This window comes from Panicum virgatum, chromosome 1K (assembly GCF_016808335.1).
Source record: "Panicum virgatum strain AP13 chromosome 1K, P.virgatum_v5, whole genome shotgun sequence".
Classification (NCBI taxonomy): Eukaryota; Viridiplantae; Streptophyta; class Magnoliopsida; order Poales; family Poaceae; genus Panicum; species Panicum virgatum.
The window spans coordinates 36911784-36980677 of NC_053136.1; the positions used below are offsets into that span (position 1 = coordinate 36911784).

At 46.5% G+C, this 68894-nt stretch overlaps 7 protein-coding genes across 27 annotated transcripts; 3 read left to right on the plus strand and 4 right to left on the minus strand.

The window, feature by feature from the left end:
* Positions 1-731: 731 nt before the first annotated feature.
* LOC120705708 (tuliposide A-converting enzyme 1, chloroplastic-like) lies at positions 732-2074 on the plus strand. The gene has a single exon (XM_039990198.1). It carries the CDS (start codon positions 937-939, stop codon positions 1936-1938), a length of 1002 nt encoding a protein of 333 aa, XP_039846132.1. The 5' UTR covers positions 732-936; the 3' UTR covers positions 1939-2074.
* A 2538-nt stretch (positions 2075-4612) lies between these two features.
* LOC120705716 (polyadenylate-binding protein RBP47C'-like) lies at positions 4613-10144 on the plus strand. Of its 2 annotated transcripts, XR_005688044.1 has the most exons (7): positions 4618-5100; positions 5679-6132; positions 6600-6655; positions 6989-7119; positions 7299-7395; positions 8606-8732; positions 9724-9864. XR_005688044.1 is itself a non-coding variant. In XM_039990210.1 (6 exons), exons 1-6 carry the CDS (start codon positions 4711-4713, stop codon positions 9883-9885), a joined length of 1290 nt encoding a protein of 429 aa, XP_039846144.1. In that variant the 5' UTR covers positions 4613-4710; the 3' UTR covers positions 9886-10144. The 2 variants fall into 2 exon arrangements, 1 of the variants encoding a protein (XP_039846144.1); XM_039990210.1 differs by lacking the exon at positions 8606-8732 and having other exon boundaries at positions 4613-5100; positions 9724-10144.
* Positions 10145-13046: 2902 nt separating this feature from the next.
* LOC120705748 (calmodulin-binding protein 60 B-like) lies at positions 13047-18973 on the plus strand. Of its 3 annotated transcripts, none has more exons than XR_005688049.1 (8): positions 13047-13372; positions 13706-13889; positions 14770-14816; positions 14987-15465; positions 15875-16047; positions 16137-16334; positions 16893-17064; positions 18328-18973. XR_005688049.1 is itself a non-coding variant. In XM_039990258.1 (8 exons), exons 4-8 carry the CDS (start codon positions 15072-15074, stop codon positions 18624-18626), a joined length of 1224 nt encoding a protein of 407 aa, XP_039846192.1. In that variant the 5' UTR covers positions 13053-13372; positions 13706-13889; positions 14755-14816; positions 14987-15071; the 3' UTR covers positions 18627-18973. The 3 variants fall into 3 exon arrangements, 2 of the variants coding, with proteins under 2 accessions (XP_039846192.1, XP_039846183.1); XM_039990258.1 differs by having other exon boundaries at positions 13053-13372; positions 14755-14816; positions 15875-16035; XM_039990249.1 differs by having other exon boundaries at positions 13054-13372; positions 15875-16035.
* Positions 18974-19192: 219 nt separating this feature from the next.
* On the minus strand, positions 19193-24077 carry LOC120705728 (coleoptile phototropism protein 1-like). 3 transcript variants are annotated; one of them, XM_039990239.1, is made up of 6 exons: positions 23702-24069; positions 23363-23587; positions 23164-23233; positions 22207-22867; positions 20114-20841; positions 19193-20024 (listed from the first exon to the last, which is right to left on the minus strand). In XM_039990239.1, the coding sequence occupies exons 2-6, from the start codon at positions 23479-23481 to the stop codon at positions 19416-19418; spliced, it is 2187 nt and encodes a 728-aa protein (XP_039846173.1). In that variant the 5' UTR covers positions 23482-23587; positions 23702-24069; the 3' UTR covers positions 19193-19415. The 3 variants fall into 3 exon arrangements, with proteins under 3 accessions (XP_039846173.1, XP_039846158.1, XP_039846167.1); XM_039990224.1 differs by having other exon boundaries at positions 23718-24068; XM_039990233.1 differs by having other exon boundaries at positions 23363-24077.
* Positions 24078-25093: 1016 nt separating this feature from the next.
* Positions 25094-30673, minus strand: LOC120705764. 16 transcript variants are annotated; one of them, XM_039990357.1, is made up of 11 exons: positions 29999-30673; positions 29094-29203; positions 28530-28631; positions 28353-28385; positions 28195-28269; positions 27395-27564; positions 27010-27175; positions 25863-26159; positions 25669-25776; positions 25496-25597; positions 25094-25395 (listed from the first exon to the last, which is right to left on the minus strand). In XM_039990357.1, the coding sequence occupies exons 5-11, from the start codon at positions 28197-28199 to the stop codon at positions 25317-25319; spliced, it is 927 nt and encodes a 308-aa protein (XP_039846291.1). In that variant the 5' UTR covers positions 28200-28269; positions 28353-28385; positions 28530-28631; positions 29094-29203; positions 29999-30673; the 3' UTR covers positions 25094-25316. The 16 variants fall into 16 exon arrangements, 13 of the variants coding, with proteins under 13 accessions (XP_039846291.1, XP_039846238.1, XP_039846295.1 ...); XM_039990304.1 differs by having other exon boundaries at positions 25863-26894; XR_005688075.1 differs by adding an exon at positions 26809-26894 and having other exon boundaries at positions 28195-28631.
* Positions 30674-31227: 554 nt separating this feature from the next.
* LOC120705845 lies at positions 31228-32128 on the minus strand. Its single transcript, XM_039990379.1, has 2 exons — positions 31680-32128; positions 31228-31595 (listed from the first exon to the last, which is right to left on the minus strand). Exons 1-2 carry the CDS (start codon positions 32087-32089, stop codon positions 31433-31435), a joined length of 573 nt encoding a protein of 190 aa, XP_039846313.1. The 5' UTR covers positions 32090-32128; the 3' UTR covers positions 31228-31432.
* A 32512-nt stretch (positions 32129-64640) lies between these two features.
* Positions 64641-65165, minus strand: LOC120654931 (SKP1-like protein 1A). The gene has a single exon (XM_039932612.1). The coding sequence runs from the start codon at positions 65160-65162 to the stop codon at positions 64641-64643; it is 522 nt and encodes a 173-aa protein (XP_039788546.1). The 5' UTR covers positions 65163-65165.
* Between the last annotated feature and the right edge of the window lie 3729 nt (positions 65166-68894).

Consider the following 68894-nt stretch of genomic DNA (forward strand, 5'->3'; position numbering starts at 1 on the left):
GTTATACCCACTGGTCGGGTAAGTCTTTCTGAGTATTAGTTGCTCAGGGTTTGTTGCTATCCAATTTATTCCAGGACACTCGGACGTGAATTTCTGCCCCTGCTGCGTTAAATTTATCCGCAGAGATGCAGAGAGGTGGGAAGTGGTGGAGCGAGACCCCTAGACTAGAGTTTTGGCGGGTTGCATCCGTGGGGGCTGAGTGTGCAGCCCCTCAATTTTGCTGGGACCGGTCTGACCGGTGTCTACGTGGGGAACCCATGCACACCGGTCGGACCGGTGGGATGCACCGGTCGGACCGGTGGTGTCAGGCTGAACCTCTAGGGGTAGTGTAGTATAGTCTTTTCCTTGGCATAAATTTCTAGTGTTAATAGTTGGAAGACTTGTATATCAAGTATGTATTTAGATCCGGTTTGTAAAATTTTTGTATTTGAAGTTGGTTTGTAAAAGTGTGTTTTATCTTATTTTGCCACGTGTTTTTTTTAAAGTATTTGTTGTGCTTGTACCATCTGCGTCCGCCTTCGCGTGAGACTACCGGTGTTGTTTCGATCGGACCGTGGGTTGAGAAAGGATCGCTAAATTAAATTGTTAAGTTAATGCGTCTGATGCGTTCAAATCACGATTTTTATGATTAATTAGAGTTTTTGTTTAGCGGTTCCTTCACACCGGCCATCTACAAGCCCCGGGGGATCAGCCATCTAGAAGCCCCGGGGGGATCACAAGCCTTGCACGACACCCGCGCCACCACACAAGCATGACAGCGTCCGGGGCACGGCGATCCCGAGAGGACAACCGCCGCCGCGGCCGGTTGCGACTTGTCGGCAGCGCGCACCAGACGAAAAGACCCGCAGCATCACTCGCTCACCGTCCACGCACGCCCCCAGTTCTCACTTCACACTTCGCAGCCGGCGGCTGCGCGCGCGTCAGGCATCAGCTGGCATGGCGTCGTCCAACTCCGCGTTCTCCGCCTTCCCCGTCCCGGCCCCCGCCGACCCGGCCGACGAGGTCGTCCGCGAGTTCGGCCCGCTGCTCCGGGTCTACAAGAGCGGCCGCGTCGAGCGCCCGCTCGTGGCGCCGCCGGTGGAGCCGGGCCACGACGCCGCCACGGGCGTCCGGTCCAGGGACGTCGACCTCGGCGCCTGCTCCGTCCGCCTCTACCTGCCCCAGGCTGCGGTTGCCGCCGACGGCGCCGGCAGCAAGCTGCCCGTGGTGGTGTACGTCCACGGCGGCGGCTTCGTGGCGGAGTCCGCGGCGTCGCCCAACTACCACCTCTTCCTCAACAGGCTCGCCGCCGCGTGCCCGGCGCTCGGCGTCTCCGTCGACTACCGCCTGGCGCCCGAGAACCCGATCCCGGCGGGGTACGACGACTGCCTCGCCGCGCTCAAGTGGACGCTCTCGGCCGCCGACCCCTGGGTGGCCGCGCACGGGGACCTCGGCCGCGTCTTCGTCGCCGGGGACAGCGCCGGCGCCAACATCTGCCACCACCTCGCCATGCACCCGGACGTGCGGGGCCACGCCGCCGCCGCCGCCCCGGGCCGGGCGCCGCTCAAGGGCGCCGTGCTGATCCACCCCTGGTTCTGGGGCTCGGAGGCCGTGGGCGAGGAGCCGCGGGACCCCGCGTTCCGCGCCATGGGGGCCGGCCTGTGGTTCTTCGCGTGCCCCGGGACCAGCGACATGGACGACCCGCGGATGAACCCGATGGCGCCCGGCGCGCCGGGGCTGGAGGCGCTGGCGTGCGACCGCGTCATGGTGTGCGCCGCGGAGGGGGACTTCCTCAGGTGGCGCGGCCGCGCGTACGCGGAGGCGGTGGCCGCGGCGAGGGGCGGCGTGGAGCTGCTAGAGACCATGGGCGAGGGCCACGTCTTCTACCTCTTCAAGCCCGACTGCGACAAGGCCAAGGAGATGCTCGTCAAGATGGTGGCCTTCATCAACGCCCCGTGATGCGCACCCCCCTTGTTTGTTTGTGTTTGCAGCTTCGCATCGTGGTTAGCTGCTGAGAACGATCGACGATCGTGACGTTTTATCAGGACGATGATGGAAATAAAAGAACGGGTTTCGCCGTCAGATCTTGCCCATGCATCGACTTCGTGCGATTTTTTTTTTGTTAACTTTGAGATGAGCAGTAGTAATTCTGTTGGTGCAGGATTCTTGTTGAAAGACGACGCCTTTTGAGGAACTGATGGTAAGTAAGCTCAATACATAGTTACAATACTGAACCTGCCATCTTCCTCGTGTTCGTAGGGAATTGGGATGCTTATTCTACCTGAATTTCAGTTATCCTGTTGGGTTCATGGGGTTTCAGAAAAGGACACTAAAATGGAGCAAGTTAGCTGTTTAGGACCAGGGTATCTTCGTATCAAAATATTAATTTACCGCGTATCTTCGTATGTACACTTGTATCTATTTACTGTTGTTAGCCTTCGCTGTTCATTGCTCAACCCCAAATCCCCCATGGCTAAAATATGCTCTACTGCAACTCTGTCCAACGCCCGTGCATATGCTATCGTAGACAAAATCCTTGATTAATCCGCATTGATCTTGCTCCGGATGTTACTTATACTGCTATCCGAGTACTGTTGCTCATTACTCTTACCTTACCAATGATGATCAGTGTAGTAAGCACTAATTTTAGATGCGCCGATTTCCGGCCCATCCATCTGAACTGGACTGCGAGATAGCCCACCTGAATGTATGCAAACCATTACTGGTACTATTCCCTTTTTGTGCCTTTTAAGTTTCATTAGAAAAATGCCGCGCCGTTGGCGCCTCCGAGAGCCCCGTCACCGACATATATATTAGTGTTTATAAAGTTTTGTTATGGGCTCGGTCAAATTTGATTTGGATTGTTAAATGTATGTGTTGAGATGTGGAGTATTGAAATATGTCTATGGATCGTCCATGCGTCCGTAGCGAGAAAGCAAGTATGTGACAGTTATCATAGGTGCCGATGTTGTGGTATATGCAGGGTATACGTGTGGGAAGCGATTTAAACCGCCACCGATACATATTAATGAGGTCGGTTTCACAAAAGTCTGGGAGTTTATGTGAAATCGATGTTCGTGGAGTGCAGATTGATTTCGCCAAAGTTCAGTTGGTTTTATGTGAAAGTGATGTAGACAGAATGCCGGTTTATTTTATCCAAATCTAGGGGTTTTCATAAAATTGCTGTCAATAGAGTGCGTGTCGATTTTGATAAAGTTTAGGGGTCTTTTGTAAAATTAACATTCACAAAGTTTGGAGGCTCTTTTGCAAATTTGTCGTCCATGCACTGCGGGTTGATTTTACCAAAACTTATGAGAGTTTGCAAAATTTATGTCCCAAACTATTTCTAGCCGATCGATGGCCGAGGTAATTTGAGGGAATGCACCGGAACTAGTAGGAAAGATTCAATGTGGCACTGATGAGAAGAAAATGCACAACTCATAGTGAAAATAAATTTCCATGGGACCGCTTTATGCTGCTTTTTTATGTACTATGGAAAAAATACATAGACTCCACCTGTGGAAAAGGAACACGAGCAACTAGTCAGTTCTCCTATTCTATGCTAGATTTTCTATTCTTTTCATACCTCTGATAGTTATATACTCCCCAATCACCATGAAACTTTCATATTCAGGGCCTGTTTGGCAGGGCTCCGGCTTTTCCAAAAACAGTTCCGGCTCCGGCTCCTCAGATAGAGCAGCTTCTCTGGTGGAGTTGGAGCCGTTTTAGAAAATATTTGGCAAAACAGCTTCACTTGTTAGATTGATGTGTAAGCCGCGTGAAGCCACGATTTTATGGCTTCACCTTGCCTGTGTAAGCCGCCGATGGCTTCAGAACCGGCTTCACATGTGAAGCCGGTTACAAAACAAACGTTTGAGAGGGCTTCACCTGGAGCCGCTCGTGAAGCCGCTCCAGAAACCCTCCCAAACGGGGCCTTAGTAGGCTCGCTGTTTTTGCCACCACACAAAGTATCCTTATCGCTCTTCATTGTACGATCCCTACTCTCTCTTCTTTGTGAGAGTGGCGTGCACCGCCACCTCGCTAATCTTACAGTCTCACCCTACCCAAAGTCCAAACGCTACGACGTGATAGCGGGTGATGGTGCCATTATTGTTTCTTTTCTGATCTCTATGCAACGCGTATATCTTTAGGCAAAACCCAATATTAGTGGCATCCAAATCCAATTATTTCTACAGGACCGATTGGTTCGAATTTGGCACTGGAATCAGCAAATTTAGTAGCATGGATCTTTCTCTGAATGCCGCAGAGCAGGCTATGCTATATACGGTACGGATAGCAAATCCACGGACAGTATCTTCAAGTCCAGTTCCGGCCCATCATCCTGCCATTTATTGCTAGGAACCGGAGGCTCTTTTCTTTTCCAACTGCCCGGAAATGGCAAAACACCAGCCGCACATCGCCCCATAAAAGTAGCAGCAGAGGCAGAGCACAGCGCCACAAGCCCTTTCCCTAAAAATCCCCTAGCCCGCGCGCCCCACCGGGGCCCACGGGTCAGCCTCCCCGCGCCCGGCCCATCGGACGACCGCGCCACCGCGAAATCCTAGATCGGACGGCCCGGATCCGCCAGCAACGGCCAATAAATTCCCAGCCTCACCCCACACCCACGAGCTCTCTCCTCTTTTTCCGCCTCCACCCCTCGCGAGCTCGGGCACACGCGGCGGCTTCCCTCCTCCTTCCTCCTCACCCCCGGCGGCGGCGACGGCGACGGCGATGCAGATGGCAGCGGCAGCGGCCCCCACCGACGCCCCGGCCGCGGCTGCCGCGCCGCACCACCACCCCCACGCGCACGCCGCGGCGGCGGCGGCGGCCCCGCCGCACCCGCACGCGCACGCGCCGCACCCGCACCACCACATGCCGCAGCCGCGGTGGGTGGTCATCCCCTACCCGCCGCCGCACCACCCCATGGTGGCCGCGCCCCCGCCCCCGCCGCCGCAGTTCGTCAAGCACTTCGCGCCGCCGGCCTCGGTCACCCCGCCGCCGCCGCAGTCGGCTGGATCCGGCGGGAATGGGGCCGAGGACAACCGGACGATCTGGGTCGGCGACCTCCAGTACTGGATGGACGAGAACTACCTCCACAGCTGCTTCGGCCCCAGCGGCGAGGTTCGTTCTTCCTCTCTCCCGGAGCCTGCTCCTCCGATCCGGCACAATCCGTACCGGATCTCTCGAATCCAGTTAGGTTTGCCCCGCGGCTGACCGTTGATTCGTCTGTGCTGTGCTGTGATAGGCGTAGCGGCGTAATTTTGCAAATTGTGGTTTGGTGACCATGAAGCTACGCGCTTTTGAGCCTCGTAGCCTTTCTAGTTGATGAAGGCGCCAACTTTCAGGCCATTTCCTGCAGTTTGGGTGACCCAAAGTAGTTACGTAAATTTATCACTCTACCAAACATTGATTTGCACAATCGTGTAACAGCTGGCATAGTCATAGCTCTTCCTGTCAATTTGTTACATGATTGGAATGTGGAATGAGTTTGTGACATTCTGTCGTTTAGGTAGCAACATCAGTAATATCGTCAAATTTTCAGTTAAGACTATTATTTACGTTGAATAGATTTACCTTTTTTTTGGTTATTTGGGTAGTAAGTAAGATTCTTTTTTTTTTGAGAGACTTCCTCCATCATTACGTTACCTTTTATCGCATACATTACTAATTGCCGTTTTGCTACTTATCTGCTTCTGTAGGTGGTGACAATTAAAGTTATTCGCAATAGACACTCGGGGGTCTCCGAGGGTTATGGTTTTGTAGAGTTCTATTCTCACGCATCAGCGGAGAAGGCTCTACAGAATTTTTCTGGTCATGTAATGCCTAATACTGACCGGGCTTTTAAGTTGAACTGGGGATCATATAGTATGGGAGAAAAACGCTCCGAAATTGCATCTGATCACTCGATATTTGTTGGCGATTTGGCTGTTGATGTTACTGATGACATGTTGCTGGAACTTTTTTCTAGCAAATACCGATCAGTGAAAGGAGCTAAAGTTATCATTGATGCAAACACGGGCCGTTCTAGAGGCTACGGCTTTGTTAGGTTCGGAGATGACAATGACAAAACTCATGCAATGTCTGAAATGAATGGTGTATACTGTTCCACAAGACCAATTCGAGTAGGACCAGCGACCCCTAGAAGATCTCAAGGTATTGTTTAGAATTCCGAGATTGTTTGTATTTAGCCTGTGTCTGCAGTTAGTAGATACACATACTTATTTTTTTTTGAATTCCATGATCTTTTCTTTATATTAAACTGTGCTATACTGCTATCCGATTTATGTTTTGCTACCCTAGAATGTGCTTGATAATAAATATGCTATGAACTTCCACACCGCACACATATGCTGCATGCCTTTTCCTTATCACTTAACACTGATTTTCTTACATGATTATGTTATATCCCAATATTTTGAGTACGCGTTATTATCTGCGTCATGTACAAATGTTCAAAATAAGTAATAGCTGGGGCCTGATTTTCCTTGCATCCTGGGGCATTGTGGGTGGGCATTGGGATATAGTAACATTGACAGTTTCCTTCCCAAAAGCATTATATGTTTGGTCATTACCTTTTCCCATTTGGCATACCCTCTGATTTTATAATTGTTTATTTTCAGGCGATTCAGGCTCATCTCCGCCGAGGCAATCAGATTCTGACTCCACTAACAGGACGGTATGCTCATCTTAGTTTCCAGTGTTTGTTGTTGAATTAAAGTGCAACTGTCTATTTGTATGAGTTACACTAGCCTTGCTCAATTTTACTTGCTTCTTTGGACTTGAATATTCTCCACACTTTTCATCATTATTATTTTGTAATATATATTTGCAGAAAGTATACAGTGATAATAAATGCTTTTGGCAGCACATGGATTAATATCATTTCCTTATAACAGATGTAAATACTAATAAAACATATATTTCTAGTCACATTTTGTAAGGCTTATTGCATACATCCTAGGATGGCAAGAAGCATTAAGATGCTATCACGTATTGGTTAACGCTGCAGGTTTATGTTGGAGGGCTTGGCCCTAACGTTAGCGAAGAGGAGCTGAGGAAAGCATTTGCAAAATACGGTGATCTTGCCTCTGTCAAAATTCCTGTTGGCAAGCAATGTGGGTTTGTTCAGTTTGTAAACAGGTATATCTAAGATATTTTATCCGTATCCTTCATATTATACACACCATGGTACTGTAGCATCATATTATACACACCATGGTACTGTAACATAATAAATTGTTCTACACTTAACTGTTTATTTCAGTTTCTAATTGGTATAAGATTTTTGATAATGTGAATGTGCTTGTTTTGAATTTTAGAGCTGATGCTGAAGAAGCACTACAAGGGCTGAATGGATCGACAATTGGGAAGCTGGCAGTTAGACTTTCCTGGGGCCGCAGCCCAGCCAGCAAACAGGTTGAGTTGATTTAGTTTCAATTTCACTTTATTCCTATAACATATAATCCACATTCATCATAACTACTGCTTGGTGCTGCATATTATCAAGCATATTATAACTTGTTAACGTCTGATTCACACGAACTCAATAAAAGGAATGAGAGAACCTCCAATACAAAAGTATCGGAAAGGAAAAATGCCTAAAATGAATCTGCATCAACATTCAGGAATCCTTGATGGTATCTAGCTGGAAGGACTTGTTCTTCCATATTTACTGCACACAGATTGTCAGTGGCATGATTTTTAAGGTGCGAACTAAGTGCAGTTGCGGGAGGCAACGCGTCCCAAACACCTAGCCTAAGGAGGGGAGAAACAAGGGAAAGTGTGAAAATCAGAGAAAAAAAAAGAAAGGAAGGAGCGGTGTCCTTATTGTGGGTAGTGCACAGTAGTGGGGGCTTGTGTATCAGGGCTGGGGTGCGTGAGGGGAGGGAGGGGTGCGTCAGGTCTGTTGGCTTAGAATGGGCTTCTATTCATTAGCGGAGGGGAGGGAGGGGTGCTTTAGGTCTGTTGGCTTAGAATGGGCTTCTATTCACTAGCGGCTAATCAATTTATTCAGTTTGGCCAATATATGCTCCCATTTCCCCTTTGTTTGCCTTATGTGGGTATGACGTCATCTCACCCTGCTTTGCCTGCCTTATGTGCCTAAGCAGTTGGGGTGGCTGGTGTGTGTGTGTGTGTTGGGGGGGGGGGGGCTAGAATATGTATAAGTTGCACTAATATTTCACATCCTATGTTAAGTTCCTTTTCCCCTGACAGAAAATTCATATTCCTTCTGACCTGAATCTTCAAAGTGTATTGAAAAATACACAGAAAGGGACATTTATTTTGTTTTTATCTTTTGCATTTTTAGTTAGTTTTTGAGATGTAGGCACAGTTGATGCTTTATGCATGACACTGCATAGATTGGCAGAAACACAAAGTTAAGTGCTTCATATATTGTACCTACTCAGTTTTCAATTCCTGTAGCCCTGTTTGCATTAATTACATTATTCCACGTAACCCTCTATCCTGTCTGTATTGAACATTACTACTTGTATCCCTCTCTGCATTGAATCATGCCTCGAAATATTATCTCTTACTATGTAGCGAGGTACAGTATGGGATAATTGCAATTGCCACTTTCATATTGGGCCTTATTAATCTTGATTTTTTTTCTTGACCATATTAGTGGCTGGAGAGTTTGTCCTCCCTGATGGCAGGCTCAAGCTTTTCGAGCATAGACTAAACAATTTGTTGCCTTTTATCTAAAGGCTTAAGCTGGTTAGTCATCCTCATCCTCACTGAAGGAAGATGAGGTTATTTCCCTATGCATACTGGCAAGCTGTAACTTTGGCTGTTTCATTGTTGCACTCTAGTAGAAGGGCTTTCTTGGTCTGATATTTCCTTAAGATAGTGTCAGATTGCACACTTGAACAATGGAAGTTCACTCAGTAGCTTATAGATTGCTCCCCTTTTTCATAAAACAATTCACAATGTAGATTTGGTAAATAATAGTAGTTTTTGGAACATCTCATCTCTTAACATGAAATGGTTAGATTTTTCATGGAGCATACTGCCGTAATATATTATGAATTTGTAGCTATTTACACAAATGATTAGAAAACTGTTATTGGTTTTGTAGTTTGAAATCAGCAGTTTCAATTATCCATGAATAGGTATATTCTGAACTCTTTCAGGATACAGAGGGCCTGGACATCCATGCTTAAGTTTTAGCCTAGGGGGTTGAAGCTCAACCTTGTCCAACATGTTGGATGTTCTTGGGCATAGGCTGTATATAAGTTTAAGCCGGTGGAAAGGGCATTATAATCGTTGTACTGCAGCCTCAAATACTCTAGTGTCTGCATGGATGTAAACCCTCCAAAACAGGGCATTGGTAAGCAGCCCATCAGAAACAATCTTACTGGAAAAGCTGGCTGAGGAGCTTCATCTTAGGGTTGCTCAGAAGCTGCAAAAAGCTTCAGCTAAACAGGCCTATATAGCTAACAGAAGCTTAGGTTAAGTATCTAGCTAGATCTTTTTGTTTTCCATTTACCTTCAGGAGAAACAATGGCAGCTATTTTGAGTGTATTTTTCTACTACTAATACAGTGCTTTTTCAAGATAATTATGTTTGGGCACTTTTGGGGGGGGGGGGGGGATTCCCATCATGAATTTGTGTCTTCAGTTATGTTTCCTGCTGCTCATTTAGTTTTTTTACTCTTGCATGGAATCTATTAGCTTTGCTGCAATGTGAGGCTCAACTAAATATTATTCATTTCACTCACTTGGGAACTTTTGTGCCTTCCAGTCTAGGGGTGATTATGGGCACCGACGCAATGGCAATGGCATGTACTACGGGACACCATTCTACAGTGGATATGGGTATGCCTCACCGGTTCCCCACCCAAACATGTATGCCGCGGCCTATGGAGCCTACCCTTACTACGGCAACCAGCAGCTAGTGAGCTGATGGGCAGAGCTTCTCCACTCGGTTCCCTCCACCGGAGGAAACAAGGTTTTGGTCCAGTAAGCATAGTAGCGTACGATGAGATAATATAGGTGGCCATAAAAAGTGGGCGAGAGAGACGAGACAGGTATATGATGATAATGGTACCTGCAGATCTGTGCTTCTAGTAGAGAACCTAAATGAAGCTTGTAGACAATAAGACCTATTCTTTCCTGAGAAATTTTGACTTGCTAATAAAACTAAAGCTGTCAGTTGTTGTGAATGTCTGTTTGTTTGGGTTTTTTTTTACTCTTTTTTCTCTGTATGGTTAATTTTGTTGCTTGCTCTTTGATTGCTGTGATTTCGCATCAGCTGCTAGCTTGGGACATATGGTATCAATTCTACTGCTGCTTTAGCCATCCACTGCAGATGCAGCTGTGCCAAGCGGCGAGTGATCTAAATTTCTGCATTTTCAGAGGTGATGTGCTGTTAAATCTTGTTTGGCCTGCTGTTTTTTTTTTCGACCGTGTATATATGTTCCATTGATGCCACTCAGCAGTTGCCCCGTTGAACCGTGGTTTAAGGGCAGCCCTTGGAGTGATTTCTGACGCGAGAAGAATGTAGGAAGGTTCAGTTGGCATCGAACCACTCGGTTTACATGGTCGGTTGCTCGAGCGTCCCACACCCCCTATCTTCATACTTGTGAGATTCTCAAGCTGCTCCATGGATACAAGTCGCGGCTCAATGTGGCGTCCGATGCTGTCATCGCCATCCGGTGCTCATGTAGTTGACGAAGGAAGAGACCGCTGTCGCTTGTCCTGCACGGCAACATGGGCACCGTCGAGTGGTCGGAAACTTCGATGACTTTTCTCAGGTCGCCCCGCTCCAAGCCGGCCCAGGGTTAACAATTTCGGCGAAATTTCGCCGAAATTTCAGAAAATTTTTCGTTTCCGCTAGTTATCGGGAAAAGAAATTTCGGTATATTTTGGTATTTTTCGTTTTGAATTTGGAAAATTCAAAAAAAATTATAAAAAATTGAAAAAAATATGATAAAAAACTAGGTGTTTTTCTAAGCAAATAGGACTAGAACACACTCAAATCTAAGATCATTTGCTAGGCTAAAAATTAACATTTGAAACTGTAATTTGAATGACTCGTCATTTCACGTGCAAAAATTTGTTTTCTCCCCTCGACTTCAACTAGACTTTGGTTTATCATGATGTTGGTGAGGTACCTATTCAATTTCATATGCATACCTACATCGGTTTAAAAGTTATTTAACACCTTTGGAGTGTTGTGGATGCTATGTGGACATGCTTATATGGTTTTGTGTTAGATATATTGTGTGTGAAATATATAATATGCACTCTGAACTGTGATATGCGCAACATGTCAAAATTTTCAATTTTTTCTGTTATTCCCTCTCAAAACAAGATTTTCCGGTTCACAAACAACGAATTTCGCCCTCTGGACACCAAGAGAGAGATACGAGGAGTGATGAATGCAGGTACTCAACTACTCAATAGTATTGATCTGTATGTTTCGCTTTAAAACTCTATAACATTGGTTTTGGGCAAAAGTTCATTTAAGCCACGGTTTACAATTGATAACCAATTCAAATCATGTTTGTCCTGGATTTAAAACAACTTTCAATTAGATCAACCAATATCTCTGAAATTTTATAGGCATATCCGCAATAACAAAATAATAAATGTCTAGTTGAGGCCTAAGAGAGAAAATGGAAGTTGTCACATGAAATGACAAGACTTTTAATTGGTAGTTTTTGAAATAATTAAATAACTTTCAAACCATTGCTCAAATGAAAAAGTTCCTGAAACAAAAGTTGTAGATCTCGAAAAAATGAACAAAGTTGGTATTCAAAAGTTTTTCATTTAACCTCGGGAACAGTAGGAAAATCACAACCGACATCATTTTCCGGTCGAAAATCACCGAATTTCGGTCGAAATCACTGAAATTTAGGTCGGAATTCATCGGAATTTCGTTTTTGAATTTGAATTCTCTTTCCGTTCGGAATTAGCGAATTTTGGCGAAATTTCGGCCGAAATTTCGTTTCCGGCAGTTGGCGGGATTCGGAAAAAAAAACAAAAAGGTAAACCCTGAGCCAGCCCCGTGGGGTGTGGAGGGGATGCATGGACTCTCACTCTTCTCTGCACTGTCGTCCTCTCTAACAAGGAAGAAATGGCGACAAAAATAACGAGTTGAGACACATTTGACACTTAGTAAAGTACTTTTTGGTGAACGACAAAATCCTATTAATTAGATGCCTGGATTAACAAAGTTACCATAGGTGCCGAACTAAACTTAGCTCTGAGCTGCTAAGAGTTCTTTTCTTTTTTCTGAGGGACAGGGAGCTAATAAGCTTTCTGTTGCTGCAACTTACCTACCGGTTCGATTTCCCAATTTAACACTTATATCTTTGCAGATTTATTCTATGAATCAACCGATATTATTCTTTCAGTCTTAGGTACTCATCGATAACCTAGGACATGCGTCATTATGGTATTTGTAGAGTGGAATGGTGATTTTGTAGGGGAGAGCTTGAGTGGAGTTGTGTGGCCGTGTTGATGTCCCAATCCAAGCGGCAGATGTCATCTTTGTTCGTTGATTCACCGCGTTCGGCAGACTGGAGCTGGAGGCTGGAGCTGAAATGTTGTGAGAGAAAAATACTGTTGGGCAGGCTGGAGCTGGAATGCTGTGAGAGAAAATTACTGTAGCGCTGGAGGCTACCAGACCAGCCGAACGCAGTGATTGTTGTGCCCAATCTAGACATTTTTTCTTTTTTTTTTAATATAATCAGCAGCTCTTCTAACTGATTCATTTTTTAAAAAAATTATGGTATCCATAAACACGTAGCTTGCCGGACCTTAAACGTAAGGTTTGTTCGAGTGCTCCCAGCAGCAATCGGGCTCGGGCTGCCTGATTTGATTAGCACAGTACTAAGCTAAAGCATCAAGGGCGTCACACGCACACTCCTCACCGGATCACGCGCCCAAGTGCCAACGAACAGGACAGACGAGTGGACAACTGACTTGGGAGGGTGACCAATAGAGCGACGAACAGATGTCGTAAGAACACTCGCTGAAAATTTTTCCCTTTTCCAATCCCAATTCTTTTAGCCCTCGCGACCGGAGAGGAAAAGCGCGCGAGTATTCCTCCCCGACCCCGCTTCACCGCGTATAAATCCACGAGCTCAACTGCCCAAGCTTGCGAGCTTAGCCGTAAGCTCATATCAAACTGCCCCACTTGCAACAGCACGCGTCGCTGTCAGCTGTGACCCGCGTCGTCGTCGTCTCCTCCTCCTCCTCCTCCTCTGCTCTCCCTCCGACCGCGTTTCTCCCGATCTCTGCGTCTCCAGCTCCGGCAATGTCGCTCTCTCGGCCTCGTCGGGGCAGGGAGGAGGAGGAACTGGACGGCGGCCCTGCTGCCGGTGAGGGCCAACGCCGGCGAAGCGACCACGGGGCTGCTCCTGCTTCTGCTGCCTCCACCGCCGGTGAGTTTATCAGCGACCTAAGCGCCAGCTGATTCCTTCATGCGTCCCTAGTTCTAAGTAGCTAGTACTGCTAGCTCGAGTAAGATCAACTCTGCAAAAAAGAACCAACAGAAAGAAAAAAGTGAGGGATAGGAGGCTTTTGTAGCAGATTTAGGAACTGCAGTCGAGCAGAGAAACCCACGAGTTGCAGCCTGTGGGATCCCCCCCCTTTTATCGTCCCGTCCGATTTGATTGCTCGGCCAATCGATATCAAAATCTGTTCAGATATTTTCTTCTACATTTTAGTTTGAAACTTCTCCTGGTCTTTTTCTGTATGTACTGGCACTATGACAGGGAGAAAGAACTTTCCTATGAGGCCCAGATTGAGATCCTCACTGAGGAGTGCAAAAACAGAAAGAGGGAGATGCAAGAGCTTTACCAAAATTCCCAACTGCAGCACAAGGAAGTGAAGGAACTGATCAGCGAGCGAAATTCACATATTCAGCTGATTTGGGAACGGCTCAACACCTTGATTTCGGTAATCATTCACTTCCATGCTACAACATTCGTGCAGACAGGACGTGGCAGATGAAGAGGCTTTGACATTTCGGTTATTTCAATAACCATGTCTTGTCCTTTTTGTTCTTAGCCTTCTTAAATTAATCACTGCACCATGGTAAGAAATGCAATTGATGCTAACACCTACTCCCCCCGTCCTCAAATATAAGTTATTCTGAGATTCAAAATTTGTCCTCAAATGTAAGTCATTCTAGGTTGAGAGTGGATCCAACCATCTTAATTGTGCATCGTTTTTGGGTCTTTCCTAATAGAAAGAGGTGCATGCAACCATGTAGGGGGAGGTACATGTGGGGGAGGTGCATGGGAAAAGACATGCTAGTTTAATTAGCATATTCCCAATGCTTAATAATTAGGGGTAGAAGAGTCTTTTCTACACAACCATAATCTGCTCTAAAAACTCTAGAATGACTTACATTCGAGTACAGAGGGAGTAGACTACAAGCTATCAAATGCACTGAGTCATTGGACTGGACATTGAAAATGGAAACCAAACTACAAAGGCCAGCTATTATCGTACCAACTGATATATCGATAATTTCTACCACTTGTATTATACACTTTTTGCAGCATCAGTGAGTAAATTTGTTAGTAATTATAAACGAAGCTTTACTCTATTTACATTATATACAGGAACATATAATTGCAATGGGAAATTTCGATGGACTGAAGTACACATTTAACTTCTAAAATTCATATAATAGGAATCCTGGGTGAAACTAAAAAAAAAAACAGCAGCACTCTTCCATGTGTCAGAGAAAAAAAAACATATTAGCTTCATCTCGGATCCGAAATTGTTTGTACTTTTCGGACTAATTATTGTTAAGTTGTTCCTGTGACAGGAGACGAGTGCACTTGGAGAACATGTTGGCAAATACAGTGATCTTGGGTAGGAAATCTTTTCTCTTCAGAAAATACTAGCATTTTGTTTTCTTGCACAGAGTTTAAATACCTTATTTAGGTACTACAGTTGGGTGAAATTTGAGAGTAATGCATGTACTTGATTCATTAACGTGTAACCAATGTTTTCCATTCATTAATTGATAACATAATTCTCAGGGCCTTAACCCATCAGAGCGAAATCAGAAAATACCGGTTGAAATTTGTGAACAAGTGCTGCAATGCCAAGTACTCGAGACACGACATGACAGCAGATGATGGAAGTCCTATTAAGGTAGCCATATATGATCAAAAAAATAGGATCATTACAAATGGACCCTTATCATCAGTTCTAGTTAAGATTGTTGCCCTGGACGGCGAGTTTAACAAGGAAAATAAAGAACAATGGAGTGAAAACTCCTTTAAAACAAGCATAGTACATTGCCGTCCTGGAAGACAACCTTTGTTTGCCAATGAACTATATCTAAGGCTTGAAAATGGTGTGGCTCACCTCTGCGGCGCCAAATTCCAAGACAATTCAAGTTTTGTCCCAAGCAAGAAGTTCAGGTTGGGAGTCATGGCAGCTGATGATAGTATATCAGAGAAAATTCTGGAAGGAGTATCTGAATCTTTTGCCGTAAAGGACGGTCGTGGTTACCGTAAGTTCTTATCTAACTCCATTTACCAACAATTGATAAATCATATAAGTTTCTCTTCATCTAAACATTTCCTGTCTTGATTTGTTCTTCCAGCAGATTCATAAATCTAGCAAAAAGGTTATTGCTATGCTATATAATTATGGGGAAATGAACGCAAAAGACGATCATAATCATCTAATTCGATTGTTACGTTTACTATAGCTCTTTGACATGATTATTTTACGCAAGCAATTTTTTTTATAAAGGATGGTAACTTTTAACCTAGACATTTAGAAGACCTATTCTCACCACCATCTGTCTGTATAGTAGCGATGCCATAAAATTCTAGAAGTATTATGTTTGTACTTATTTTCACAACTTTTATATGCTCTACCATTTTTTATAATGTTGATGCCCTGCTTCTGTACAGCGAAAAAGAAGGATCTGTTTCCATCTCTAAATGACCCAATATACAAGCTGAAGAAAATAGGAGAAAATGGAGACAGGCGTAAGCTACTAGAGAATATGGATATAAATATTGTTCAAGACTTTTTGCGATTCTACAATAAGGATATGAAGGGTCTGCGTGAAGTATGAGAACAAGTTCTGTTATCAGCTTATTTTCTTATGTACCCTGGTAACGATTTATGGCAGTAACGCGTACCTGATCTATCCTGTTTCATATGTTACAGGCTTGTCGGAATATCCCAGATCATGATTGGAACATCATTGTTGGACATGCTCTGAGTTGTAAACCAGGACCTGAACGTTACTCATACTGCATTCCTGGAATGGATGCTACAATTTGCTTCAACTCTCTATACAACATTGTTGGTGCAGAATTCAATGGTAAATACATTTCTTATGAAGAACTTAACAGTACTCAGAAGGTAATTACTACACTGACATTCATAACCTCACATGCATTTGCTGCCTTTCAAATTAAAACTTAATTCAATTTCACTTAAATTGATTTTCATCTATTGAGTGTTTCTTTTTTGGGCTACTCTAAATACAATTTAAAATATGTTGGATTACCATATTTGATATCCTATCTATGTAATCGAATCTATATATCCATATATGAATACATCCGTTTAGAAAGCATAAAGGGGATATTTTGAGTTCTACAATTTTTTGTTCACCTTGTCATGCGTTATTTCTCATGATTAAGATGACTAGACAGGAGTTTATTGACCCAAATTTATATTTAATTATTTATATATGTTTATGTCAACCTCAAGTTAAGCAAGCCCTAATCTTATTCTTATTGTGTTGAGAACTAGTCCAATTTTGAATGATCTCGGCTTGCAACTAAGAAAAGTTGCTCCACAAGTCATACTTGTTTTTACGTTGAGCACATTTATATCTGCACATGCATGATCCCAGCATGTGTGCGTCTACTCTTCTACCTCGAGAAATCAAGACCTGTTGTCTTAACATGACAGAGTCTAGTGGAAATGTCCAAGATGACAGCGTATGAGAATTTGGAAGTTTCTAAGTGTGAATACAAAGATCCATGTCATGAGCATGAGGTGATAGCTGAATATGAAGGAAGCTGTTGCCCACGGGGATCATGTTCAATGCTACCACTTTCTACACTGTCAACAAGATTTCATGGTCAGCTTCTGGATCTTTTTTTACTACCTTAATTACTGTTTTCATTGTTTGAGTCCACTTTCTTAATATGTCTGCACACACCTTTTGAGAATTTATCTGTCTCTTGTAAATTTGAAGAAAAATCCTGATATCTAATAGTGTAATGACCTTGCTTAATAACCTGTCATGTGGGAAAGTCTCTTTAAGTTTTTGTTGTGTTGATGAACATTATTTGAAATTTTTTAGAAAAAACTATTATCCAAGTTAAGCATGTACATCTTTTTTGGAATGTCCCTTTTCAAGAAATATGCACATATGAGGTTTTTACTGTTTTAGAAAAGCAATGATGGTTTGATCTTTGAATTCTAAACTTTTAAATATATACTGGTTCTTTAAGACCCAGGCTTCTATAGTCATAAATATTAACTACAGCATATAAATGAGGTCTTTTTATTAGTGCACTGTTTATGACAAATGATCAATGAAGTAAAATTTCGGTCTTATGCTTAATTTGACCCTTTTTACCTCGCTACTAGCTAATTCTTCTTATCACAGATACAACTCCACCTAGTTTTGTATAGATTAACAACACAACATTGACATTAATAGTTTGTTTTTATCATGATATATTACATTTATCATTTAAGATAATATTTTTGATCAGTGTTTTAAATAGCGGGCTATAGTATTTAGCGGAGAGCTTTGCTCAGCCGCCGTAGCCCGCTGTTTAAACCACTGTTTTTAATAGTATTGCTATTCAAAGTGTCCTATTGGAGATAATGTCGATGTGCTAATGGGTTACATTTGTGATAGGAGGAAGTACCAAGTAGAGAAAATTCTAAATGGATTCAGTCTCACTTTTTGTATATTTTCATAGAACAAAAGCATCCGTTGTGCTAAAGGATGATGCACAAAGACGTTATTAACCTGTACATAAAGTCCATAATGAGCTGTTAATTCCCATCAGCTCGTAGACTAATATGCCATTTCAGTATATAAGTTGGTGCCTTCAGGTTGGTAGTTCCTATTCTATCTAAAAGGAACAAAATTGCTAATTCATTGCTTTTGGGGGGAACCGTATTTTGATGTATGGGATTTCGGTTCATTCAGCAATCTGGAGATTAATGTCTAGTGCAAAATGCTCTCATAATGATAATATTGCTATATCCATTTCAATTCAATGGTGATTAGGGAGGAAGTGGCAAATGTTTTTTCAGACTTTGTTGCTAGCTGTCTAGGAAAAACTTAAATAGTGTAATTACCTGATGAGTGCCATTATTTCAGAGGACATTTCTCCACAAGGCGAGGTTTTGGAGAGCACTCCAGCACAGGAAAGCCCCCGGCCTCGTCAACGCTGGGCAAAAATCATGACTGTGGTCACCACTCTTCGTTTCTTGAACAAGAAGCCCCAGGCTACTCCTCGAGAAATATCCCAAACTCCTTGGACAGAAAGTAGCATTGGGATGACTTATGTGCCCGACGATTTACTGGTGGAGGCAGACATAGAAATGTGCCCAACTCCTATAACAGAAAGTAGCTCTGGGATGGTTGAATGGCCCTATGAGTTATGGGACTGGTGTTAACCTGTCCTAGGATAGAAAATAGCTTTGGCATAGTTTCTAATTTCTCAGTGAAACTTTAGCAGGCTGCTCCAGGAGCCAAGCTAAGCCCTAAATCCGCCCCAGATTTGCTTCAGATGGATGTTTGCTATCCTCCGTTAGCGTTATGTTGCTGTGAATCGATAAGCCTGCTGCTTGTCGTCTTAAATTTGTTATCTGTAGAAAGATGTTGGGGGCTTTACTTGGCTCACCGATGTTGCTTCCAAATAAGCTGATTTGCTTAGGACTCTTGGAGATCTTGCATTCTGGCTACATACTCTGTTGAATGTGCTAATGCCTAATAGTAGTTCAGCTTGCTCCTCTTGACACTAGTTTCTGCTCCTCAGCTTCTGTGATGTTTAACAGTACTTCTCTGAGTTAAAAAGAAAAAAAAATCTCTCGCGGAACATTGGTTGGGTTTGTCGTTAGATTCTTGAACTCTGAAGAGAAGCAGACCCCTTGTTTCACGTCTTTCCGAGCTTTACACCTGACGATCAGAGCAATCGCGCATCCGTATGCGGCTCACCAGCATGGGAACGGTTGCAGCCACGGGGGGAACAGATGGGTAAATTGCAGCACACCGGGAACAGATGATCGTCTCCTAGAACAGTGACAGTCTGCACAGCACAAGATGGGCACAATCTCGAGACTCCATGGAAACCCCACAAGATCGTCTCCCTGATTTATTACACGCCTCATCAAATCGATGCCGCTACAAGTTACTAGGCCGCCGTCTGTCTACTCTGCTCTCGCTACGAAGCTGCTCTGCTGCGTTCACGAGATGGAGTTCCTCCACCGCCGCGGCTTCCTCGGCGCCTCGCCGGGCGCCCCCGCCACGTGCCCGTCGGGCCCCGCCGCATCGGCGCCCGTCATCTTGGCCAGCCTGCCCAGCTTCCTCCACCCGCTGCTCCACGCCGAGGGCCCCTGGCTCTTGCCGGTGCCGCCGGCCTTGGCCCCCGCCCCCGCCGCGGGCGACGGCGCGCCGCCGCGCTCCACCTGCTTCTGGAGCGCGTCCATCTCGTGCTGCAGCTCCAGGTACTTGGCCTTGACGCTCTCCAGCTCGAACTTGAGCGTGTTGATGTCCTTCTTCGCCGCCGCCCACCCGTCCTGGAACGACTGCGGCGTCCCGTCCAGCAGCTGCCGCCGCGTCGGCGGCGCCGCGTCCGGCGCCTTGCCCAGCGCGGCGGCGCCGCCGCCGGAGCCGGACGAGCCGGCGAGCGCGTTGCTGATCTTCACCTGCTCCGAGAAGAGCACCTGCACCACCACCCGCAGCGGCAGCCGCTCGTTCTGCGCCGCGTGCATGCACGCGTCGAACGACAGCTTCTGGCAGTCCATCACCCGGCACAGCCGCTTCCGCTCGTGCTCCGTCAGCGTCGGGTGCGCCTGCTCATCGGAAATGCAAACGCCGGTCACCATCTCCATGGTTCCATAGATCGCAAGAATTAAACGAAGAAGGTGATTGATTAGATTACCTTGAGGTAGGAGTCGACGGCGCGGTAGAGGCCGTCGTCGCATGTGCGCGCCGACTCCGGGAGCGACTCGGCCAGCACCTGGAACTTGGTCAGGGACAGGTTGCGGTCGCGGGAGACCTCGGAGAGGTAGCTGTCCAGCAGCCTGGCGACGCGCGCCTTGGCGTTCAGCCCCGCCGCCGCGGCCGTCCTCGCGCCGTAGTACTCGGGCGCCGCCGCCGCCGGCTCCCCGCGGCCGGGGCTGGACGACGCCAGCTCCGCCGTCTGCTCCTGCACCAGGAAGTGCTCGACGAGCCGCTGCCCGAGGTCGACGTCGTAGGCGGTGTCGGCGCGGCCGTAGGACGGGACGAGGAGGTCGGCCAGCGCGGCCTGCTCGAGCTGCATGCCCACGCGCTTCTCCAGCTCCGTCACCAGCGCCGGCGCCGCCTTGAGCATGATGGCGAGGCGGAGCAGGCGGAGGAGGAAGCCGCAGGAGACGCTGTCGCGCTGCGGCGGGATGATGCTGATCAGGCTCTCCACCACCATGCGCTGCTCCCGCGCCGGCGCGCTCGCCGCGACGTCATCCCTGCCGCCGCCGCCGGCGATGATCATGTGGAGGCCGGCGCCGCCGGGGGACGCCTGCGCCCAGGGCTCGTCGAGGGCGCCGCCGAGCGGGCCGTCCTTTGTCAGGCCCGGGAGCCATTTGGACGCGTAGTGCGTGATCGCCGCGCCGATGAGATCGAACCGCATGCCTGGTCAGTGACAATAATGCAGCAAGAAATGGTTTCAAGTTTCATACATGTTCTGAAGCACTAATTCCTTTGTCTTGCGAGTTTTTCATGGTCTAAGATCCAATGATCCAGGTTAACCTACGTTCCTGCCCCAATCATGCGCAAAAAAAAAGAGCTTACTTTGATCTCCCAACTCTAGTAACCCAACTTCTCAACTAATGCAAATAAAATATGACCAAGATTTGGTCTTGGTGGTTCTGAGTAAGTGGCAATGTGGCATCATCAACATCACTACTCCATCTCTCCCTTTTTATTTGTCGTTTTCGGTGTGCGTGCCATAATTTTTACTCGATTTATAGAAAATATGTGCAATATTTATATCTTAAAAATAAATTTGTTAAAAAACTAGATTAAAAGATATATCTAATGATATCAATTATGTATTATAAATATTAATATATTTTTATATAAAATTAATCAAAATTATTTCTTGGAAAGCGAGAACGACAATTATTTAGAGACGAAGAGAGTATGTTTTAACCACATAATCTGCATTCATCTTGAGGGAGAAAGGGTCTCGATGCGTGCCTTTCCCACATCTTCTAGCGATCTTGCCGGCATGTTCAAGAGAATAGAGAGGACGATGTGACTGGTATGTCACTTAAAATGAGTGAAGTGCCTGCAGATCTTGCAACATCACTCAAAACCACCTAGAAAACAACAATTGCCGCAATTTCTAATGATTTTGAAAGTTTATTTGAAGGCTAGCTTTGCGTTGGTTTGGAGGAAGAGGAGGATCAAATTAAAAAAAAAGTCGATCTGACTGTAAGTAGACTTTTCCGTGGTATTAATTCCACTGGGATTTTTAAGGATTCATCACAAATCTAGCAGAAATTTACTGTTATTTAAATTATTGCCGTGAAATTTCAAATGCATGTAGAAAATGTGTGATTAGTGATTGGAATAAAAGGGAGAATAGCTTAATCCTGTGACTGTGAGTGAAGAAGGGTTGATGGAGTCGCTAGTCGCTACTCCCTCCTAGGCCCAGCATCACTCTCAGCAACTAAATATGATTGTGGCAGTGTCTTGGCATTACATGAACAACTTCCACTGTGCTCCACTATTCATGCATGACACTTCATCATGAAGATTTTGTTTTTTTTTTCTGCATACTGATAAAAATGTGATTTTCTTTCCCAACAGGAGGAGCGCTGAACCGTGCTAACAATCCAAGCTGCACTCATGTAGCAGCTAGCATCACTACGTCTATAAATTATCTCCCATCGATTGAAACCTAAACAGCTACCACTGCTATTAATCAGAGATCAACTGGAACTGGCTGATGAGATGGACAGGTTGATAACAGCGTGGTTAAGCGGCTGGTACCTTTGACCTTGATGGCGGTGACGACGCGCACGAAGTGATCGATCCGGAGCACGGACACGTCCTCGAACCACCAGTCCGCCGGCGGCACGGCCTGCCGGCCGGGGCTCGACTCCTTGGAGTCCCCGCCGCCGCCGCCGAGGTTCCACCGCGGGCTCGCCGTGCCGCCGGCGCCGGCAGTGCCAGTAGCCCGGGGCGGCCTGCCACCGGTGGTGGCGCCGGCGCCGGTGTAGGCCCAGCGCACGCCCCTCGGGTTGGCGCAGGCCTTCCAGGCGATGGACTCGCTGCAGCGGCGCACGATCTGGAGGTTCTCGGCCCAGGGCGAGAGGCCCTCGCAGCTCTTGAGCACCACGATGGAGTCCCGCCACGACGACAGCACCACGTAGCTGAGGAACGCCTCCGTCTTGAAGATGAGGTTCCCTTCCTCCAGGTCCTCCGTCATCTCCAGGTACTCGGCGGCGCAGCGGAGCCCCGAGATGTTGGCCGCCGTCAGGTCCACGGCCATCCCGTAGCAGAAGCGCGCCGCCAGCTCGAACGAGTCCGCGCCGCCGGGGACGTCGTCGAGGCCCACGGCCGCCGCCGTGTCCGGGTCCGCCGCCGCCGCCACGGAAGCCGTCTCGCAGATGACGCGGTTCATCCGGCCGCTCCGGGAGATCATCGGGTACTGCAGGTACACATTGATTGCATTGGCCACGTCAGTGTCACGCTCAGCAAGTGTGTGCACGGACTTGCTGGTGCCACCGGTGATAGGTGATGTGTGCTATTGATCACCAGAAGAACAAAATAAGAAATTAGCAAAGATTTTATTTGTATCATAAGTAGAATGACACACATGATCCTCTTAAAAAAAAACCGACACATGTTGGAGTTCTCTGAGACTGTCGTCTGTCGATCTCCTCTACCATGAAGAAGCAGGCAACGCAAGAGAGAATTATTAAGAGACTGTCTCTACTGCAATACCTTGTGAAGATGGAAGCTGACATCCCCCACTTTGACAAGCAAATCGCTGGGAATATCACTGTTGACGTACCTGCTCATCAAATCGTCGATACGGTGAAAATCACTAAGCTTGAACAAAGAACAAGCAACAATCTTGGCACAAGTATGCAGATGGAAACCCAGGGCTTTGATAACCAAAGTAACTAACTGATGTATTTACCAGGAGTGGTCTCGGCGAACAAAGCCGTCGTTCTTGAGCCCCTCGTGCCGGCCAGATGAGCCTCCGACGGGGACGAGCCCCCGCTCGCCGGCGTGGCTCTCGCTCTCCGACTCCCACATCTCGCTTCTTCTTCTTCTTCTTCTTCCTCTTCTTCTTCTTCTTCCTCTTCCTCTTCCTCTTCCTCTTGATTGGACGTCGGAGCTTGCAGCTCTCCGCTACTATGATCTGCATCATGAGAAAAATAAATGGGCCAGATGGACACACAAATGACACATGAGCATGTACACTAGCGCAAATTAGGAATCAAAATGGTTTCTTGATAGGGAAATTAAGTGTAACCATGTACAGCGACGACCTTCTATTGCACACGGGGAGATGATGATGAAGCAGGTACTACTGAACTAGTCCTGCTTTGTTGTCCTCGCAGCTGGGCACTGACGACTCTGACCGAACACAGCAGCTACCTATAGCAGCAGCAGCAGCAGCAGAGAGGAGTGATGCGGATCTGGCAGGGTTAGCTTCTAGCTAGCTAGGTTGGGGCCGGACCGGACGGATAGGAGAGGGCCAGGAGAGGGGATGGAGGCGCTGATGGCTGGATCGACGAGACCGGCCGGTTAGGTTACGGCGAGACAACATGGGGTGTTTGCTCGGCGTTGGACGGAGCTAGACGAGCTACTTCATATTTCATACTAGAACATTCGGCGCGATGCACGCCCTACCAATTCAACAATTAAATCCAGCAATAGAATCAAATAATATTTAAAATAACATAAACGTTTCACCCTTTATTGTCAGAAGGTAAAATATGCTCCTATATTTATCACCATTTGACAACCATACATCTAGATAAAGTACACTAAACCTCAAAAACAAGGTACAGTGCCTCGCTAACATTTCACCTCATTCAAGCACAAACGAATAACAAATGAAGATAAATTTCATGTCTTTTTGTCCTAACTAAGGTATTTCTGAAGCTTTCATTCATGCAAATTGATCCAAAACTCATGCCAGCACTTCTGCAGTCTTGGAAGAATGCTTCGGGTCATCTAAAACACCCATATAAGCTGTTATCAAAAGGAGCTAAATAAGTATATGCAATTTCATTGGATAGATCTTTGGATACTTTACAGCTTTATAAATGTCAAACCTTAGAAATAGGAGTTCTGATGTCAAACTATTGTCAAAAAAATTTATTTAAAAAGTAACAAACTATAAATTCCAGATTGAGTGCAGAACTATAAAACAAATTTCATGCTACATGTGTAAATTAGTTCTTAGTAAAAGGTTGGGGCATTGGCGTTTTTGCCCTTGTTTTCATGTGTAATGGTGATTTTGCCCCTTTTTTTTCTAACTTTGTGAATTTACCCCTGTTATTTGAAACTGAAGACACAGTTTGCCCCTACTCTGTCAAGTCCTTTTAACGGTGTCAATTTGCTCGCAAAAGACCATCATGTCCATGTGATTTTGCCCCTACTTGTTTTCACAATTTGTGTTTTTACCCCTATTAAGGCTGAGATTGTTTACATTAGGTATTGTCCTGACATTGTAAGATAAGCTCTGGAGTGTTTCCCATGTATACATGAGCCATGTATACAATTCGTGTCCAAAATGTTTTCACACATAATACAACAAGATTATGAATGCAATATACCCACGTTTGAAAGGGATTTTCACATAAAATAAAAACTGAGATGAGTTGCATATATTTAGAAACGTTACGAAACAGCCAAATTTGATAAAAATTTGGTAGCATTTTGACACAACTTCCATAGATTCAAACATGGCAGCATATATAACATTGTAACACATCAAGGATGTCAATCTGAGATCCCAACCTACAGTTTTGCACACCAACTTGCATAAGGATCCAAAGTACAAGTCTGCATGACATGTCCAACAAAAGAACCTAGTAATAGTGAGTTTTTTACTAGTCTAGGTGTCAAACAGCACATATTTAAGCATCTAAACCTAACAAACTTGCTAGCCTCCCTGGTGTCCCTCCTCTTCCCCTTCTCTGTCCAGCCGCACTTGTGCTTCAAATGAAAGATTGTACAACATGTTAACAATTAGTGACTGAGAAAAAAATGGGAAAAAATAGGAATGGACTGCAATGATACAATGAACATGACTTACTTTGTATCATTGGCACCCCGTGCTGCACCTCTTCCTCTTCCTCTGCCACTTCCCCTTCCCCTTCCCCTTCCTCTTCCTCTTCCCCTCACAGCTTCACTTGCACTTCATGAAAATAATACAAATGAAATGAGGAAATTAGCAAGTAAATCAGCTAATTCATGCATGAAACTCACATTGGTTCATTGTTGCCATCTGCAGGTTGTGTTCCCCTTCCCCTTCCCCTCCCCCTCCCCCTTCCCCTTCCCCTTCCCCTTCCAGTTGCACTACCACTACCACTTGCACTTCATATGTAGGAAAAAAATGAGTGAAATAGCAATGAACAGAACAACCATGAATAGACATCAATGGCAAACATAACATAACTTACACAGAATCGTTGCAATCCATCGCAGAACCATCTTGTGAAGATGTCTGCCTCCTCTTTTGACTAGCAGTAAGGCCTCCTTGACAATGTTTAGCTGTATGGCCCAGTTCATTGCATTCAGTACATGGTCTCCTTTTTTTACTAGTGCTAATTTCATCATAAGCCTTTATCCTAGACTTTCTTGGTCTCCCAGGCTTCCTTCTCAGTTTAGGCTTTTGGATTTTGTAGCCCAAATCAACTTTTGGCCATTGGTCCTTGGATGTCATTGGAGTGAAAGTACCATCATATGTCTTTCTAAACCTATCAACAGAGAAGTATTCATGTACAAACTCATCCATCTGTACCTCCCTACTAAGCTTTGCAATGAAAGCTAGAGCATGACTACAAGGCTTTCCAGTGACTTGCCAAACCCTACAAGAACATGTTTTCAACTCCAAGTTCACTACATGTCTAAATTTGTTCACAGTTACTTCAGCTGTCCCAGCTCCACATATTAAGACATCATGATCTTTGATAGTCTTTGTTTTGAAATTGGTTCTGGATTTTTTAGACTTCTGGATTTTGGCAACCTTTTTTTTGAAATTGGTTCTCTCATTAGTGGGGATCTCATTTGTGGGTCTCTTATTAGATGGTGTATCATTATTAGTTGGTGTCTCATTTGTGGGTCCTCGATGAAAAGGGTGACATCTACGTTTTGTTGGTGAACATTGTAATGCCCCCTCAAAATCATTCATCTGGACATTGATACACGCAACCCCTTTGTCTAGATTGAGTAGAAACCAATCAAGCAATTCTTCATTAGATTTTATCTCACAAGATATATTCTCCAAATCACGCCATAAAGTGCACAACTGCTTAGAACCCCACATGTAATGTTCAGCTACGAAATCAACTAGCTACTGCAGACCATAGTTATGTATGTCAATAAATTGTGTTGGCAATATTTTACCCTGTCGCCATAACTTTGGCCCCCCATCTGGCATACTGAAAAATGACCGAACCCTAACTACAAGTTCAAAATCCTTGTGATTTGGCCTACAAATCACAACAATGAATGTAGTTATATAAGCCAATCTTTTCATCAAAGCTACTGCACGCTACTGACCGAGTTAGATGCTACTTAATGCATTTCAAGAACACAAGAAATTACCTATCAATATCCATATCTAAGACGTTCTCGGTACCATCCTCCATCCACTGCCCCTGGACTGTCCTCCCGTGCCCCGTCTGCCGGCTTCCCAGGAAGCTCGTGGCCTCAAGCTGCAGGCCCCGGATGCTCGCAAACTGCAGGTCCCGGATCCGCCGCTCGCCTCGCGCTGAAGATGACATGGTCAGGCATTTTGAGAATAGCATATGATTCTGCATTTCTTGTGGGAAGTGTTTTGAAATCACATTCGTGCAAATACCACATACGAGAGGAACAGATAATAACACATCAATTCAACTGAGTGGATCCACCACCAGGAAATTCGTAAGCGACCTCAAGAAAATGGATCAAGAAATCGAAGATTCATGCGAGATAAGTGGGTACTCACCACGGCTGCAGATGGCCGCCGCGCTCGCCTCGCGCCCGCCCGCCCGCCCTCTGCGCTCGCGCCTGCCCGCCCGCCGCGCGTGTCCGCTCGCCGCGCGCGCCTGGCGCCGGCCCGTTGCACCGCTCGCCTCGCGCCGGCCCGCCACGCTCGCTCTCCGCGCATGTGTGTGACTGAGAGGAGACGGTTGAGGTTGGATGGATAAGGGGCATAGAGGTCTTTTTGCATACGATTCTATTAATTTTCAATTTGTTTAATTCGTTTAATATAGCACCTTCTAACGGCCATCCAAAGTAGGGGTAAACGGGAGCTTCATTTTCAAATCACAGGGGCAAAATCACAAAGTCAAAAAAATAGGGGTAAAAACACAGTTCACTTCCAGAGTAGGGGTAAGATCACCAATTTCCCTAAAAGGGTTGGTTCCTTTGCAGTAATCATTAACACTAAGCACACTAACAGCCACAAGCCCACAAAGCATCTGTGCAATTGAGAAACTGAGGTGTCGCCTCATAAAAGGTATCTGTCTAAAATTGGAACGATCCTATCTCCACTCGATCATTGGTGTGGTTCATCTAACTCAACCTGCTTTCTGTGCTGCAAGCAAAAAATCAAGTTGCCTGTTGCTTGCTAGCAGCAAGAAGCAACCATGCTGATCAAATGGACCAAACACGATCTACAGGTAAAGCAGTACATCTCATATGAGCTATAGTTGCCAGCAATTAAAGAAGTACATTTATATATCTAAACGTGATTTTCAAATCAGAACGTCTAACACACAAAAGTACAAGAAAGAAGCCACTTACTTCATTACATGTATGCTTTAACAGATTACTTGAGACTGAGACCTGACAGAATATCAAAGGTAACAAAGCTGACACCTGTAATAGACAAAATTTCTGCTTATAAGAATTTAAATAGTAGAGCACACGGAACAAAGAATCAACACTCAGAGCCAACTTACCATATTGCTGAGAGGACACCCATTGCCAATGCACTGCCAATGCACTTAATCCATACACAGCAGCCTCATATATAATAACTCTTCACATATATCATGAGGGTGCTATTTTGTCCTATCCTACTATGATGTTTATGGGACTATACGCATCAGATTAAGCAAAGGGGTTATTAGTATTACCTCATGATGGCACACCCTGCAGGCAAGTATCTGTAGCGAGTAACAATACACGGTGTACTGCAGATGGAAATGCTGTGCCTGGAGATAACCCTGTCCGCAAGCCTGCAATAGGGGATTCATTTGACATGTGACAAACTTGTTGCATCTTTGGCCATCAGTCATCGTATCATGTTTTCTTGTCTGATGCTATTTCTGGTTCAGTGGTCAAAATGCCTACCCGTGTTGTGGCTCCATGAATCAGTGTCCAAGACTGTTTTAGAAATTGGTAGCTTTAACAACTCAAAGGTATATCTAGACTCAGAACAATCAAGAACTTGCTTAGGTTATTACATTTATTTCAACCATCCACCAGAATCTGGGTAACAAACCTGCTTCCCCAAAATCACCAAATAGGAGGCTAAATCAAGGAATTACCGTGATATGGGGACACACTTCTGCCTAGCTGGAACAAAACCAATCTAAATTGACTAAAAACAATAAAGCAGCAAATGTATCGATTTTAATTGGACAAAAAAGTACATATAGGAGAATTATATGTGTGCATCAAATGATAATATAGCATACCCTTGAGTAACACTTGACGGCAGTTGCAAAATCCTTGGATTTAAAGGCAATGTCTGCATTCCTCTTGACAACGACTCAGATGATTCACTGGTCCATGACTGGAGAGATAGCTGCAAGTTCCAGCATTCCAAATACATATGTAAGATGTATATCAAGTGTTATTTCTCAATGTTACCATTCAAAGCATGAAAGCAACACTTCAGGAGCAATTTCAGAAAATGACACTCTTGGGATATGCCAGAAGTGGACATTTGGCAAATATTAACCAGCAAGAATGGTGAATTGTCCACATAACCTCAAAGTTGTGCATGCAGAATGTGTATACGGATGCCATTTCTTTTTCATGCAGATGAGAACAGAAAGGTTTTAATAGCACCGATGATTGATGGCAACCTGACTCTATATGCATTTTATCACATCAAAGAGGTATAAAATGAGAGGACAGCCAACACTATTTAGCTACATTTCAATACCACAGTCTAACCATGTTACTGGATATTGTGAGGGAATAAAAATTCAACAGCTAATCTATTAAGCAGTTTATTGGAACAAATAGAGCAATGGAGGAGTGCCTACATTTAAAAAAAATGCATAGATCTAAGATAAAAAAATATGCATGACTTCCTAGAAAATTAATTGAAAGAATAACCGCCAGTAACACACCTGTGCAGGAAATAGAAAAACATATAAGCTATGGAGGGATCACACGAAGTGGAGGGGATGAGATAAGATGGGATGGTGTGAGAGGGCACATGAGTGAAATCCGACATGAGATCCTTGTCCAGACTATAGCAGTGCAGATGCCACTAACCATCACAGATCGAGGGGGGAAGGCAAAGCCAAGGCCATATTTCTCATTGAGATCTCGTCGAAAACCAGATCCTCACCCCCCTTCATGTCCGTACCTGAGGTTACCACTGTCGAGATCCACCATGGATCCATCTTTAGTGCTTCTGCTTGGGCCACCACCACGCTTGACCTCGGTGGTGGAGATGGAGTGGAAAGTCAGAGAAGGGAAAAAAGAGATGGAGAGAGAGTTAGGGTTGGGTACGCTGATACGGGGGTTCACTGCCACGACGACTCCAGTAGCTCCACCGACAGCGGCGCGAGCGTGGACGCGCTGTCGCTAGACCAGCTTGCCCACACGTTGGCGGGCGGGCGCAACCCGCGCGACAGCAAGTCGTGCCGCCTCACCGGCTGCGCCTTCGCACGCACCTGCTCCGCCGCCCAGTGCAGTCTGAGTCCTGCGCACCTTCCCGACCCTGGCCACGCTCGACCTCTCGGCCTGCGCGGGGCTCGACGACGCCTCACTCGCCGCTGCACCCAGGCCCGCTGGATCCAAGGTGGCCGGTGCCGCGGGGAGGACTGAGGGGCTAGGATCTAGCAATGCGCAAGCAAGGGAAAGATCGGCGACGGCAAGAGGCGCATGGTCTCACAGATCCTCAGATTGCGGAGCAGAGGGAAAAGAGCGGCTGGCAAGGAGGAAGAACACGAAGAGAGAAGCAGGAGGGAAAAGAAATGGGGGAAGAGGAGGAAGAGGAGAGGGAAGGGGCGCGGCTCTTATCTCGGCAGGAAAGGGGCCGTACATCGAGCGCTCCGGGAGCACGCCGACGCGATGGGGCGGTGTCGGGCATCGGCTCCGATGGGACGGGACGAGCGTAGCGGAGGGCAGGGCGGACAGGCGCCGCTTGCGCACTGTTCCAGCGGGGGCCACTGTTCCGGCGTGGGGAGGCGAGGGAATCGAAGGCTGATCCAAGCGCGCGCAGCTGGAAAGGCCCCGCCTCCGCCGAGCTTTTTGCCAATTTGCCAGTTCAAACGTTTGGCTTCGCTGATTTGCCACCGCCAACAATAGCTTCGCTGATTTGCCACAAATAAAACTGCAATCTTGTTTTCATTGCCATTTTGCTGTTTGAAATCCATTTTAATTCTCTCTCCCATATATACCCACGCGAAATGACAATCTTACCCCTTATCTCTTTCCCTAGCACTCACGTCCCAAAAGTCGTTTCTCTCTCCCATCCTCTCGTTTTTCTTGTCCACGTGGGTCCACCGGCAAGCATGTCACAAAAGGAGCTCATCCTGGTGGCGTACCAGCTCTGCCCCGGTCCGATTGACAAGAAAATTTGAGAATTAATTTTACACCCAACAGCATCATGGTCCATTGATTCATTCATTCATAATGAGTTGCAAGGTTCAGACGGCAACTATTTAGCATACAAATCATAATTCAAGATAGCAGTCATCACAAAGTTTAGATGGCTGAACAAAATAGAGGAGTCATCACACAGTTTAGATGGCTCAACAAAATAGAGCACTTTCATGGTACAAAAGAGAGGGTTTTAGTAGCAGTCTTCCAGATTCCTTTTCCTCTTCTTTGGAGTAATCTTTTTCACTGCAGTCTTGCTAGCAGTCTTAACTGAAGCTGTTGGCGTGCTTGGAGTAGCAGGAGCTGCTGCAGTGCTCTGATTGGAAGTGCCTTCTCCCCTAAGCATCGCTAGACGCCTTCATATGAAAACAAAGCTAGATTAGGTAAAGTTGCAAACAATAATAATACAAGCAATTTTAGCAAAGAAGGAGCTTCATTACCTTCTTGTGAGCATCCCAGGGCTGTCTTCCAGTAGTGGACCCTTTGTGATGTTAGACTTCATAGGTGTAGAATCAGTTCTCAGCTGCTTTGTTTTATTTTTCCTTGGCTTCCTTGGCTTCTTTTTTGTGCCATTCAGTGGGCATTTGTAGCTAGCCTGCCGATGGCCCTTATTTCCACTTCTACGGCATGTCACTGGGCCTCTAATCATTATCTTCTCCTTTCCCTTTTCTATGTCTTTCTCTTTTTCTTTCTCATTCTCATTATCCTTTCCTACTTTCCCTTTCCTGCTACCTCCCTCTAGGAAGCTTTTGATCCTATTCTTTCTCTGTCTGCCAACTCCCCTTTTCCCAAGAGGTGCCCCTAAGACATAGCCAAGGTCAACCTTTGGCCACATACTTCTGTCAGTCATTGGTTCAATCACTCGTTCATATGCTGCTATAAACCTCTGAACTGAACTGAGAAGTACTCATGAACATAATCATTGAATGGGACTTGCTTTTGTGTCATCAGAAAAGCCAAGGCATGTTCACATGGTTTACCTGTGTGTTGCCACTCTTCACAAGTGCAGGTTCTATCCAATAATTTAACAACATGCCTCACATGGTTATCTCTACTGTTGTCCCAAACTTCTGCAGAAAATCTAGCAGAGCCGACAACTCTCAGGTGTCCTAATCCTCTAGTCCTCGCCCTTAGCTGTAGTCTTACAGTTGGGAGTAACCATCCATGAAACCTTTCTCCCATCCTTCTCCTCTTATCCCATAGTACCATTATCATCTCCCTTATCTTATCAGCTAGCTCTGTAACAGGCAGGTCTTTATAGTCTTTTACCCAGTTATTAAACACCTCAGCAATATTATTTGTGATGTAATCACATTTGATGGCTGGGTTGAAAGCACACCTCATCCACAATAGGTGATGGTACTGAGCTAGGTACATCCCCACTTCAGAATCTGCCTCCAAAATTTTTTCCATGTGATGATCAAAAACAGCAGTTCTATATGCTCTTGCAGCGGGATACATCCTTCCAAATGTGTCACCAGAATACCTCTTGATGAAGTTTTGCATCAAGTGTCTAAAGCATTCCCTATGTTCAGCTTGAGAGAATATTTGTTTAACTGCATTTTCCAAACCTTTACAAGCATCTGTACAAATGGCCAAAGGGTAAGCATTCCCTATTGCTTTATTGAGCTGACTCATAAACCAAATCCAGTTGTCTTCAGTCTCTGAATCTATGAATCCAAAAGCTATTGGATACATCCAATTGTTTCCATCTATACCCGTAGCAGAAATAGAAATTACCCAACAGTGTTGTCCTTCAAGCTGGGGCACAACCCTCTACCGCCTGCTCCTGTCCTCATTGGCTGCTCCTGGCCGGCATCGGAAACCTATTTCAGGCCAACGAGAAAGAGAACAAATTGAGAACTCAGCCTATACAGATTATGGGAAGGATCTGCCTGGAGCAGCAGATCAGCCTGCCAACGAGCACTCGAACCACTTACCTCGGCTGGAGCAGCAGATCCGCCTGCCAAGCTCGCCACCGTCGAACCTCCAAGCGCCGCCGTCTTTGGTGCAGGGCAGAACGAGCAAACGAGAGAGGGGGAGCGCTAAATGAACCAGCCATCCAGGGGATATCCTTTGTACGAAGGATAAGGGGTAAGATTGTCATTTCGCGTGGGTATATATGGGAGAGAAAATTAAAATGGATTCCAAACAGCAAAATGGCAAGAAAAACAAGGTTGCAGTCTTTTTTATTGGCAAATCGGCGAATCCATTGTTGATGGTGGCAAATCGGCGAAGCCAAACATTTGAACTGTCAAATTGGCAAAAATCTGCTTGGGCCACCACCACGCTTGACCTCGGTGGTGGAGATGGAGTGGAAAGTCAGAGAAGGGAAAAAAGAGATGGAGAGAGAGAGTTAGGGTTGGGTACGCTGATACGGGGGTTCACTGCCACGACGACTCCAGTAGCTCCACCGACAGCGGCGCGAGCGTGGACGCGCTGTCGCTAGACCAGCTTGCCCACACGTTGGCGGGCGGGCGCAACCCGCGCGACAGCAAGTCGTGCCGCCTCACCGGCTGCGCCTTCGCACGCACCTGCTCCGCCGCCCAGTGCAGTCTGAGTCCTGCGCACCTTCCCGACCCTGGCCACGCTCGACCTCTCGGCCTGCGCGGGGCTCGACGACGCCTCACTCGCCGCTGCACCCAGGCCCGCTGGATCCAAGGTGGCCGGTGCCGCGGGGAGGACTGAGGGGCTAGGATCTAGCAATGCGCAAGCAAGGGAAAGATCGGCGACGGCAAGAGGCGCATGGTCTCACAGATCCTCAGATTGCGGAGCAGAGGGAAAAGAGCGGCTGGCAAGGAGGAAGAACACGAAGAGAGAAGCAGGAGGGAAAAGAAATGGGGGAAGAGGAGGAAGAGGAGAGGGAAGGGGCGCGGCTCTTATCTCGGCAGGAAAGGGGCCGTACATCGAGCGCTCCGGGAGCACGCCGACGCGATGGGGCGGTGTCGGGCATCGGCTCTGATGGGACGGGGCGAGCGTAGCGGAGGGCAGGGCGGACAGGCGCCGCTTGCGCACTGTTCCAGCGGGGGCCACTGTTCCGGCGTGGGGAGGCGAGGGAATCGAAGGCTGATCCAAGCGCGCGCAGCTGGAAAGGCCCCGCCTCCGCCGCTGCTGCGCACCCGGCCACCGCTCTCTTCCCCCGCCACAGACAGTCGGGCTCCACAGTCAGACATCCCCACCGATCAGAGGCAGGATGAGGCCACACCGAGCGCGCGCCGCTCGCTCTCACCGCGTCGCCTCCCGCGTTGCGCTCCACCCGGGCCTATCCACTGTTACAGAACCGCCAAATTAAAACTCTAATTAAGCGTAACGGCCGTCATTTGAACACATTGAGCTCATTAGCTTAACGGCTTAATTTGACAATCCTTTCTCAACCCATGTCTCGATCGAAACATCACCGATAGTCCCATGCGAAGGTGGGCGCATATGGTACAAGCACGACACAAATTTGAAAATACAAAGAATATACATACGATTCCACCTTAAGTTTTACAAACCCCATTTGAATACATCCATAGTTTATAAACTTTACAATACCAAAATTAGAGTTCGAAAGAGCCTACAACTACCAAAAGTGTAACCTCGGAAGGTCCCTAACTAAACATCTGACTCCACAACCTCCCATCCCTCTGCGTCCCGGCGAATGAACTTGACGCAGCAGGGACAGAAGTCTACATCTGCGTGTCCTGAAATAATTGTGGCAACAAACCCTGAGTATACTAATACTCAGCAAGGCTTACCCGACCAGTGGGTATAACTTAGCCCACATATCTAGACATGCAAGGCTTTTGGCTGGTGGTTATCTTGCAGAAAACAACGTCTAAAGTAATTCCTCACTTTCCTTATTTTAGCCCAAGTTCTATATAAATTAACATAGTCTAATGTTTGCATAACCAAATCTAGAGCAAACATAGTGGAGCAATAAATAATAAATCATATGTTCATCAACATAGGTGTAACCATTATTCCATCACAACACTACACTGCGATGCAGTGACCAAGGTGCTCATATCCGAGAGCGACTGACGGCGAATCGATTCGATTTAACCTTGCAAGGTGGACCTAACCAACACGGCACGCGTATGCCACGTCGGACCACACGCACCAACCCTTCCCCTCCCCGCCTCGAACTACAGAACCGCCCCACCTTCATATAGTCAGCCGAGCTCAACGAGAGACCACCAAAAGTAAACCTATGCATCTCGTTTCTCCGCGACCACTCGACTCGCCCTAAGGGGTGGTGATGAAGTTCTGTACTTTCGAAGCGAGGCAGTACTAGGCTTACCGGTTTCGACTACCTCCTACTCCCGACATGCGGTTAGTACAGTTCAAACATGATCAGCAGGGCCAACAACGGCTCGGTCCTTAACCGACACAGGCGGAACTACACTTCTCCCGCCCGGTCTCAGATTCTACTCTTTCTTTCATTCCAAGACTTTCATCCAAAAAAATTAGTAACTCATATCTGGAAACATAAAATTTTCCTATATCTCGCGAGTAACCAAGAATTACTCGACTTCTACCGAACCCTATCTAGCATAGCATTTCTATCGCCCTATACATACTAGTACAATTCAAGAACACCTAGGGTTCATGCAACTAGGGTTTCAAACAACTCCTAAATGTAATGCATAAGTAATAAATACATATATAGGTGTCATAATTTAAATTAATAGGATGTGCACCGGGGCTTGCCTTCGGGCTGCTGCACAGAGCTGGGGGTCAGACGGGCCTTGGGCCGGGTTCTCACACCTCTCCTCCTGGGCTTGCGTCGGCTGCTCCTGTGGTGCCGCAATCACCTCAAACACGGCACCCTCAGCTGCGGATGCTACACGTATGCATATGAAATAAATGAGTGCAGCTCAATGATGTAACTATTTTACTTCAACTGGAATGCCCTGCGGACTGTCCGCGCCCAAGTGGCGGACCGTCCGCCATACCATTCTACCGTCCCACCAGAACCAATTACCTCTCTGGACAAACTTCAATCTATACGGCAGACTGTCCGCTCACCCTTAGCGGACTGTCCCCAATACACCTACGCCAACCCACGAGAGACAACAACATCTCTGGAACAATTTCTAATCCTACCTGCGGACTGTCCGGCCCCCCTTGGTGGACCGTCCGCAGTTCACGTATCCAATCCACCAGAGACGGCAACATCTCTGGACAAAATCATAGACTCTACTGCGGACTGTCCGCGCCCAAGTGGCGGACCGTCCACAGTTCAATCCTGCAAACCCCACCAGAGACATCGTCTCTGGACAAATTTCAAGTTTCAACGGCGGACCGTCCGCTCTCCTATAGCGGACCGTCCGCTCTCCTATAGCGGACCGTCCGCAATTCAGTTCTTCTAAACCTCCAGAGACAACATCATCTCTGGATGAAATCTACTCTGACCGGCGGACTGTCCGCACCTCCCAGGCGGACCGTCCACGATGCATAACTTTTGACCCACGCCAGAGGCGGCAGTAAGTGCGGCGGCGACGGCGGCGGCCGTTCACCGGTGCCGGCGACACACCGCGGAAGGGGAAAAAGACCGGGAAGCACAAGGAACTCACCACGAATCCATTCCCGCGGTCGGTTCGAGTGGAGGACGACCGGAGAGGCGGATCGACGGTGGAGCAAGCTTCAAGCACCTCCAATGGTGACCGGTGGTGGTTGGGCTATTCCGGCCGGGGAGAAGCCGGACTGGTGGTTTGGGAAGGTGGTGGAGGTGCCGGGGAAGGTTCCCGCGCGAGGAATCGAGGTTTGGTGGCCAGAGGAGAGAGATCGACGGAAGGGGGCGACGACGGCGCGAGTGCTCGAGCTCCGCTCGGCTCTGGACGAAGTGAGGAGGAAGAGAGGAATGACAGGTGGGTCCCACGCCCATCCAGATAAATATCTGGACGTTGCCTGGCGGACCGTCCGCCGACCCCGAGCGGACCGTCCGCGAGGTAGGTGTTACAATCATACCCCCTACAAGAAATCTCGCCCCGAGATTTAATGAATGGCTAAAGGGAGAGTTAGAAATTGGTGTGTACCTCGATAGGCTTGTAGCAATTCTGGACATTTAGTCCGAATAAATTCCTCCGTCTCCCAAGTAGCTTCCCGCTCGGAGTGGTTACTCCATTGCACCTTATAGAAGTCACTGGTTTGATTCCGAGTGACCCTGGTCTTGTGATCCACAATTTTGATTGGGTACTCCGGATAGACAAGATCGGGCTCCAGTTGCAATTTTTCTATATCAATCACCTTTTCTAGAACACGGAGGCATTTCCGGAGCTGAGAGACATGGAAAATATTATGAACCACGGATATTTGGGAAGGAAGTTCCAAGCGATATGCTTCCGGCCCACACCGCTCAATGATAGGAAAAGGCCCAACATAGCGAGGGGCGAGCTTTTCCTTCACTCTGAATCGCTGGACTCCTTTCATTGGAGATACCCGCAAATATACATGGTCCCCCACTTGGAATGTGACAGATTGATGTTTCTTGTCCGCATAACTTTTCTGTCGAGACTGGGCTATTTTCAAATTCTCCCGTATGAATCGGTGTTGTCGGTCGAAACCCACCGGCGAGCAGCGACAGGTAACACGAAGAGCCGGGAGGTTGCCGGGGCGCTGGCAGGCACTGCTCCCTCGTCGACGGCCCGTAATTCCAGCACACGCCGCGGCTTGTGAAGACGCAGGGCGTGCCACCTGACCTATACCCGATCAGGAAGGTGCGAACGTGCTTGCAACGATTAGCCTGCATACACAAACACGTGGAAACGTAAGTCCGAGCCGTGGTCGGCTCCCCGGGACGACTCTTACATCGGCTTTAAGGAGCCGATCAAGTCCCGGCGTCAGATTGGATCTGTTTACATCCGAATATTGATAAATAAAGCGAATAACTGTAAAGCTGTTTTAATTAAATTTAATTAATCTAATCCACGATGGTAAAAGCTTCACTGCTAGATCGGAACGTCCTACACGTGACTGGGCCTAATGAACGTAACAGATAACTAAATCATAACCCAAAATAGAGGCCTAAGAACTAGCAAGAGCCGATTCCCGGAACGATCCCTATTAAGGCTAAGATAAAGCATCTAGTACACCACCGGATCATCCAACCCGTTTGCAAGGCCTAATCTAACAGATATTACGCCAACTCTTAGAGATAAGAGCAAAACATAACAGATTAGATCTACTAGACGTAAAAGAAGCAGGGTGTTGCCTTTACGCAGCTAACTCTATGCAACAAGAGCTAGCATAAGATGATGACATGATCGCGTAAAGACAACATGATATTCGTAGATGATAAGCAACAAAGCACAACAGATCTACTAAAAGCCATGCTACGAACATCGAGATAACTAGTACTACTCACCATAAAAAATGCTGTCCGGATCACGAGAAGCGATCAGGGCAGCATGACGCTTACTTGGATGAAACCCTAGGATTAGGGGTGGCGATGCACCAAGATTGTTGTTTGCGAGACGTGATGATGTTCTTCTTTCATGAATAACATAGGGTACCTATTTATAGTCCGGAGACTTGGGAAACAATCTAAACTAATCTTGTCCCGACCGGACTCTATCTCTAATCTTAAACTAAATCTAAAGATACATGACCCATGTGGCCCAAATGCTCACGCAGGAGCCGATTTACAAGCCTTCCTCAATCTTCTGCTTTAAGCCCATCTTGCTCTCGGCCCATAAATTAATCCTGTTAATTTATGGCGATAACACATGCCCCTGGTTTTGGCAATGATAGTTCCAAAACCACTCCGTCGCTTCATCTTCTCGTTAATGCTCATTAAACACACTACAACCACCAAGGAAGATGCAATGTCTCTGCAACTGGCTCCTCGTAGAACGTGAAACTGCCGATCCGTCTTCCGTCTTTTCACTATTTAATCTCACCCCGAATCGTTTCTTCTTCACGGCAAACTCCTTCTTCCTCCCAAGCCAGTACCGCAGAAAACCCCACTCCTTTGCCAGCCATGGCGATCTCTTCTTCCTCAGGCTCCAACTCCTTCGGAGATTCCTCTTCTTCCTCTTCTCCCTCTTCTTCTTCTTCTTCTTCTTCTTCTTCTTCTTCTTCTTCTTCTTCTTCTTCTTCTTCTTCTTCTTCTTCTTCTTCTTCTTCTTCTTCTTCTTCTTCTTCTTCTTCTTCTTCTTCTTCTTCTTCTTCTTCTTCTTCTTCTTCTTCTTCTTCTTCTTCTTCTTCTTCTTCTTCTTCCCTTTCCGCCTCCTCCATCGATTCTATCTTGGAGAGCCGAGAGCCGACCCCCGAATGGGACCCAACAGCAGCCTACGAGGCACTAGCTCCTCTGCACTGGGATGCAGAGGAGTTCGACTTCGGGATTACCTCCGAGGAGGATGAGCCCGAAACTGAAGGAGAGGAAGACCTCCAGTTCCTGTTCCAAGAGGAACTGGAGAATAGCGAAGACGGCAGCTTCTCTTGGGAGGGAGCCGACTCCTCCGAAGAGATCGACTCCTCCTCCAGCGACGACACGGCGGCAGGAGGAAACCCCCACCAATTCCTCAAAGCCCCCACAGAGGGGAGCGAATAAGGAAGCAGTAGCGGCGGCGGACGAAGCAGCAGAAGTGCCGCCGCTGACGGCAACAGCGGCAGCGACGACGACGATGACGACGGCATAGACGCATCGGCACGAAGCCCCAAGCGCCGCAGGCACTCAGATACCTACGATTGTTAGATGTAGGTAGCATCGTAGGGGTAGGATCACAAAGCCGAAGGATCAATTCCTTTGTAAAAATCGGCTTTCCTTGTAATGATCTTTCTATTAATGAAATCAATTTCCTTCAATTTTGCGTGTCTGATGTACTTCCCAAAAAGCCGATGGCAACGCATCAGGCTTCTATAAATATCCAAGAGCCGACGAAATTCAAACTAGAAGCAACCCGCACAAGAGTAGAGTCACACTTCCACAATGAACCGAACTCGAAACAAGCTCTCAAATCCGAGCGTAATTCGAAAACCCAGCTCTACAAATTCGAGCAAGAACTCCTCAAGCATCCAGAATTCGAATCAGAGCCCACAGCAATCAAACCCCAAGTCAACGGATCTGAACTATGGCAGACTCTGCAGCTCAGACAACAAATCCTACCATTGATGATGCGGCAATCTGCGGCCTGAACGTAATATTCAGCCTGATTCTTTTAATATTCCTCAGCTTATTAAACTTCTGAAACTTTTAAATTCTGAAACCTGACACCGTATGCATATTTCTGAATTTCTGAACTTCAGGTGTCAGACATTCTTTTGCCACATCCTTCAAACCCAAAATCTTTTTGTCTTGGCCCACGAATTCATGAAAACCCCATAGATTTAATCTCTTGTGAAGCAAATTGGATTCCTTTCGTGAGTCAAAACATCGATTTGAACCTCTGGGCCGACTGCCTAAGAGCCTGGCCCAACCCTCCTGAGAGCTGGATTACATGGTACAATAGAGTAGCAAAGGCTTATATGCCCTTGTGGCAGGATTTGTACATAGCCGATGCACTTAGCTTATCATTATCACCCATTGACAAAGATGAAAACCTTCTGAAAACCATCGGCTATTTCTGGTCCGATGCTCTGAACTGTTTCCTCTTTGGTCATGGACCCATGACTCCCACTCTGCTAGATGTCACTATGATCATTGGCCTAGACATTGGATCTCCTAATCCAGCTGCCCACAAAATGGCAGAAGTCCCCTTCAAACTTTCTTCCAAGGTTAGCTGCACAAACTGGGGTACTTACATGAATCAGCACATGAAAACAAAAGGTCCAGTGACTGAGAAGGAACACACAGCCTTCTTAAATCTTTGGCTAGAGCACTTCATCTTCTGTGGCCCTTCTTTAGCTCCAACTAAAAACTATCTTCCCTTGGCCTATCACCTGGCCCATGGTAATCACATCGGCCTAGGCAAACTCTTCCTTGGAGAAACCTACAGATATCTCCATTTGATGACATCTAACTTGCTTAACCAAAAGAAATTGAGAACTGCAGGCCCTTGGTGGTTTATTCAGTTGTGGGCACAACTGTACTTTCAGCACCAGATTCCGAACTTCCAAGGCCTAACCAAGAACTCTTTTCCTGATGAGAGTGGCAAACCAATTAGATGTACTAGCTATGGCCAAGCTTTATTTAGTCTCCCTGGCAGTAAACTGAATTCAGCAGATGCAGCAAATTGGTTCAGAGTCTTCTACAAAGGATTGGATAATCCACTCTATTTTCCATTCACTGAATCTGAATCCTTTGAAAACCCAACTGCCTTCAGATTAGATAACTTTGCCGATGACAACAACACTCGGCATTTATACTCTTTAATGATCCGACTTGGCTTCCTTCCTGTTGGCATTAGCACCTCTAATAGAATTGTCAAGCCAGGTTATGAATCTTACCAACCAGTCATAGCAGCTCGGCAATTTGGCCTAGGACAGGTCCCTCCCCACTTTCATATTCACCACTTGGTGGAGAGCAGAGCCGATATGCCTGACAGTCTCACCAGCTCAAGATGCTACAGCATGTTCGATGACCTCCACATTCCAATACCAGCCGATCTATCCTTTGATCCTTCATCGATCGATTTTAGCACATGGTGGGGAATGTGGAAAACCCATGTTTTCAGAAAAGCTCTAGGTCCTCGACTGCAGCAAATTGATCCTGAATATGTAATCCCCGAGAAAGAGGTACTGAATTTATGCATTTTACTCTTTCTAAATCATCCATTCCTTTACTTGACTAATCCTGCTCATCTTGTTAGCAGCAATAGGATGGTCCAGAACCCATGACCAGCAACGGGGAGCCATTCCACTTTCTTCCAATTGCTCCTAATGTACTCTTCTGCAAAGGATCATCATCAATGAAGAAAGTGATAATGACTATTCAGCCAGACTTACTTCAGTCGGCTTCCAAACGAAGACAAACTTCTGCAAGCGTTGCCCCCCGAGTCTTGACCAAGAAAAGGAAGATGATCACTAGACGAGTCATCAAGAAACCAGCACCAGCTTCCCCGAATCCATCAGAGTCCAACACCAACCAGGTAACTCATCATTCTAAAACTTCTTCTTTATTGCATACATATGTACTCTGGTTGACTGTAATTCTATTTCCAGGACGCAGCTGAAGACATCCTTGAAACCAGTAGCCCAGCACAACACGAAGTCATCGTTCATGAAGCTGACACTGGAGCAACTGAGACTTCAAATACTCTGATAGATGTGCATGATGAACAGGCTAACACAGTCGAAGCCCCTGTTGTCACCTCCAATCCAACCGGATCGGCTACACCTGAACCGATCATTACTTCTTGTTCAGAACAGGTAACTTTTATGAGAACCAATTCTAAACCAGCCGATAGCTTCATAAATGCATCTCGCTCTAACTTCAGATATGTCCATAGGGCTTTGATATTTCAGGTTTACTTTCCTTCGACCCGGCATCGATGGGTCTGACTGCCCCTGGAACAAAAACACCATCTCTGCAGCAATCGGCTAACTTGGCAAATCAGCTTCAACTCATCAAGGATCTATTATCTGCTCTGATCACTGCTCTGGTTGATGATTCCAGCAAGAGAAAAGAAATTCTTGAGCAGATAGAATCCCAGCTTCCAGAATTACTTCGAGTTAAACTCTGGCCAGCCGGCCATCTTCCTTTCTTTCGGGCAGAGGCGAAGGCAGCTCAACAAAGAATAGAAGCACGTCGTTCTCAAGTCTTTCTGAAAACTGACATAGCTCAAAAGTGCAAGGCCCTCAACCAAAAGAAAGCAACTCTGGATGCTAAAGCTGATATTTCCGAGAACACAAGATGACTCAACCTCTTGGAAAAGGAACTGATTGAACTTGAAGAAAAGGTCCGCACTACCCAAAGACTAATCCAAGAGGAGAAAGCTTCGATCGCAAACTCTAGGCAGGAAGCCCAAGAAATGACTGAACAAATACAGGCAGAGTTTGCAGAGATAAGCACCTTGAGTCGACAGATAATATCAGGCGATGACAAGGACGACGAAGAAATCATTGCAAGAGCTGATGCTGTACGTGCGGACGCCATCCATGCCATAGAAAAATTCTTGAGCTAGTAGAACTGTTCATAAAACATTTGATGTGGCCTATTAAACCTGAAACTTGTACTCATTTAAAACATCTTAAGTCGATGGTTAGACATCGGCTGTCTTGCTTCTCATATGTATTTTTACTAGCAAACTCAACGTATTGGCTTCTCATTCATTTTTTTTACCGGCCAACTCAACGTGTTGGCCTATCTCTTTTTTTTTTTTACTTTTTTTTACCGGCCAACTCAACGTGTTGGCCTTTCTCTTTTTTTTACTGGCCAACTCAACGTGTTGGCCCCTTTTTTACTGGCCAACTCAACGTGTTGGCCTTTTCACGATTACAGCCAGATGGGTCTCATCGGCTCTTGTTACTTGCTTTCCCACATGCTCGAGAAATACTTCTTGAGGTGTTGACCATTGACAGCAACAGGAAACTTGACACCATCCAGCTCCTCAAGCATGTATGCATTCCCAGGTAAAATCTGATCAACCTTGTATGGCCTGTGCCAAGTTGGAGACCACTTGCCATACTTTCTATCTTTGGTTCCCAATGGCAATACTGCCTCCCAAACCAAGTCTCCAACCTGGAAATTCTTTGGCTTGACCTTCTTGTTGTACGCACGAGCAACTTTAGCCTTATTTTCTTTGATCTTCTCTAGCGACCAAAGCCTTAGCTCTGTCAGATCCTCCACATTATCGTTCATCAAGGCTGCATATTGTTCAGTTGTCAGATCATTCTGAAACTCGACACGCCTTGATCCAGCCGTGATTTCCCATGGTAACACAACGTCTTGGCCGTAGACTAAATGGTACGGCGATGTCTTGGTGGACCCGTGACATGAAATACGATAGGCCCACAAAGCTTCTGACAACACCTCATGCCAGCGCCTAGGATATTCATCGATCTTTCTCTTTATGAGATCGATGAGGCTCTGGTTGGATGCTTCAGCTTGTCCATTAGCTTGGGCATAATATGGAGATTATCTGATCAGCTTAATCCCCATGTCATCGGCAAACTTCCTAAATTCCTCTGATATAAAGACCGATCCTCCATCGGTCATAATGGTCTGAGGGATCCCAAATCTGTGAATGATGTGTTCTTTGACAAAGCTGATCACATCTTTTGACGCTACTGACCTCATGGGCACTGCCTCTACCCACTTTGTGAAATAATCTGTAGCAGCTAAGACCCATTGGTGACCCTTGCTAGACGACGGGTTGATCTGACCAATCATGTCCATGTCCCAACCTCTGAATGGCCACGGTTTGATGATAGGATTCATTACCGATGCTGGCACTATCTGAATTTTGCCAAACCTCTGACATGCCTGACATCCTTTGTAATATTTGAAGCAATCTTCAAGCATAGTGGGCCAGTAATAACCCGATCGCCTAATCAGCCACTTCATCTTATGAGCCGATTGATGAGTACCGCAGGCTCCCTCATGAACCTCATGCAAGAGCCGATTTGACTCTGAAAGTCCCAGACATTTAAGTAGTAGTCCTTCCAAGGTCCTGTAGAACATGTCATCCCCTATCAGAACATACTTCATTGCCTTGAGTCTTATCCTTCTGGGTGCCCCCCGAGTCGAATCCTTCAAGTAATTGAAGATATCGGCTCTCCAGTCTCCGGGTTCTAGAAACTGAACTTCTACATCGACTCCATTGGCTGTTTCCTTGTACCCAGAAGCCATCTGTGCTAAATCATTGGCTTCATTGTTCAGAGTCCTGCGTATCCAGTGGAAATTGATGTACCTGAATTGTGACATCAACTCACGGCACTGCATCCATATTGGAAAAAGAGCCTCGCTCTCACATCTATATTCTTCCGTGAGCTGAGAAATCACCAGCTTCGAATCTCCAAAAATTTCCACCGCTTCTGCACCAGCTTCGAGGAGCAGTTCCATCCCTTTGCGAACGGCTTCATATTCCACCAAATTATTGGTGCATGGGGCAGTCATCCTGATGGAGAAGGAGTAAGTCGCCCCTCGAGGCGACACCAACAGAATTCCCACACCGCACCCATCATCACAAGCCGATCCGTCAAAAAACATAGCCCAAGCACGAATAAATAGTGCAGCTATATCAGTGCTGATCCTGTATGCAACAAGATCCGCCAGTGCCTGTCCTTTGACTGCTTTCGCAGGCTGATATCGGATATCGAACTCTGACAATGCAAACATCCATTTTCCAAGCCGGTCTTTCAGGACAGGAGCCGACAGCATGTGCTTTATGACATCCGATTTGCATATGACAATTGTTTCCGCCGAGAGCAAAATATGACGAAGCTTTGTACATGTAAAGAATAAGCAAAGGCAAAGCTTCTCGATCTCAGGATACCTGGTCTCGGTGTCTAACATGCGCCTGCTGAGGTAGAAAACCACCCTCTCCTGGCCGTCGTGCTTCTGGACTAAGACCGAAGCAATGGAAGTGTCACCCACAGATAGGTACACGTAGAACGGCCTATCTTGCTAAGGAGGAACCAACACTGGAGGCTTTGACAAATATTCTTTGATTTCATCAAAAGCTTGCTGCTGTTCTGCCCCCCAGCGAAACTCATCATCGGATTTGATCTTCACTAAACCCATGAATGGTTCAATGCGCCCAGACAGATTAGAAATAAATCATCTGACAAAGTTAATTTTACCGATGAGCTTCTGCAACTCTTTCTTCGTGGTAGGCGGCTTCATCATCTTCACAGCTTCTTGACTCTTCAAGCCGATCTCGATTCCCCGTTCGTGCACCAGGAATCCCAAAAATTGACCGGCCGATACTCCAAAAGCACATTTCTTTGGGTTCATTTTGAGCCCAAACCTTCGAGTCCGCTCCAAAACTTGACGTAGATCTTCTAGATGCCTCCAGCTGATTTGGACTTGACCACAATATCATCAATATAGATTTCTACCAGTTTGCCGATGAGATCATGAAAAATGTAATTCATGGCACGTTGGTACTTTGCACCGGCATTTTTCAGTCGAAAGGTCATAACCAAGTACTCGAACAAGCCGACTGCGCTTGGTACTCTGAACGCGGTCTTGTTCACGTCTTCTGGGGCCATGAAGATCTGGTTGTAGCCGGCATTACCATCCATAAAACTCATCATTTTGTGGCCGGCAGCTGCGTTGATCAATGTCTCTGCAATAGGCATCGAGTATTCGTCCTTTGGCGTCGTTCTATATAGATCTCTAAAATCGACGCAGACACGCCATCGGCCATCCTTCTTTTGCACCGGTACCACACTAGAGATCCATTCTGCATACCGGCACGGCCTGATGAACCCAGCATCCAGCATCTTCTCCACCTCTTTCTTGACTTCTTCTAGGACTTCGGCCTTCATCTGACGTGCTCGTTGCTGAAACGGCCGAAACCCTTTCTTGAGCGGGAGCCGATGCTCGACGATGCTTCTGTCTAGACCGGGCATCTCGGTGTAGTCCCATGCAAAACAATCCCGGTACTCTTTCAGCAGTGCAATCATCTCCTCACGCAAGACCGGATCCAACTTCTTGCTGATAAATGTCGGTCGTGGCTTATCCCAGGACCGATGTCAACCTCTTCCAAATCATCAGCTGACGTGAACCCGTATCCCAGCTTGCCGTCGTCTGAAAAACCAGCTGCGAATGCAGGCGAGTCTTCGTTATCCACCAGATCCGCGGCAAACACAGGGAGATGACAAAAAAAATTATTTGGCCAATCGCACGGGCTGGCCGCATCTATACTTCCATTATTATCCGAAACCAAATAGTCGATGAGTGGCCAACTGCCAGAGCAGGCCATCGTATGTACATGATGTAACAATTCCGACCCCAAATAGGATTTTTCTATTTTTTGGGGCCGGTCACTGGGACCAGCCTCTCTATCTCTACTACACCCCGTAGCATGCCAGGATGCGTCTACTCTGTGAGGCCAGTGGATAAGACCATCATCAGTCCGTTTTTTGTCGCTTCGATCCGATCACAATCTTCCAGGGCGATCCCTGAGATCGGCTCTTGCCCTTCCGCATCCCAGGCGTTCATGTCTGCGAGCGAGACCTCGCTGGAGTCATCTGCACGGACCACCTCCACTTCATCGCCATCCCATTGGACGAGATACTGATGCATTGTGGAAGGGATACAATAGTTGGCGTGAATCCAATCCCTCCCAAGCAGTACCGTGTATGTACTCTTGCTGTTGACGATGAAGAACGAAGTCGAGATCGTCTTGCGGCCCACTGTCAACTCCACATTAAGAACCCCCATTGCCTCTGATGGTTGTCCGTTGAAGTCATTGAGCATCACATTGGTCTTGATTAGGTTGGCAGAAGAACGCCCCAACCGGCGCAGCACCAAATATGGCATCAGGTTGACTGCAGCACCAGGGTCAACCAGCATCCTGTTAACGGGTTTACCATTGATGAAGCCCTTGAGATACAGCCCCTTCAAATGTTTGTAGCTTTTTTCCTTTGGCTTCTCGAAGATGATCGGCTGGGGGCCAAGATCCAACTGTGCAACAGGCAAATCCTCCGGTTGGGGTGCCCGGAACTCTGATGGGAGCACGAACACCATGTTCACATCAGCCGATGGCTTCTCATCGGCTTTTGTCTGCTTGGGGTTCCACTCTTTTCTTGGAGGGCGCCTTTCCACCCTTCGCGGGTGCTTGACTTGTTCCGCGAGATCCGGACGCGCCTTCCTCAGCACGTCAAGGTACTTTGCTTCTGCCTCTTCTAGATTACGCAAGCGCTGCACTCTGCGCTTCTGCGAGCGATTAAGCCCATCAGGACACCACCGTGGGCGATGGTACCTATCTTCTTCTTCTGGCTCGGAATCACCCCTGGTCGACCGCTCAACATGTTCATTGTGACGCACTTTGGGCCCCAAGCGTCGAAACACTGAAGTATCATCTGACTGGCGTGTCTGAGGCCTACACTCCAGACAATCATCTATAGTGGGCAATCGGCTCATGCCGGAATTCCAGCAGTACCTGAAGAACGGGCAATGCCAGTGGTCGCGTACAGCCTGGCGCCTTCCCAGCATCCTCCTTGTGCGGTACTCGTACTCCTCTTCTTCCGATTGATATCGGCGACGCAACTAGTGTTGATATTCATATTTTTCCAGAAGTCGATCGGAAGCTGGAAGCTGATTGCGGATGTAACGCACTTGCTCTTCAGTAATATGCTGTCGCCCTGGCTCATTTTGATCCTGGGGCCATTTGCCAGAAACGGCCTCTCTCCTTTGCTCGTCACGACGGTGTACAGGCCCCGCCATGTTGATCTGGAATGAAAAATTCTGGCTCGTAGGAGTGAAGTCTGACAACTCTACCACATTGGCTTGTGTGAAAGGCTTCGTGTCGACCTTCATCGTGTGTTGAGCCAGAATTAATCGGCCTTGCTCGATAGCCGATTGGATCTGACAACGCAGCTCCTTGCATTCACCCGTGGCATGAGTGAACGAGTGGTGCCATTTGCAGTACAGCCTTCCCTGCAGCTCTTGTGCCGTCGGTAGCTTGTGATTCTCTGGGAGCTTCAGCTGTTTTTCTTTGAGGAGCAGATCAAATATCTGCTCTGCTTTGGTCACGTCGAAGTCGAAGCCCTTCACAAGCCCCTACTGTTTGACCCACTTGCATGGGACAGGGTTTGCCCCCCCCGAATCCACTCTGCCACGGCCACTTCTTGCTCCTCGCCAGAGTCATCAGATTCATCCGCCTGGGCCACATTTATATGGCGCTTGAACTTGTCCTGGTACAGCTCAGGATGGTACAGCTCATATGCCGTAAGCTTCTGCACCATGTGTGCCAGAGAGGTGAATTCCAACTGAAAAGCCAGATCCCGTATGAATCGGTGTTGTCGGTCGAAACCCACCGGCGAGCAGCGACAGGCAACACGAAGAGCCGGGAGGTTGCCGGGGCGCTGGCAGGCACTGCTCCCTCGTCGACGGCCCGCAATTCCAGCACACGCCGCGGCTTGTGAAGATGCAGGGCGTGCCACCTGACCTATACCCGATCAGGAAGGTGCGAACGTGCTTGCAACGATTAACCTGCATACACAAACACGTGGAAACGTAAGTCCGAGCCGTGGTCGGCTCCCCGGGACGACTCTTGCATCGGCTTTAAGGAGCCGATCGAGTCCCGGCGTCAGATTGGATCTGTTTACATCCGGATATTGATAAATAAAGCGAATAACTGTAAAGCTGCTTTAATTAAATTTAATTAATCTAATCTACGATGGTAAAAGCTTCACTGCTAGATCGGAACGTCCTACACGTGACTGGGCCTAATGAACGTAACAGATAACTAAACCATAACCCAAAACAGAGGCCTAAGAACTAGCAAGAGCCGATTCCCGGAACGATCCCTATTAAGGCTAAGATAAAGCATCTAGTACACCTCCGGATCATCCAACTCGTTTGCAAGGCCTAATCTAACAGATATTACGCCAACTCTTAGAGATAAGAGCAAACCATAACAGATTAGATCTACTAGACGTAAAAGAAGCAGGGTGTTGCCTTTACGCAGCTAACTCTATGCAGCAAGAGCTAGCATAAGATGATGACATGATCGCGTAAAGACAACATGATATTCGTAGATGATAAGCAATAAAGCACAACAGATCTACTAAAAGCCATGCTATGAACATCGAGATAACTAGTACTACTCGCCATCAAAAACGCTTCAGTACGAGTAATACCAAGGTAAAAGTAAGAATAACACTGCCCTGATCCCGAGAAGCGATCAGGGCAGCATGACACTTACTGGGATGAAACCCTAGGATTAGGGGTGGCGATGCGCCGAGATTGTTGTTTGCGAGACGTGATGACGTTCTTCTTTCATGAATAACATAGGGTACATATTTATAGTCCGGAGACTTGGGAAACAATCTAAACTAATCTTATCCCGATCGGACTCTATCTCTAATCTTAAACTAAATCTAAAGATACATGGCCCATGTGGCCCAAATGCTCACGCAGGAGCCGATTTACAAGCCTTCCTCAATCTTCTGCTTTAGGCCCATCTTGCTCTCGGCCCATAAATTAATCCTGTTAATTTATGGCGATAACAATCGGACTTGTTATTCTGCCTCACTGACCATCTCAGGGCCGAACACACTTCTTTCTCCGGCTTCTGACCAATTCACTGTAGTTCTACACCTCCGCCCATACAACGCCTCAAAAGGAGCCATTTTGATGCTTTCCTGATAGCTGTTGTTATAAGAGAATTCCGCTAGAGGTAGGCATTCATCCCATTTCTTGCTATAAGAGAGCACACAGGCTCTAAGCATATCCTCCAGAATTTGATTGATTTGCTCAGTTTGACCATCAGTCTGAGGATGATAGGCTGAGCTGTGAATAAGCTGAGTACCCAGAGATGCATGCAACTGTTCCCAGAAATGGGCAACAAACTGTGTGGCTCTGTCAAAAATAATTGTCTTAGGTACACCATGAAGACTCACAATCCGAGCCATATATATCTTAGCATATTGATGAGATGAATAACGTGTCTTGACTGGAAGAAAATGAGCGGACTTAGTGAGGCGGTCAACGATAACACAAATAGAATCATATCCCTTTGACGTGGGAGGCAAACCAACAATGAAGTCCATACTAATATCCTCCCACTTTCACGAAGGAATATCCAAAGGCTGTAGCATACCAGTAGGTTTGAGATGACTTGCCTTGACTCTTCGACATATATCGCACTCGGACACATATTTGGCGACCTCACGTTTCATCCTGGTCCACCAGAACCGCTGCCTGAGATCTTGATACATTTTGTTACTGCCCGGGTGAATGGAATACCTAGAAAGGTGAGCCTCATCAAGAATTTGTTTCCGGAGCTCAAAATTCTTAGGCACTACTAATCGATCTTTAAACCAAAGAACTCCCTCACTATCTTGATGGAAGCATTGCACCTGAGGACCATCCTCACTGAGCCGTTGCCTGATCTTATCCATGCCCACATCATTCTTCTGAGCAGCAATAATCTGATCTCGAAGTGTAGGTGTGAGGGTAATATTAGCAAGTGTGCCCTCAGACACAATAGCCAAGTTCATCTTCTCCATCTCTTGGCACAAGGTTTCATGCAGAACTGTAGCGGACACACAGCTACAACTTGCCTTGTGACTTAAGGCATCGGCTACAACGTTAGCCTTGCCCGGGTGATAATGAATCTCTAAATCATAGTCTTTGATCAATTCTAACCACCATCTCTGGCGCAAATTTAGGTCACTTTGGGTAAAAATATACTTGAGACTCTTGTGGTCTGAGTATATGTGCACTGGATTGCCCAGAAGGTAATGACGCCAGATCTTTAATGCATGCACCACTGCTGCTAATTCCAGATCATGAGTAGCATAATTCTCTTCATGCCGTCTGAGGGATCTGGAGGCATAGGCAATCACTCGCTGATCCTGCATAAGGACGCAGCCTAGGCCCGTACCTGATGCATTACAACAAGTATTAATGGCCGAATAATATCTGGCGAAGACAAACAAAGATGAGAACACAGCCGAGACCCGTACCTGATGCATCAAAATACACATCAAAAGGCCGGGTGATATCTGGCTGAGCGAGGACAGGGGCAGACGTCAGAAGCCTTCTCAAAGTCTGAAAGGCCTGCTCACATTTGTCGTCCCAACTAAATCTCACCCCTTTCTTGAGTAACTCAGTCATGGACCTAGCAATTTTAGAGAACTCCGGTACAAACCGGCGATAATAGCCTGCTAGCCCAAGGAAACTCCAGATCTCTGAAACAGACTCTGGAGTCTTTCAATTTAGGACATCCCGAATCTTGCTGGGATCAACAGAAATCCCCTTGTCTGAGATGATGTGGCCCAAGAACTGGACTTCCTTGAGCCAGAAATCACATTTACTGAATTTGGCATACAACTTGTGTTCTCGCAGGCGCTGAAGCACAATGCGGAGATGTTTTGCATGCTCTTCTTCATTCTTGGAAAATATCAGAATGTCGTCAATGAAAATCACGACGAATTTATCTAGCTCAGGCATGAACACCGAGTTCATGAGATACATGAAATGCGCAGGGGCATTGGTTAGCCCGAAAGTCATGACCAGATATTCATAAAGCCCGTATCTGGTGGAGAAGACCGTCTTGGGAATATCTTCAGCTCTAATTTTTATCTGATAATAACCCGAGCGAAGATCAATTTTTGAAAATACCCGGGCCCTGAATAGCTGATCAAACAGGATATCAATCCGGGGAAGTGGATACTTATTCTTGATCGTGACGTCATTCAAAAGTCTATAATCCACACACAACCTGAGGCTTTCGTCTTTCTTTTTCACAAAGAGTGCAGGACAGCCCCAAGGTGACGTGCTAGGACGAATATAACCTTTATCGAGTAGTTCTTGTAATTGTTTCTTTAACTCTGCTAATTCATTAGGTGGCATCCGATATGGCCTCCTAGAGATTGGCGCCGTGCCCAGTTGCAGTTCGATAGCAAACTCCACAGCACGGTCAGGTGGCATGCCCGGCAATTCGTCCGAAAAAACATCCGGGTATTCACATACCACTGGTATATCCTCTACCTTCTTGTCCTCAACCTGATTCACCGTATGAGTCAACGGCGCGGGACTCATAAGACACAGGGTCATAGGACCATGAATAGGAGAATTTACGTGCACCGCACGTGATGAGGTGTCGAGAATGATCCCATGAAATTTCATCCAATTCATACCGAGGATGATATGCACCTTCTGGGTTGGCAACATGATCAGATGGGTCATAAAACTTTTCCCCCGAAGCCGTAGAGGCACTTGCTTGGTAGTCTGATTGGTTATCAATTGACCCCCGGGTGAATGAATATAATACGGCTTCGACATGGTTTCTATACCCAGCCCAAGTCTAGTAGCACACTCTTTACTAATAAAGGTGTGAGATGCACCTGAGTCAAACAACACAGTAACGGGTTGATCATTTATGGAGAAGATACTCGTCATCACTGGAGCTCCCTCAGGAATATCCTCAAGGGTGGTGTAGTGCACCTGTCCCGGCTTGAAGTGAGCCACTTGCTGCTTCTGGTTCTGCTGGCTCGACTGCTGGCCTTGCTTTGGTGGCATTGGGCAGTTACGGGCGAAGTGTCCCGATTGCCCACAGTTGTAACAAGGGAACAAATTGGGGCGCACCCCCGGCTGCTGCACCCAGACCTTCTGCTCATTCTGCTGAGGGGCAGGAGGCCTGACTGTCCCCTATGACTGAGTGTACTGAGGGGGCCTGTATCCCCACTGCTGCGGTGGCTGGTGCTGAAAGGGGGCACACTGTGGGCCCGACTGCACTAGGCGAAACCTCTGAGGAGCACTGCTAGAAGACCCCACAGCCGGTGACTCTCTTGTTTTCTGCTTTATGAGCTAGATGGGCATCCTCCTGAACGATAGCCCCATTGACTAGCTCACTAAAAGTGTTGAACTTGAACATTGCCAGGCGATCCTGGAGCTTGCTGCTAAGCCCCTGCCTGAAACACGCCTACTTCTTTTCATCAGTATCCACGTGATAACCGGCATACTGTGAGAGCGTGTTGAAATTTTGGGCATATTGTATCACATTGTTGTTACCCTACTTTAGGGTCAGGAACTCGGTGAGCTTCCTGCGAATGACCCCTGTAGGAATATGGTGTGCTCTAAAAGCTTCCTTGAACTCATTCCAAGAAAACCGAGTGCCAGCAGGAAACATAGCCACGTGGTTGTCCCACCACGTGCGTGCGGGACCCCTGAGCTGCTGTGCTGCAAATGACGCCTTGTCGTTGTCATTGTAGGGGTACAACGTGAACTTGGACTCTATGGTCTTAAGCCAGCTATCGGCCTCCAACGGCTCATCGGCCTTGTGAAACAGCGGCGGCTGTGTTCCCAGGAACTCCTAGTATCCAGAAAACAGGTGGCTGGTGGTGAGGTTCAGGCCGCGGCGTTCTGCCCTGCTGCACGAGCTCACGGAGGAGTGCGGTCTGCTCGTCGCGCCCGGTGAGCATGGCCGCAATGGCCTGGGCCAACTCAGGAGGGTTCGGTGGTTCTCCCATTCAGCATTCAACCATGACGAGGTTAGTTCCATCATTCAGATAAATTAAAACAAAACCGATAGTAACTAATCCTTTCTATTCATGGCACAATGCAGAACGTAGAGCTTCAAAACAATTCTGAATGATGCTTGCAGGTGGGGCCAGGCGATCGATCGGCGCAACCAGTCGGTCTGACCGATCTGCTCTGGTCCAGCCGAAAATGGTATGGCGGACCGTCCGCGGTACATGGGCGGACCGTCCGCTTTACCAAAAATCTAGCTAACCGGACCGTCCGCTGAGATTCTGCGGACCGTCCGCTGTACATAATGTCAACCTAACTCAGCTTCAAATGGTCCTGTGAAATTTTCCTTAATGTCCGGCGGACCGTCCGCTTGTCCTGACTGGACTGTCCGCGCAGCACATTTGAACTGCCTGGCGGCGTTCTCCGGTCCGACCGACACGCTTTCACAACCCATTCGCACCACGCCTATAAAACCTTACCACCCGAACGTCACCTACAAAGGTCCTTAAGACCTTAAACTCACCCCATCCACTTTTGCGGAAAAATCTAAAAATCACTATAAAATGAGATGCTTGCTCGCCCTACGTCCTTTCTAATAAAAATTGTTATACTTTTGAAAAACTTTGAAACTAGTCATGGCCATACCACCCTCGGTGTGTTTCGGCTCTGATACCAGCTGTGACGGAACCGCCAAATTAAAACTCTAATTAAGCGTAATGGCCGTCATTTAAACACATCGGACTCATTAGCTTAACGGCTTAATTTGGCGATCCTTTCTCAACCCATGTCCCGATCGAAATATCACCGATAGTCCCACGCGAAGGTGGGCGCAGATGGTATAAGCACGACACAAATTTGAAAATATAAAGAATATACATATGATTCCACCTTAAGTTTTACAAACCCCGTTTGAATACATCCATAGTTTATAAACTTTACAATACCGAAATTAGAGTTCGAAAGAGCCTACAACTACCAAAAGTGTAACCTCGGAAGGTCCCTAACTAAACATCTGGCTCCACAACCTCCCATCCTTCTGCGACCCGGCGAATGAACTTGACGCAGCAGGAACAGAAGTCTACATCTACGTGTCCTGAAATAGTTGTGGCAACAAACCCTGAGTATACTAATACTCAGCAAGGCTTACCTGACCAGTGGGTATAACTTAGCCCATATATCTAGATATGCAAGGCTTTTGGCTGGTGGTTATCTGGCAGAAAACAACATCTAAAGTAATTCCTCACTTTCCTTATTTTAGCCCAAGTTCTATATAAATTAACATAGTCTAATGTTTGCATAACCAAATCTAGAGCAAACACAACATAGGTGTAACCATTATTCCATCACAACACTCTATTCGATTTAACCTTGCAAGGTGGACCTAACCAACACGGCACGCGTATACCCCGTCGGACCATACGCACCAACCCTTCCCCTCCCCGCCTCGAACTACAGAACCGCCCCACCTTCATATAGTCAGCCGAGCTCAACGAGAGACCACCAAAAGTAAACCTATGCATCCCGTTTCGACTACCTCCTACTCCCGGCATGCGGTTAGTACAGTTCAAACATGATCAGCAGGGCCAACAACGGCTCGGTCCTTAACCGACACAGCCGGAACTACACTTCTTCCGTCCGGTCTCAGATTCTACTCTTTCTTTCATTCCAAGACTTTCATCCAAAAAAAATTAGTAACTCATATCTGGAAACATAAAATTTTACTATATCTCGCGAGTAACCAAGAATTACTCGACTTCTACCGAAGCCTATCTAGCATAGTATTTCTATCGCCCTATACATACTAGTACAATTCAAGGACACCTAGGGTTCATGCAACTAGGGTTTCAAACAACTCCTAAACGTAATGCATAAGTAATAAATACATATATAGGTGTCATAATTTAAATTAATAGGATGTGCACCGGGGCTTGCCTTCGGGCTGCTGCACAGAGCTGGGGGTCAGACGGGCCTTGGGCCGGGTTCTCACACCTCTCCTCCTGGGCTTGCGTCGGCTGCTCCCGCAGTGCCGCAATCACCTCAAATACGGCGCCCTCAGCTGCGGATGCTACACGTATGCATATGAAATAAATGAGTGCAGCTCAATGATATAACTATTTTACTTCAACTGGAATGCCCTGCGGACTGTCCGCGCCCAAGTGGCGGACCGTCGGCCGTACCATTCTACCGTCCCACCAGAACCAATTACCTCTCTGGACAAACTTCAATCTATACGGCGGACTGTCCGCTCACCCTTAGCGGACTGTCCGCAATACACCTACGCCAACCCACCAGAGACAACAACGTCTCTGGAACAATTTCTAATCCTACCTGCGGACTGTCCGGCCCCCCTTGGCGGACCGTCCGCAGTTCACGTATCCAATCCACCAGAGACGTCAACGTCTCTGGACAAAATCCTAGACTCTACTGCGGACTGTCCGCGCCCAAGTGGCAGACCGTCCGCAGTTCAATCCTGCGAACCCCACCAGAGACATCGTCTCTGGACAAATTTCAAGTTTCAACGGCGGACCGTCCGCTCTCCTATAGCGGACCGTCCGCTCTCCTATAGCGGACCGTCCGCAGTTCAGTACTGCTAAACCTCCAGAGACAACATCGTCTCTGGACGAAATCTACTCTGACCGGCGGACTGTCCGCACCTCCCAGGCGGACCGTCCGCGATGCATAACTTTTGACCCGTGCCAGAGGCGGCAGCAAGTGCGGCAGTGACGGCGGCGGCCGTTCACCGGCGCCGGCGACACACCGCGGAAGGGGAAAAAGACCGGGAAGCACAAGTAACTCACCACGAATCCATTCCCGCGGTCGGTTCGAGCGGAGGACGACCGGAGAGGCGGATCGACGGTGGAGCAAGCTTCAATCACCTCCAATGGTGACCGGTGGTGGTTGGGCGATTCCGGCCGGGGAGAAGCCGGACTGGGGGTTTGGGAAGGTGGAGGAGGTGCCGGGGAAGGTTCCCGCGCGAGGAATCGATGTTTGGTGGCCGGAGGAGAGAGATCGACGGAAGGGGGCGACGGCGGCGTGAGCGCTCGAGCTCCGCTCGGCTCTGGACGAAGTGAGGAGGAAGAGAGGAATGACAGGTGGGTCCCACGCCCATCCAGATAAATATCTGGACGTTGCCTGGCGGACCGTCCGCCGACCCCGAGCGGACCGTCCGCGAGGCAGGTGTTACGTCCACCCACACGCTGCACGCCCCCTCCACGCTAGCCGCAGCGAGGTGCTGCCGCCGCCAGGCGGGCTCCACCCGACGGCTAGCCCAGCGGCCAGCGAGCGCGGGCCATTACGCGGCCGCTGGCACCGCGTGGAGCGCGCACTCGCTCCCGCGCTGCGGCCGGCGGGACGCGCGGCGTGGCGACACGTGTCCCTGCCGTACCCGCGGAGCGCGGACATGCGAGCACCAGGCAGCAGCTATTAACAATTTTGATATGGCCAGCAGAGATCAGCAGGTGCAGCTGACCTCTCTTGTCGTTTAGTTACCTGTGCACCCCTTCCATTCAGTTCTAGCTTCGCCCTGCCGCTGGCCCAGGCCCGTATCTGGGCACGTGCAGGCCGTGCGACCGCACAGTGCCCCTGAATTCGAAGGGCCCCAAAATATTAGGTATATATTAGATATAGTCATGTAAACACTTTAATTTAGTTGATTGTTTGACCCAATTTGTGGCAAAACATGGCTCAAATTGCTCCTAAAAGATAAATCGTTGTAGGCATATCACTTGCCACTTTTTTTACATGGGTGCTGTTTGGGGTCACGTGTGTAATCTCAAGTGTACCTGTCACAGCACCCCAACCTCTTCAAGATTTCGTGTTTTGGAGATAAAATCGGCCTAATAAACCAGACCCCTCAATGCTTTGTTGCTAGAACAAACTTTTTTTCGGGAAATTTTTTTTGTTGCCCAAACAATAACAATTGTTTCAGCAACAAAAAAAATTTCCGGAACAAAAAATAGTTATTGGGCCTTATGTGATGATTTAACTATCAATCACACGTGTGACTTCTAACATTTGTGCTTTCACACAGCACATCGCGCTCGTGTGACTTCTAACATTTGTGTTTTCACACAGCATATCGCGCTTGCCGACTAGTATTGCTTGGTATTCATGATCCTTCACTAGGCCACCAGGGCCCCAATCCATTGTTTCGCACAGGGCCCCCGAATTTGCCGGTACGGCCCTGCGCTGGCCCTCCCTCTACCTCCGGTATACGCGGTCCATTGCTAATCCCTTTCCGCGCCTCCCAAGGTTAATCCTTCTTGGCCTCACACAAACAAGATTGCTGCGGGATCCTATGTATCCTCTTGTCTCCTTCATTCGCATCTCACGTAAAATTAATAAAGCACTCTCCGTACGTTGGTGCTGCGATCAAGTGCGGTATATGTACGTGGGCAACAGCCCCAACTTTAAATCCTACTTTACTGAGTATGCAGGGGATGTTTCTACTTTACTAGATCCTACTTTTTATGCTGAACTTCATCAACAGTCTCTCTATAATAGCATCCGCTGGGATATGCTTTCTCCGTTTTAAAATATAGGTTGTTTTGGCTTTTTTTAATTTATAATATTTGTTATGCATTTAGATATAACATATGGCTAGATACATAATAAAATATATAAATCTAAAAAAATCAAAATGACCTATATTTTGGAACGGAGAGAGTAGCATATAGTGTAGGTTTTTACTATAGCTCAATTTCCGGCTCCCCTCCTTTCCGCTTGCTCTCTATTTGCGACTTCTCTTCCTTTGCCAGTCGCCGCACTTCTCTAGCCCCCACCCATGTTGTCCCAGCTGATCCGATCGCGGTACTTTGTCTATAGCTCAATTTCCGGCTCCCCTCCTTTCCGCTTGCTCTCTATTTGCGACTTCTCTTCCTTTGCCAGTCGCCGCACTTCTCTAGCCCCCACCCATGTTGTCCCAGCTGATCCGATCGCGGTACTTTGTCTTCGCTTGCAGATCCAGGCGGCGGAGGACTTCGTCCATGAGGCCGCGGTCCGGCCACTCGCGAGCGAAGGCTGCCATCCGGAGTGCGGGTCGCGGACGGAGGCCCATCATCCCAATCCAGTGCTTCATAGCTGAAGCCAAGTGGTGCTCCGTGGTCGCCGTGACAAGCAGCGGGACAGGGCCAAGGGGGGAAGTACGTGACAAGCAACTCTATAGGACTAGGAGGGATCCGAGTAGGATACTAGGATCCATGCTGGAGTGTATTTTTTTGTTGCCCAGCCCAACTTTTTGAGTAGGATTTGAGTAGGGGTTTTGCTCAAGTTGTTCTTACTGTGTATGGTGCCGTCTAAAATTCTCAATGTAATCAAACAGTTGATAGTTATTGAGGTCAGTCAAGTACACACAAACAGGAGAGTACTCTCATATTGGAGACTCCGTTGATATCTAAATAACTTATATTTTGAATCAAAAGGAAGTACTTGTAAGCTTCCTTGTCTGCTTGTGCATCGATCTCTAAGTCTCTATACTAACAAACCAAAAAACGTTTGGAAAAAAAATGTTTCACTTAAATGAACATCTATTATTTATGGAGATGTACGGTTGCATTAGTTACCGCGCCCTTTTATTCCTCCCTTGAAGCCCGGCCCCTGAAAACGTTTCGGTCTTGTTTGGTTCCACATACTTTTTTAAATTCATATCACATCAAAAAAAATCTCACTATTTTAGAGTATCAAATAAAATTTGTTTATAAATATTTTTTTGACAGCTGAGTGCTAATTCGCGAGACGAATCTAATGAGCCTAATTAATTCATAATTTGCTATAGTAATGCTACAGTAACCATTCGCTAATTATAAATTAATATACCTCATTAGATTCGTCTCGTAATTTAGCTCTAGGGTTCTGCAGTTAGTTGTATAATTAATCTTTGTTAAATACTTTTTAATACTATTTTTTTAATATAACATGAACTAAAGTTAGAGTCTCGAACCAAACATACCCTTGGCGCTACAGGCCACGGGGCCGCCGAGGCCACACAGCTGCCCACGCCGGGGCCGCCACCGAGGCGCGATCGACGTAGCGCGCCGCATCGCCATTCCTCCTCCGGCGCAGGCGCCCATGACCGCGCCACATGACCGACGCCGATGGGATCATCGATCAGGGCTCAAACATCCGGCCGAGAAACACGACCGATCGCAACGTGCCGAGCCGAGCGCTGTGGCTGCCGTCGTGGCTGACGCTTGGGCGTCATCACAGCATCCTCCTCGAGCCACGGCGGGCAGATAGGTGCGCGGTGAATGAATGGGCGTCGACGTCTGCAGTGAAGTGTGGCTCAATCATGGACGTTTCCTGTGTCTAATTAAGCAATGATTAGCTACGGAACAGTACTCTCTCCTGTCCTTGTGATGAAGCGGTGTGGTCCCTGCGGGCGGTTTAATTATGTGTTGCTAGCACAATGATCCAGCTGGAAGCGGCCACTGCTAAATTTATACACGTATTTCGCGTGATGTTCATAGGTGTGCATATATATGAATATGTGTATGTAATGAGTGGTCCGCAGTATTTTTAATATAAAACGTATTGATATTTATCTTAGATCATTGTCAATATAATCTCTATCTCTACTGTTTTTAAAACAAGCAATGGTTCGTTGGTCCGCCAATCGGAATCCGGATAAATCAATCAGAATTCTAATAGGAATCCTAACAAATCAATCGGAATTCCAATCGGAACACGGGCAATAAATATCTCTCACAATCACGGCACGCCCAGCACATAGAGTGAACAGACACAAAATTGATGGTATTACAAAGGTCTATATTATCTGTAGCAACACATGAGCACTATGCTCGTGTAATACTATAATACTACCTCTGTCCTAAAATATAGCAACTTTTAGACTTGATCAAAGCCAAATATTTTCATCTTTGACTTATAATATCTCCAAAAATAATTACTTTTCAAATAGAAAAGATTACATGTTATGATAGTTGGTTTCATATCACGAATAAACTAATATCATTTTTATGTTGTCGATCTTTATATTTCTTTTTACCATTTACAGTCAAAGTTTAAAAAATTTGACTTGAAGAAATCGAAAAATATATAGCTATATTCTAGGATGGAGGTAGTATAATATATCGCTGCATGACCACTCCGGACCTTTGCATCGTTAGGATCCACACTGCTTAACCAATGTATAAGGCGCTTTAAAATAATATTATATAATAATTGAATTTCTATCCACACCGTTTTCGTTATGTAATGTCCAAAAATACATTTTTTAAAAGAATGATGAGATATTATAGGTGTCTCGTTGTCGACTGCCATGCGCTCTCTGCTCAAGTCTAGAACTCCTTTTTTTTTCCGTGCGCGAGTGGCCCTAAGCGCGATTTGGCCTATGGGTGAATGTACCCTAGCACAATGCTTAATTACGAAAAAAAAATAAAAATATGATGCGACTTCCGACGATTAATTAGAGGCTGATCTTGGACTTTGCAGGGTAAGAGGACGGCTGCCCGGTGCTCCGCCACGTCCTCGTAAGCGGCGGCGAGATCCGTCGTCCACGACGGTGGCGGCCTCTCGCTGGCCGCCGTCGAGATGAGGTCAGTCAGGTCAATCTTCTCTCTCGGATCCGGCGCCGGCCCCCTGATCATGCTGTACTACCTCCCTCCCTGCAGCGCCTGGAGCTCAGCGCAGGAGTAATCCCTGGCTGCACCCAGTTGTTGGGGACTTTTCTTTTTTCTTTGAGCAGAACGAGTTTGGTTTCTTGTGTCCTTTTCACCTCTCTTTCATTTTCTTGGAAGCATTTTTTTTGGTTGACTGGAGCTGCTGGGCCTTTGCGTCGCCGCGTGTTGTTTCGTGAAGGCCCGAGGAGCGTTTGTAAGTGGGCCACATGCTGGTCTCAAAGGAGAACTGGGCCGCAGGCGTGCAAATTCTCAACAAGCTCAAGTTCTAGTCAGCATCAATGTTATCATTTTTTTTTGTAAGGGCACTGATAAGATATCAAATCGTATTATTGAACCTAGTTGTAAGGATATTGATAAGATGACTAATCGTGATTCGTTGTTGATCAGGCTGATTAGTTGAGGCTAGTCAGTAATCTAGTTATCATGTCTAAATCCTTTGATACTTAGAATGTATATATAATAAATAGATGATAAATTAAAAATTATAGTAGAGAATAAGTAGGCAAACAATAAACATTAAGATTCAATCATGGTTGGTTGGTTCAACATAAATATCTCACTCAACAAGTATCCCTAAGCAAATTTTCGAATGCTAAGCTATAGTTATGAGAGATTAGTAATGAATTACAAACCTGAAGGAGTGTAATATGAATGAAATATTAGTCGTTCTATGTCTAATCGGACGACTAATCATGATTAGTCGATGACTAATCGAACAACTTGCAATCAAGTCGAGCTATTTGAGTCGGTGGGTATAATCGGTACCAACGAACCAATAAGGATGAGTAGTGGTGACTAATCACGATTAGTTGGACGATTTGATAACATTGGTCAGCATCCACTCGATCTCGAGGCGTTGTGCTTTCAGGTTTTAAGTAGGAGCGAATATTTTAGATTTAACGACATTGTGCTTTCAGTGGTAGGCAACGTTCCTATCGACAGCGAGACGTCTGTGTTGACTTCCGTGCTGCTGCCGACCTCCAGCATCGCCGCGTCAGGCTTATTAGACCTGATCATATATCGGGTTGGTTAAAAAAAATCATGTAGTTTTTTCTTCGGTCCAAACACGGCCCGGCTCGACCAGACCTCCGGGCCGGATTTTTTAGTCAGATCCCTACCTGACATGTGGTCGGGTCGTGTTGGGTTGGACCAACCTGAATTTTTGTGCATAAAACTTTGGTTCGGGTTTCGGGTAAAAAAATTCAGTGTGAGCCCAGCCCACACATTGATTGAGTCGGATTGGACTTTTTTGGACAGGTCGGATCGGGCAGCCCGTGATCAGGTATAGCCGCCGTGCCCATGGTGATGCCGTGCTGGGCCGCGGCGGCGACATGACGTGCCGACACGGCATGGCACGATTAGCCAACCGTGCCTCTTCGTGCCGTACCTAATCAAGCTCAGGCCATACCGCCCATTTGCAGGGGCGGAGCCAGCAAATGAAGCCGCCGATGTCAACTCTATGTCACAACGTTGTCAACCTCATACATGAACAATTCAAAACAGTGATTATTACACACTGATTTTGCAAAAAACAATTATTGATGTCAGCTGACATCGGTGAATACATGTAGCTCCGCCCCTGCCATCTGGCTATCTTATACACCCGAGCCCCCACAATTAGTTTAACTACAATGCCTGAAGTCTTACATTTGCAGTGTGCTCCTGATCGTATTTCATTTAGGGCTTCATCGCGATATAAGCAGCATGCCAGGCTCTTGGTAGGTGTCAAACAAGCAATTTTCCACTCTGTCTATTCGAAATTGCAAGTCGATTAAGCTTTATTCTAACTTAAACTTATCTAAAGATGAACATATTGCAGATCGACAAATGTATCAAACATATGTTACATGGTGTATCTAATGGAAGTAGCTTATTGTTTTATTGTTGTAGATATTTATGCATTTTGTTATATAAACGGTAAAAGTTAAAGAAGTTTGACTTAGAGAACAAGACTAATTTGGAACAGAGTACGTACTAGACGTATCTATTAAACCAACAGTTTGGATATTGTCCTCCCAACATATATTAAGCGCCGCTGCCATGAAGGATTTGGCAGCTGGATGGGAAGAGGCATGGGAATTAACGGTGGTAGTTGGAGACGTACTTGGAGGGAATTCACTCGGAAGTTTCATTTTTAGTAATAGTCCCTTGTTAGTTGGAGACGTACTTGGAGGGAATTCACTCGGAAGTTTCATTTTTAGTAATAGTCCTTTGTTTGGTTTGTGGTTTGTGAAGGGAATTAGGAGAGAGAGTTGGAGAGGGAATTCATATCCTTTATTTGGTATGTGAGTTTTAATGTGGGAAATCATATCATAGTTCATGATGAACGATTGGGATCATTCGTTTTCATCTTAAAGCATAATTCCCTCCCAATTACCACCCCTCCCCATGGGAAGAGATTGGTGGGACTTGAGCCTCTAAACCCCGTTTTCCCTTTCTCCATCCAACGTGAACTCCCCCCTCCCACGAAACAAACAAGAGAGAATTTTAGTCTCATAACTCTAAACTCCCATTCTTATTTGGTCTGAAAAGGGAAAAGTTCCATTCAGCAAAAGAGTTGTGCCCAATGCAAAAGTACCTCCAATTTCTTCGAGGTCGTTCTTGGATTCTTCTATCTACCACTGCCACTAAGGAAGAATCACGCACAAAACTGGGGCACTAGCTGGCCGGGCATCTGATAAAAAACACGCAACAAGCAATGGCAACAGGGTTACAGGGTAATAAACGACTTGAAGCTTGGTTAACTAGTCCATGGAGAGTGGCATTGTTTCATCGAACGCCCACGAGTTCTCCCTGCGGACATCCTCCTCCTCCTCCTTGGTGTAGTCGTTGACGATGTGGAACTTCTCGCGGATCTCGTCGGCCGTCCTCCCTCTCATCTGCTCCGCCACCGCCTTGCACGTCAGGTCCAGCAGCTTGACGATGTTGAGGAAGTTGGCCGCCTCCAAGAAGTCGAAGAGGGTGTCGTTGTCAACGCTGACGAGGTCCTCGTCGAAGCGGGCGAGGGGGTCGTCGTCGCTGGGGTTGAAAGAGGAGGAGGGGTAGGAGTCGTCGGCGTCGAAGTGCCTCACGACGTACTCGAGGACGCGGGAGAGCGTGGCGGCGGAGACGTTCGGGAGCTCGACGACGCCGTCGTGGTCAGTACGCCCCTCGTCGATCATGCCCGTGATCGTGACCGAGAAGGCGCCGATGGCCTTCTCCTGCACCTCGAAGACCTCGCCGTCCTTGCTGCGGAGGCGAACTTTCTTCTCATCGGCGGACGCCATTGATTGATAATTGATCCGACCTGTTTCAACTGTCTATGCAGGGGATCGATCGGAGCGAGCGAGGCGACGCCGCTTCGGGAGGGTTTTGCTGAAGATTTATACACGTGCGGAAAGACAGAAGAGGAGGCGACGGGAAACGGAAACCTAGTCTGATTTGCCTCAGGCGTGGGCCCAAACCCGTGGCCGTGATGGACTCGGACTAGGCCTCCGGATATTAAATTGTAACCCACGACGGCCCAGAGCACAATGGTCCGTATATGCCAAAGACGGGTCCTATTGGAGCAACCCGCGTGACTGGGAGAGTGGGAGGTGAGATGTCGTAGAAGGCTCATGGCAGCCCACGACCTGCTCGCTCCCGCCACCGCCTCTGTCTCCGGCGGCTCACGCCGCTGCTGCACGGCCATCCACCCACCCATCGCCGTACCACTGACCTTCAACCCGGCCTTGTTCTTGTTCCCGCCGCCGGCAACCGCCCACCGGATGTCCAGCCCCGCCCGGCCAAACCGCCACCGGGTGTGTCGCCTCTCCGCCGGCCGAACCGCCACCATCACCGGGCCGCTACATTTATGGACATGTGAACCCGGTCTTTGGATATTTTGTCCCGATATTTTAGACATAATAGTTCAACATTGCTGTATAAAATGTTGAACTAGTTTATTCAAAATTGAATTAGATTTGAAGAAGTTTTCGAACTGGTATTTCATAATGTTGAATATACTAGTTCCACATTTACTTATTTTTAAAAACTAAGAATATCACTAGTTAAGATTGTAATGAGACTGAGAAAAAAGAAAAGCAAAGAAAAAGTTGCTAAGCACGGAGAGTTCATCTGCCGCTCCTGTGTCCTGTATCACATGGCCCAAAACTCCACTTTTGTGGGCTGTTTTGGGCCAGTTATTGGGCTGCGCTACTGGTCTATAGAGTGCCCGTGGTCGACGAACAGTGGGCAGTGTTCGGGTGGAGCCGTGGAGGAGCTAGTGAAGTTCATGAACCAGGCGGATGTTTCTGATTTTTGTCAAAATTTCTGATTTTTGTGAAAATTTCTAGAATTTTTCTATTGTTTTAAATGTCCATCCACTACAACACATATGGGCTTCCTCAACATTTCATTTATATCACTGAAAGTAGTATTTTCGTCATCTATCATAATCTGTGACACTTGCGTGACGAAAAATGCTTCGTCGCCTATACCATGTCATAAAAGGTCTTCTGAGACAAAAACATATTTTTTCGTCATAAACCTTATGATGATTACTCTATCGTCACTAATTTGTGACACTCATTTTTCGTCATAATCAATAGTAAGAAACATCACAAAAATGTGCGCTTGGATGACTGTACATGTGCCACGTAGGATAGAAAACGCCATAAAATTTTTATCTTATGCGATGTGGCGATGACTAGAATATAACGTGGCACCTTCACTATGACGATTTGATTCGTCATAAAATATCCAAATTATTAATTGCAGCACATTTTTTCAATCTTATTATTTGATTTGGCTGAGATCACTTCAAAACAACATATTCATTCAAAATAGCAAGTCGATCACTTTACAGAATATTTGTTATAACCCGAGATCACTTGTCCAAAAACCACCAAATTCATATGCATATCACAGCCCAACATCACTTGTCAAGTCAATCTATAAACAGCCCCAAAACAAGACAAGTCACTTGATAACAAATTCACTAAACATCCAATATTGACAAGTCACTTGATAACAAATTCACTAAACTCTATGGACTCAGCCAAAAAAAACTATCCCCTTGCTTCTTCAAACTTTCAATCTCTCCCCTTTGATTTGTCCTTGCTGCTTTAGATTCCTCAAACTTCTGGTCATCCATTTTCTCACTTTGCTGCTGAACCCAGCCTCTCTAATTCTAGTCACAAAACTGCACATGCTAAGTTACAGTATTTGCTTTTGTTATAAGTACCATTCCTGCAAAGCAATCAAGCATAACAAACTCAAAGACTGTAGATTTGTAAGGTACCTTATAAAAAAACATTAGTAAGTTGACCAAGTGTTTAGCATCTCTGACTTGTTCCAAAATGAATATTTTATCATGCCTTTTTTAAGAGGATATATGGTCCACATCTAAACTATTCTTAGCTAGATAAGGCTGTCAGGTTCAAATCAATCATTACAGGAGACCCAATTCATAGACATAACAGATCATGTACTTCTTTTATTACATCATTTTATGTATAACTTTAGATAATTCTAAGGGATGAGAGAATTGGTAGGTATTATCAAAGTTAACATAGTAAGTGGCAGATCCTAGAAATTAACCAAAGTAATAGAAACTAACCATGAGCATAGATGTTTGAGTTCAAGCAGTAGAAGCAAGGCCAACGAATGAAAGCTTATTAGGCCAATGGATAACATGTAGAGTCAGGTACTGATTTAACATGCATAGATAAACATGTAGCACTGATGCAAGGATAATTGATAATCAGGCACCAAAATCAACTAATCATCATTGAAATCAACTTAACAGTGAAAGAAGGATACATTGTTTCAGACTCCATGTCATTTTCTTCTCCCTCGAGAATGTCAAGTGTCCTTTCTTCAGTTCTAATTGACAACTATCTTCACATCTATATAATAATCAAAGAAGCAAATTTAAGACTTAGAATCTGTCAGTGTTAAATGACAGGGAAGATGGAAACAACTAATCAAAATAAAGTGTTTCCTGCAGAGATAGAACACGGCAACAAAATCATTTTGTATGGCAAAGTATTGATATAGACTCATGGATCAGAATTGCATCAAAGAAAAAAGAGGTCTGCCTTAACTATTGATGTATATGCCACTACATACTGAACGATTCGATGGGGAACACTGGAGCCAGTTCTTGCTGGCTAATGGCACCTTCATGCCATGGATCCAGCAGATCTGAGCTCGCTGGTACCTTGAGCATCACTGCTACACAATGCATACAAAATATACATAACCTCTAACAAAAAGAATTTTCTAGCATACACAATCCGTAGAAAATAGTTGTGCAAAGCAAGGTATTTCTTATAGAAATCATTTTTCCATGAAAACAACATGATCTGGATCCATGATTCTACTTTCAGCGAACTTCAAGCTAATCTGCAGAATATAGAGCTAGCACTTTCAGTTGAATGAAAACAGTGCATCCTGCATAAATGAAATTATAGTGAGTTTTCATTATATTTCTATATTTCTATAAGCTAATGACTCTAGAAAAATGCACTGCTGAGTTGCACGATTACATCTCTGATTACTCATGGAAAAATGAGAAATAGCACATGCAGGCTTAGACGAGTTAATTAGATACACCTTTTTCTATCTATTATTGTAATGCTCAAAGTTTTTTCATCTGTTGAGACATGACAGGCTCCAATAACAGTAATAACTATAACTAGAATCAAGCCTGCTAGCACTAGTCACAATAGCTGGAATTACTAAGATTTTATACTTCACACACATTCGCAGCATGCTAGAATATTGAACACTGAACCAAGCAACTCTAGCCAAAATGTGTTGGATCTCGGCTCATGCATGCAGGTCATGATTGCCATATGCTTGAATGGTGAATGCTGAGTACAGACTGCAAATTTTTTAGAACGGCAGGCATGTGATTAGCTACCAGTTGGCCCTTAGGCTGTTTCCAGCAGGCCCCCTACTATGTGGGTTCCGTTGTCCTTCACATAGGGCTTTAGTTGTTTGGGTCGTTTCTATCAATCGTGGGAGTTTTTTAT

Excerpts from the sequence above, each read along its gene's own strand:
- LOC120654931 (XM_039932612.1), bottom strand. The coding sequence starts at position 65,162 with ATGGCGTCCGCCGATGAGAAGAAAGTTCGCCTCCGCAGCAAGGACGGC.
- LOC120705764 (XM_039990316.1), bottom strand. The coding sequence starts at position 26,728 with ATGTGGGGTTCTAAGCAGTTGTGCACTTTATGGCGTGATTTGGAGAAT. Across the intron at positions 25,598-25,668 it reads GATGGCAACAATGAACCAAT|TGCAAGTGAAGCTGTGAGGG; the intron begins GTGAGTTTCATG and ends ATTTTCATGAAG. Across the intron at positions 25,396-25,495 it reads CGGGGTGCCAATGATACAAA|CACAAGTGCGGCTGGACAGA; the intron begins GTAAGTCATGTT and ends TTTCATTTGAAG.
- LOC120705708 (XM_039990198.1), top strand. The coding sequence starts at position 937 with ATGGCGTCGTCCAACTCCGCGTTCTCCGCCTTCCCCGTCCCGGCCCCC.
- LOC120705845 (XM_039990379.1), bottom strand. The coding sequence starts at position 32,089 with ATGACTGACAGAAGTATGTGGCCAAAGGTTGACCTTGGCTATGTCTTA. Across the intron at positions 31,596-31,679 it reads CCTGGGATGCTCACAAGAAG|GCGTCTAGCGATGCTTAGGG; the intron begins GTAATGAAGCTC and ends TTTCATATGAAG.
- LOC120705716 (XM_039990210.1), top strand. The coding sequence starts at position 4,711 with ATGCAGATGGCAGCGGCAGCGGCCCCCACCGACGCCCCGGCCGCGGCT. Across the intron at positions 5,101-5,678 it reads GCTTCGGCCCCAGCGGCGAG|GTGGTGACAATTAAAGTTAT; the intron begins GTTCGTTCTTCC and ends CTGCTTCTGTAG. Across the intron at positions 7,396-9,723 it reads GCAGCCCAGCCAGCAAACAG|TCTAGGGGTGATTATGGGCA; the intron begins GTTGAGTTGATT and ends TGTGCCTTCCAG.
- LOC120705728 (XM_039990233.1), bottom strand. The coding sequence starts at position 23,481 with ATGTGGGAGTCGGAGAGCGAGAGCCACGCCGGCGAGCGGGGGCTCGTC. Across the intron at positions 23,234-23,362 it reads GTTCGCCGAGACCACTCCTG|GTACGTCAACAGTGATATTC; the intron begins GTAAATACATCA and ends TTTGATGAGCAG. Across the intron at positions 22,868-23,163 it reads TCAGCTTCCATCTTCACAAG|TACCCGATGATCTCCCGGAG; the intron begins GTATTGCAGTAG and ends GTGTACCTGCAG.
- LOC120705748 (XM_039990249.1), top strand. The coding sequence starts at position 13,776 with ATGCAAGAGCTTTACCAAAATTCCCAACTGCAGCACAAGGAAGTGAAG. Across the intron at positions 14,817-14,986 it reads GGCAAATACAGTGATCTTGG|GGCCTTAACCCATCAGAGCG; the intron begins GTAGGAAATCTT and ends CATAATTCTCAG. Across the intron at positions 17,065-18,327 it reads ACTGTCAACAAGATTTCATG|AGGACATTTCTCCACAAGGC; the intron begins GTCAGCTTCTGG and ends CCATTATTTCAG.